The sequence below is a fragment of the Silene latifolia genome, chromosome 1 (assembly GCF_048544455.1).
Source record: "Silene latifolia isolate original U9 population chromosome 1, ASM4854445v1, whole genome shotgun sequence".
NCBI classification, from domain to species: Eukaryota; Viridiplantae; Streptophyta; class Magnoliopsida; order Caryophyllales; family Caryophyllaceae; genus Silene; species Silene latifolia.
The window spans coordinates 107,622,175-107,689,589 of record NC_133526.1 but is presented as its reverse complement, the minus strand read 5'-3'; the positions used below and the strand labels follow the sequence as shown (position 1 = coordinate 107,689,589).

Sequence of the window (67,415 nt, the reverse complement as noted above, 5' to 3'; positions counted from 1 at the left end):
AGGAGGCAGCTTAAGTGGGCTAAGTTAGATAGGATTCTGGGTCACTCTTCTTGGTTGACTCAGGTTAACTCCACTGCTAGCTTTCTTCCTTCTGGGGTGTCTGACCATTCCCCTATGTTGGTTCAGGTTAATATGGGGGCACCGAGGAGGGGGAGAACTTTCAAATATCTGGAGAGCTGGTCTCTTTCTCCAAAGTTCCTTCCCTGTGTGCAGAAGCATTGGCTAGGTCAGTGCTATGGAAGTAAGGTTTGCATCCTTTTTCAGAAGCTAAAGAGCCTCAAGAAAGGATTAATGCTACTACATAAGGAGAATTTCAATAACATCAGTAGTAGGGTAAAAGCTGCTAAGCAAGCTCTTCTTAACTGTCAGGTTCAATGTCATAATGATCCTCTCAGCACTGAACTTCTTGCTCAAGAGCAACAGTTGCTCCACTGCTACACTGTAATGAAGAAAGCTGAACTAGGAATGTTAAAACAGCGTGCTAAAGTGGATCATTCCAATTTATCTGATGCTAATACTTAGTACTTCTATAATAAAATTGCAGATAGGCGCATCAGAAATACTATTGGCACTCTTAAGGATGCGGATGGTAATCTTTGTCAGGGGCAAGCTGCTATAGGAGGGGCTTTTGTTGATTACTACAAGAAGTTATTAGGCACTTCTTCTTCGATAAAACCTCTTCCTCCTGATCTCTTTACCACAGGGGTTCTGGATGAGGGCAAAAAGCAGACTCTAGTGGCTCCTTTCTCTAATCTGGAGCTAGTTACTGCTTTGAAGTCCATTGACCGTCATAAAAGTGTAACATTTTGTTTTTTTTTGACCTAAATCCATGAGTTATCTACATTAGAAAATCTGTTTTGGTACCCACATCGATGCGTGGGGGTTTGCTAGATGAGCGAACTTCGGGATGAAGTTCATTTTAAGGGGGGAAGACTGTAATACTCCGTATTTTATATCGCTAATTGAGTCGAGTTAATTGTTTAGTCGTATTGATATCGTAAGATCGAGTTATTCGTAAACTTGTTGAGACGGGTTTAACTGAACGAAGTCACGTTAGCTAGTCCTTTTACCAACCACGCTGACCCATGACACTTACCCATTTACCCAGGCACGTTTACCCATGACCCATTTACCATCTAACCTAATTTTAACCTAATTTTACCCAAACACTACAAAACTCTACTCCCTCACCCGGCTCCCTCATTTCAGCGGCACCAATCTCCAACCTTCACGCAAATCGAGAGAGAGAGAGAGAGAGTGAGTGTGAGTGTTGACGGCGCAGCAAGGAAGAGCATAGGGTGGTTGTCGACGCTGTGAGGTGGCCTTGGTGGTGGTTTAAGTGGCGGTTTAGGTAAGCAGTCACCTTTTCTTTTCTTTTTTTTTTTAGTTTGTCGGGTTGTGGTTGTGGTCACCGTGTGTCGCAGGGAGGTGATAAGGGTGGTTGGTGTCGGGGAAATGGTATTGGGTGGTTTGAGTCGCCCATATTTGTGGCGGTTAGGTGGGTTTTAGGCGGTGGATATGGCGGCAGGAGGCATTGTCGACAGAGACAATCAAACGGGTTTAAACAGGGATTTTCAGGCGGGTTTAGGTGATTAGGATTGGGGTGGCGCCACCGTGGACTCGGGGGAGGTCGAAACGGTGGCGCCACGGCGTCTGTGTGCTTGGTTTGACGGCGAGCAGAGTGGTGGTGGTAGCATAGGAGGCTGTTGACGACGGTGGTGGCTATAGGGTTGCAAATGGAGGCTGTTGGTGGCGGCAACCCCTGCTAGGCGGTGTGTCAGGGCTGTTGGCAGCCCTGGTTCGACTCACCGGCGGCAGTCGACCAGGTTGGGGTCGGTTGTTGGTGGTTGGGTCGAACTGGGGAACAGGCCTGGTGGTTGTCGTGGTGGTTCAGGCGGCGCGTGAGGGGTTTGGGCGAGTGTGAAGTCACGGGTTGTGGGAGTCGGGTTGTAGGGATTGTTCTATGTTTGTTTCGGTTTTCTTAATCGTATAATTCGATAATCTTTTATTTATCGTATTAGTTATTTAATTTAATTTCCGAGTCGTTAAATAATTAGAGACGGGTTTTGAGTCGGGTTGATTAAAATGGAAAACTGCTATATCGGGGAAGTTTCCATTTAAGGAAACTTTACATGTTAGAGAGTTCTATTTTTAGTAACCTTCTATTTTGGGAACGGGAATAGTTAAGTAATCATTTATCATTTATTTATCTTTCAGAGGGCGAATTTGTTGTGGAATATTACTGAGCACCGACTATTTGACTGCAGTACTGAGGTAGGGGAATACACTGATTGAGTTCTTACGATTATAAAGAGTTGGCATGTTCGGTGATTATATGACATATCTGATTATCTTATTTATCTTGTTGAGCTTTATTGTTTCTTACGTTTCATACATTGCATTTGCATCGGAGTTGGAGTTAGAGGAGATTAGATTATTGCGATTAAGGCCCAGGCGGGTTCTGCAAGACTTGCCCTGGTGTCCTCAGCTACGAGCTGGTATATCGACGACGGTCGAATGATATAGTCTGCCGGGGATCGGTGTGGCTGGGCGTTCCGGGGATGTGTGTGATGGAGTTGAATGGAGGATCATAACATTGCATTCTTTATTTATATCGTATTACCTACTCAACCTCGCGGTTGACCCTGTGTATTCGTGTATGCCTGTGATGATCCATTTATTGGGGAGAAGATTGACAGGTTGTTGAGACATTGGGAGCTGGCAGGGGAGAGAGCATGGATCACCTGACTTAGAGCTAGCCCACTTTTATTTCTGTTTAGTTGTCAGACTTTATTTCAAGTTTGAGACATGTTTCATTTCAATTGTAAACATTTATAAACTTTTAAATTAAAGTACTGTTTATCTTTCCTTTGTTATCTACTGCCTCGGGATCCGAGATGGTAACACCCTTCTTTATCTGAGGAGTCCTAGTCCAGGCCCTTAAATAAATGGGGGTGTTACAAAGTGGTATCAGAGAGAACGATCCTCAGGCCTAAACCAATGAATCCAATGAATATAGGAAGAGTCTAAAAAAAAATGAACCCCGGAATAGAACTGTTAGGAGCACACTAAAGGTAAGGGATGAGTTAGGGGCCCCCTCACACCGAACCATTGGCCCTCTCAGTTTGACCCGGGAACCCTGAGTGGAAATGAGAGAAAGGGTAGAAAAGTTGCATGATGTTGAGTATGAATTCATATATCGTTCCCTAAGTGTTAACTGATTGATATATTAATTGTTGCATAAAAGAGTTGGTGGGAGGTTGTGGCATAATACTTTGCATGTTTTAAAGTTGATTCATAGTTATATCTCTATAAAGTTTGTGTTAGAAGACTATGTCTAGTGATATGCGGTTATATGATCCCTAAACCATGCTAGGTAGACAAGTAGGGTAAGAAGTGATAGAATTGGCTAGAGTTGCCAAGGTGATTTTGTGTTGCAGCTAATTCCTAAAATTCTCTTGTAGTCATGCCTCCAAGAAGGAACACGGCTGTAAACATCACTCAGGCAGAGCTAGATCAGCTACTGGCTGAGAATAAGGCCCTAAAGGCCAAAAGAATTGACCCTGCTAAGATGAGTACAATAGTGGCGAGGCATAACCCTACCATTTTCACTGGCGAGGGGGAACCTCACTTGCTGGGAGATTGGTGTCGGGAGTTCACCAACCTATTCGAGCTGATAGCTTGTCCTCAAGAGCTGCAAGTAGACCAGGCTGCCCACTACCTCAGGGCCACAGCTGGGGAATGGTGGACTAGGAACAAGACGGAGATCCGACATATTGCTAGGGATATTGAGGATGGATACGTGTCTTGGTTGGAATTTCAAGTGATACTGACGGACCAGTTCATGCCAGAGTTCAGGAAAGCTAAGCTAAGGGAGGAGTTCGATACGTTTAAAATGACAGAGGACATGACGGTGGACACATACCATAGGAAGTTCCGACTGTTGGCTTCATATATCGATGAATTTGCTAAGAACGAGACCATGCTGGCTATGAGGTTTGAGAGGGAACTGACGGTGGATATCAAGAAGAGGCTCACGGCAGCTCCCCTACCACCGTTCAGGACATCTATCTGAGGGCTGGTGCTGCTGAGAGGCTCTCCGAGCAGATCAAGGAGGATAAGAAAGGAAAAGCTGAGAAGAGGAAGCCGGAGACTGTCAGTGATAATACTGGGGCCAAGAAGCTGAATTCAGGCAAGTTCGGTGGATACTCCACCAATAGTGCTCCTGGGGGAATGAGGAGTCAAAGCGGAGGCAGTTACAGAGGTGCTAGTATTGGAGGTAATGCGCCCAGGGTCACTTGTTTTGGCTGTGGGAAGTTGGGGCACAAGAGATGGGAGTGCCGAAGTTCTGGAGGAAACCAATTTGGGGGTTTCCGGACACCTACATCTGGGTTCAGTGGATCTCGGGCAGCAGGATCAGGGTACAGCAACTACCGTACTCCTAACACTGGCTATGGAGGAGGTGCCCGATCTGGGGCAAGTAACAGTTATCAAGGAAGCTACAACAACTATCAGAACCGTAGCTAGCAAAACCAGCCCAGCGGGGGTGGTAACTTCCAGAGGAACCAGAACGAGGGGAACAAGCAACCCAATACCGCTTCATCGAGTCAGTCTGGAGCTAAGTCCAGTGGCAAGCTCTTTGTCATGGGAAAGGAAGAAGCAAAGGAGGATGCCTATGTCGTGACTGGTACATTTCTTGTCAACTCTAAACCCACATTCGTGTTATTCGATTCTGGTGCCACACATTCATTCATATCTAGGGAGCATGTTAGAGCGTTGAACCTTACTGCTTATGATAGAGTCGTTGATTCTGTTATAGTACCCTCGGGAGAGTCTGTGTCTTGTGGTAGAATCTATACTAGTGTACCTATCCAGATTGGGGAGGTTGTCTTTCACTGTGACCTTATGGAGTTTCCATTGGGTGGTTTCGAGGTGATTCTAGGGATGGATTGGTTGGGAAAGTACAAAGCTTTCATTGACTGTTACCAAAAGAAAATATCACTGAGAGGACCTAAAGGAGTCAGAGTAACCTACAAGGGATACATGGTCAAACCCAAAGTCAAATTTATTTCAGTAAACACCCTCAAATCGAGTCTAAGGAAGGGAGACCAGTTGATCTTGTGTCAAATGTGGGATAGAGAGTCTGAGACCCCTAGGATTTCTGACATACCTGTGGTGAGAGACTTTGAGGGGGTATTTCCGGAAGAGATTCCTGGGCTACCACCTAAGCGCGACGTTGACTTTTCCATTGATCTAAAGCCGGGAGCTGGACCTATTTCTAAACCACCATACCGTATGGGACCGAAAGAGATGGAAGAATTGAAGAAGCAATTGGATGAATTGGCTGAGAAGGGTTATATTCGACCCAGTGTTTCACCTTGGGGAGCACCTGTCCTATTTGTCAAGAAAAAGGACGGAAGTTTGAGGCTGTGTGTGGATTACCGAGAGTTGAATAATGTGACTATCATGAACCGTTATCCCTTGCCAAGGATCGATGATTTGTTTGACCAATTGAGTGGGGCTGGAGTGTTCTCGAAGATTGATCTGAGGTCGGGTTATCATCAACTGAGGATAAAGAACGAGGATATTCCTAAGACTGCATTCAGTACTAGATATGGACACTATGAATTCGTGGTCATGCCCTTCGGATTGACCAATGCGCCAGCTGTGTTTATGGACCTAATGAATCGGGTGTTCAGTCCTTACCTGGACAAGTTCGTGGTTGTATTCATCGATGATATATTGGTTTACTCCAAGAATGAGGAAGAGCACGAGGAGCATCTGAGGATAGTGTTGAGAACTTTGGCAGAGAATTAGTTGTATGCCAAATTGAGTAAGTGCGAGTTCTGGTTGAAGAAAGTTGCCTTTCTGGGGCATGTGATTTCCAAAGAGGGGGTGTCAGTGGACCCTAGCAAGATCGAGGCGGTGACCAGATGGCAGAGTCCAAAGAATGTGGGCAAAATTCGAAGCTTCTTGGGACTAGCTGGATATTACAAGAGGTTTGTCAAAGACTTTTCGAAGATAGAAAAACCATTGACATCCCTAATGAGGAAGGAGAACAAGTTTGTTTGGGATGAGAGATGTGAGAAGGCTTTCTTGACCCTTAAAGAGCGCCTAACCACAGCTCCTATCCTTGCTTTGCCAGATGGGAATGATAACTTCGAAGTGTATACTGATGCTTCCACGAAAGGGTTGGGGTGTGTGTTGATGCAGAACGGGAAGGTAATCGCGTACGCTTCTCGACAGTTGAAGACCTATGAGGAGAATTACCCTACCCATGATCTAGAGTTGGGGGCCGTGGTGTTTGCTCTTAAGTTGTGGCGACATTATCTCTATGGAGCGACTTTCAAGGTATTTTCTGATCACAAGAGTCTGAAGTATATCTATACTCAGAAGGAGCTGAACATGAGACAGAGGAGATGGATCGAGTTGATTGGCGACTATGACATGGACTTACTCTATCATGAAGGGAAGGCGAATGTCGTAGCCGATGCTTTGAGTCGGAAGTCTATCCATGCCCTGATCAGTGCTAGATCCAGGGTGAGGATGCTTGGTGAGCTAAGGAAGATGGGGATTTACATGATCCGACGAGGTGAGACCATTGGAGATATGACAGTTGAGCCGGAGTTGTACGAGGAGATTCGAGAGCTACAGAAAGAGGATGCTAGAATTCAGAAATGGCGCAATGAGGTAGAGCAGGCAGGTGCAGAACCTTACTCTAAATTCAGTATTCATTCAGATGGGAGCTTGAGGTTTGGTCAGAGGTGGTGTGTGCCAGCTAACGAGGAACTGAAGAAGAAAATTCTTACTGAGGCACATGCTACTCCTTATTCTGTACATCCTGGAGGGGATAAGTTATACAAGGACCTCAAGAAGACGTTTTGGTGGCCTAATATGAAGAAGGAAGTTGCTGAGTTCGTGTCTTGATGTTTGACGTGCCAAAGGGTGAAGGGTGAACACAAGAGACCGCAGGGGAAAGTTCAGCCGTTAGATGTGCCAGAGTGGAAGTGGGAGAGTATTTCCATGGACTTCATTATCGGGTTGCCTCGGACTCAAAGAGGTAACAACATGATTTGGGTGATCGTCGACAGGTTGACCAAGTCAGCTCACTTTATTCCCATGAAAGATACTTGGAGTAAGGCTGAGTTGGCTAAGGCTTATGTTCAGTACGTAGTAAAGTTGCATGGTGTGCCTAAGGATATCGTCTCCGACAGAGATTCCAGGTTTCTATCCAAGTTCTGGCAGGAATTGTAGTCATTGATGGGTACTCAACTGAAGATGAGCACCGCTTTTCATCCTGCTACTGACGGACAGACAGAGAGGACTATTCAGACCCTCGAGGATATGTTGAGAGCTTGTGTTCTAGAGTTTGGCGGATCTTGGGAGGACAGACTGGGGTTGATCGAGTTTTCTTACAATAACTTATCACGCTAGCATTGGGATGGCACCATTTGAGGCGCTTTATGGAAGGAAATGCAGGAGTCCTGTGTGTTGGGATGATAGGTCTGACGCTGTCGTTTTGGGGCCAGAGATGATTCAGGAGATGGTTGAACAGGTGCAGATTATTAGGCAAAAGATGAGAGCTTCCCAGGACAGACAGAAGAGCTATGCTGACACTAGGAGAAGTTACATTTCTTTCGAGGTGGGAGAGAAGGTACTACTCAAGGTGTCACCGATGAAGGGAGTTATGAGGTTCGGGAAGCGAGGAAAGCTGAGTCAGAAATTCATCGGACCTTATGAGATTTTGGACAGAGTTGGAGAGGTGGCATACCGTTTAGCTTTGCCACCAGCGTTAGCCAGAGTTCACAATGTCTTTCATGTTTCCCAGTTGCGGAGGTACTTGAGCGATCCATCACATGTGTTGAGTCCTGAGGTGATCGAGGTGGATGAGCAGTTGTCCTATCTGGAGACACCTAAGGAGATTTTGGACAGGAAAGTGAGGAAAACCAGGAATGGAGAGACAACTTTGGTGAAAGTCTTGTGGACTAACCACAATGTTGAGGAAGCTACATGGGAGACTGAGGCTTCCATGAGGGAAAGCTATCCACACCTGTTTCCATGAGGTAAGTTCCGGGACGTAACTTTCTTTTTAGGAGGGTAGAATGTAACATTTTGTTTTTTTTTTTACCTAAATCCATGAGTTATCTACATTAGAAAATCTGTTTTGGTACCCACATCGATGCGTGGGGGTTTGCTAGATGAGCGAACTTCGGGACGAAGTTCATTTTAAGGGGGGAAGACTGTAATACTCCGTATTTTATATCGCTAATGGAGTCGAGTTAATTGTTTAGTCGTATTGATATCGTAAGATCGAGTTATTCGTAATCTTGTTGAGACGGGTTTAACTGAACGAAGTCACGTTAGCTAGTCCTTTTACCAACCACGCTGACCCATGACACTTACCCATTTACCCAGGCACGTTTACCCATGACCCATTTACCATCTAACCTAATTTTAACCTAATTTTACCCTAACACTACCAAACTCTACTCCCTCACCCGCCTCCCTCATTTCAGCGGCACCAATCTCAACCTTCACGCAAATTGAGAGAGAGAGTGAGTGTGAGTGTTGACGGCACAGCAAGGAAGAGCATAGGGTGGTTGTCGACGCTGTGAGGCGGCCTTGGTGGTGGTTTACGTGGCAGGTTTAGGTAAGCAGTCACCTTTTCTTTTCTTTTTTTTTTTTTTTAGTTTGTCGGGTTGTGGTTGTAGTCACCGTGTGTCGCAGGGAGGTGATAAGGGTGGTTGGTGTCGGGGAAATGGTATTGGGTGGTTTGAGTCGCCCCTATTGGTGGCGGTTAGGTGGGTTTTAGTCGGTGGATATGGCGGCAGGAGGCATTGTCGACAGAGACAATCAAACGGGTTTAAACATGGATTTTCAGGCGGGTTTAGGTGATTAGGATTGGGGTGGCGCCACCGTGGACTCGGGGGAGGTCGAAACGGCGGCGCCTTGGCGTCTGCGTGCTTGGTTTGACGGCGAGCAGAGTTGTGGTGGTAGCATAGGAGGATGTTGACGACGGTGGTGGCTATAGGGTTGCAAAGGGAGGCTGTTGGTGGCGGCAACCCCTGCTAGGCGGTGTGTCAGGGCTGTTGGCAGCCCTGGTTCGACTCGCCGGCGGCAGTCGATCAGGTTGGGGTCGGGTTTTGGTGGTTGGGTCGAACTGGGGAACATGCCTGGTGGTTGTCGTGGTGGTTCAGGCGGCGCGTGAGGGGTTTGGGCGAGTGTGAAGTCACGGGTTGTGGGAGTCGGGTTGTGGGGATTGTTCTATGTTTGTTTCGGTTTTCTTAATCGTATAATTCGTTAATCTTTTATTTATCGTATTAGTTATTTAATTTAATTTCCGAGTCGTTAAATAATTAGAGACGGGTTTTGAGTCGGGTTGATTAAAATGGAAAACTGCTATATCGGGGAAGTTTCCATTTAAGGAAACTTTACATGTTAGAGAGTTCTATTTTTAGTAACTTTCTATTTTGGGAACGGGAATAGTTAAGTAATCATTTATCATTTATTTATCTTTCAGAGGGCGAATTTGTTGTGGAATATTACTGAGCACCGACTATTTGACTGCAGTACTGAGGTAGGGGAATACACTGATTGAGTTCTTACGATTATAAAGAGTTGGCATGTTCGGTGATTATATGACATATCTGATTATCTTATTTATCTTGTTGAGCTTTATTGTTTCTTACGTTTCATACATTGCATTTGCATCGGAGTTGGAGTTAGAGGAGATGAGATTATTGCGATTAAGGCCCAGGCGGGTTCTGCAAGACTTGCCTGGTGTCCTCGGCCTTTAGTGGTATATCGACGACGGTCGATTGATATAGTCTGCCGGGGATCGGTATGGCTGGGCGTTCCGGGGATGTGTGTGATGGAGTTGAATGGAGGATCATAGCATTGCATTCTTTATTTATATCATATTACCTACTCAACCTCGCGGTTGACCCTGTGTATTCGTGTATGCCTGTGATGATCCATTTATTGGGAGCAGATTTGAGTGGTGTTGAGACATTGGGAGCTGGCAGGGGAGAGAGCATGGATCACCTGACTTAGAGCTAGCCCACTTTTATTTCTGTTTAGTTGTCAGACTTTATTTCCAGTTTGAGACATGTTTGATTTCAGTTGTAAACATTTATAAACTTTTAAATTAAAGTACTGTTTATCTTTCCTTTGTTATCTACTGCCTCGGGATCCGAGATGGTAACACCCTTCTTTATCTGAGGAGTCCTAGTCCAGGCCCTTAAATAAATGGGGGTGTTACAAAAAGTCCTGGGGTGGATGGTTTTACTTCTGGTTTCTTTCTTGATACTTGGCCTATTGTTGGGGAGGATTTCCAAGCTGCTGTTCATGAGTTTTTTGATAAGGGTATTTTGTCCAAGGCTGCCACTTCCACTTTGCTGGTGCTGGTTCCTAAGATTGATACTCCTTCTGTGCTTGAATATAGGCCCATTGCGTGATGTACTACCTTTTATAAAGTTATTAGTAAAATGGTGGCTAACAGAATTAAGGAGGTTCTTCCTACTCTGGTGGGATGGGAGCAGGCAGCTTTTGTCAAGGATAGGGACTTGTTTGATAATTCCTCCCTTGTACATGAGCTCACTGCCAAATATACTCGGGCTAGAATCACTCCCAGATGCCTACTGAAAGTGGATATTAGGAAAGCTTTCGACTCTGTCAACTGGGAGTTTATGAAAGCCTGTTTGGTTCTGTATGGGTTCCCTGGTGTTTTTGTGAGATGGGTAATGAAGTGTATCACTTCTCCTCACTTCTCTCTTGCTGTGAATGGAGGGGTGGAGGGCTTCTTTAAAGGGCAGAGGGGTCTTCGCCAAGGGGATCCTCTTTCTCCTTACCTCTTTGTCCTTGCCATGAAGGTCCTTTCTAGACTACTCAGGAAGTTGCCAACTCACCCTGGGTTTTCCTACCACCCAAAATGTGTGCAGCTTCACCTTACTCATTTGGTTTTTGCGGATGACTTGTTGGTTTTTACTAGGGGGGATCTCCCTTCTGTCAAGGCAGTAGCTACTTGTTTGAATGAATTTGCTGCTCTCTCTGGCCTTGCTGCTAATCCCATGAAAACCAATGTCTACTTTGGAGGAGTGGGGGAGCCTGTTAAAAAGATGATCATGGATGCTACGGGTTTCAGGGAAGGGGAGTTCCCTTTTAGATATCTGGGTTTGCCCTTAACCACTTCCAGGTTTACTGCTGCTATGTTTAACCCTATGCTTGATAAGATCAAAGCTAAAATAATGCACTGGGCTAATCATTCTCTTAGCTATGCAGGGAAGGCTACTCTTATTAACTCGGTTATTTTTGGCATTCAGAATTTTTGGGGGGCCAGTATCTTGCTTCCTAAGGGGATTGTTAAAAAGCTTCAGAAAATTTGCAAGGATTTTTTCTGGGGCATTGCTGAAGGAAGAAGAACAATGGTCTTTAAGGGTTGGACGGGGTTCTGTCTTCCTCGAAGAGAGGGTGGGCTTGATATCAAGGAAATCCTGAGCTGGAATAAATGCCAAATGGTAAGGTGGATATGGAAGGTGATTTATAAACCTACCTGTCTTTGGTCTGCCTGGATTACTCATTATATGCTAAAAGGTGAGTCTATCTGGCATGCTACTAGCTCCTCTACACACTCTTGGTTCTGGAAATCAGTCTTGCTGATAAAGGATATGCTTCTTCAATTTTTTGGACAATCTAATGTGGCCAAACTCTTAGCTGATTGCACTCAGGATGATAAATTGCAGATGGGTATGTTATTTCAGATTCTTAGGACTAGAGAGCCTGCTGTCAGTTGGTATAGGACCATCCATGATGCTGCTGTTCTTCCTAAGTATGCTGTTATTGGTATTTTGGCTTGCCAAAATAAGCTTGCAATTGTCGACAATTTAAAGCTTCGTGGCATTCCTTTGGCCAATCGTTGTGTTCTATGTGGGCAAGCTGAGGAAAGCACTCAACATCTCTTCTTTGTGTGCAATTTCTCTACTCAAGTTTGGGGCTCTGTTTGTAAGTTGCTTGGTACTTTTACTCCTCCTTCCTCCTTGCATCTGCTACTTCACTGGTTTAAGCAGTATAATAGAGGATGTGCCCGGGTGAAGGTTACTAGGAGATGCTTACTGGTGACTGCCATTTATGTGATTTGGAGAGAAAGAAATGCTCGGATTTTCCAGGGGAGAGGTCTACCTCCTGAAGCTTTGATTCGAAAAATCTCTTACCTGGTTGCTACTCGGATGTATCACTATTTAGTAGGTCGTTAAATTGGTTGTTTTTTGTTTTGGCTTGATGTCCAAGTAGCTAATTAGTGTACTTGGTAGGCTTTATCCGTGGCTAAAGTGGGTCTTTGTAATGTCCTGATTTTTATTTAATGAGAAGCTCCCCCTGCATTCATTGCAAAAAAAACAACAATAATAATAATAGTAATAGCAACAATAATAATAGTAATAACAACAATAATAATAGTAGTAATAACAACAATAGTAATAATAATAACAACAATAATAGTAATAACAACAATAACAACAACAACAACAACAACAACAACAACAACAACAACAACAACAACAACAACAACAACAACAACAACAACAACAACAACAACAACAACAACAACAACAACAACAACAACAAAAACAACAACAACAACAATAATAATAATAATAATAATAATAATAATAATAATAATAATAATAATAATAATAACAACAACAACAACAATAATAATAATAATAATATTTGCCGGTGGTGGTGGGTTGGCTTGGCCACGGTTTCCTGCCATTTCCAGCCGCTGCTGCTGTCGTGTGGCTTGCCACTGTGGTTGAGTGGGCTGCCATCGTTGTGGATTATTGCTCTTGCTCGGTGTGTGTTTGGTTGTGGGGTGGTAGCCTTTTGTGTTTTAGGTATGCGTGTGGGTTGCTAGCGTTTTCGATAGCTTTGCATCTTTCGCGCCATGTCTGATTTGGTTCGATATCACTTCCCTTTCGTTGGTCTTCATGGGTGTCGTGATGGTAATGGAAAGGGCCTCGTTAAAGCCCCCCTACTACGGCATTTAAAGGATCGACATTGTTGTGGTGAAGCTATGGATCTTACGCGTCAAACTTTATATGATTGTTTGACGGTTTTTTTCTAATGATGAGACTACTTTGCAGCGGATGGGGGTTTGGTTATGTGGGGTGTGTCTTACCACTCACATCTTTCGTACTCGATGTCGGCATAGTGAGGATGGTTCTGTTGTGGAGCCTCCGATTTGTGGTGATGGCCATGTCCGTTTTATTATTTATGGTATTCCCCGGCCTTCTGTTCCGTCTCCGTCGGTTATCTCGTCTAATGTTGGGGTTGAGCCAGTTGGTTGGACTGTTTCTTCTTTTGATCGTTTGCTTTCTTTGGGGTTACGTACCGCGAAATCTATCCCTCCTAAGTGCCGCCTTGGGTTTGCTCGGGTTTTAAAGGAGGCTTTGAATGATGTGGTTGGCTCTTCTGGTGATATCTCTTGCTGGATTTGCTTGCTTGTGGTGCCTCTTTGTATACTTAAGACCTTTTCCCCGAGGAGTAATCTTGAGTGTAGGACCGTTGTCAGATGTCAGCGCTAGGAGGAGGGTATTACCAGTGCTATTCTTGCTTGGGGTGTGCCTGGTGGCAGTTTGCAGCTCTTACGGGCGACTTTGGATGAGGTTCCCCCTTCCTTTCATGTGGAGGAGGACCTTGATTTGAGCGAGCTTAACCTTCGGCAACGTCGGAGGAAGATTTGTGATGGTCATTATACTGCTGCTGTTCGAGTGCTTTCTTCATCAGGTATTGCCCTTACTCTGACGCCACCCTTGTGGCTCTGCAGGATAAGCACCCCGTCGCCCCATCTACCTCTTTGCCCCCTTTGCCTGTTGATCATCATCCCCTTGTTGCCTCTTCGGCTGTTGTGTTCGATATGATTCAGAGTTTCCCGCGTGGCACTTCTTGTCTTGTTGAGAGTGCATTTGCCTTAGGTGCCTTTGTTGATCCTTTTGTTCTTGCCATTGATGAAAATACCAAGAAAAGAGTGAAAATCTTCAATTTCCAAGTATACCCAAATCGATTTTAAGATGAAAGGCTTTGCCTTTATAATTTCAAAAATCGACTCAAAGGTTGAAGATTTTGGTGCTTGGTTTGATTTTTGTTGGAAGAGGAGTGATTAATTGTTGTTAAAAGGAAGTTTGGATTTGATTTTGTTGAATTTGGTTGAGGAAATCTTGTTTTGGTGATGGAGATGTTAGGTTCATATACCTATTATTAGACTCCTCTAATAGTGAACTAATTAACTTATTAATTATTTGTTCTTTAGATCTAGTGCATGCATAACAAAATGAAATATTTATAAGAAAAACAATGTTCCTTACATTGCTATATATTTCGAAATATGTGGGCACAAGTAAGGTCACCTTCCTTCACTTGTTCTTGAGCTAAATATTGTGGATGATCCTCCTATGACTTTCAAGTTTAGAAGCCACTCCAATAAATTGCACCCAAGATTAATCCCAAAAATTCCTACTAATATTAACTAGATATATAGTAGAAATATTTCCTTAATAATACTAATATTCTTGCATTAATACCTCTAGTAATATATGATGTGTGTATTAGTATTTATAGAGAGTTTTATGCAATTGCATGTGAGGAAAGGTTGAGAGAAAACAAGTGTAGAAGCAACAACAAAAATGAGCAACTTATGCTCTCCTTTTGTTAGCCAAAACCGGTGGCTTTAGGAGCTACAAGGGAATCTTTTTCCTCTTGTTTTTATTCACTTGTTTAGTTTAGGTAGAGTATGTAAGAGTAGGAATGATTAAAGCTAGTATGCAAGGTCACTATCAAGCTTTAATCATAAAACAACAAAGACAAAAGAGCATCTTTTGCTCATCTTATTTGGCCGAAATATTGGTCCTTATTTGGTCCATTTTTGCCTTTTGTCATTTGTCCCACAAATGCTTATAAGTCATATGTTTCACAATCTTACATATTTAATTATTAATGTAATCATTTAACACTTAACTATTACAATTAATAATATAATATACACTCCACTATTTGAGTAGTATACAACCATTATATCAACATATAATGGGTCCCATAATTACTAGTTGGTTAAAATTACAACTTCTTGTAACTTTAAATAACTAATTACTTCTACCTCAAAACTTATATAATACCTCAACTAATTTAGTAATTTAACGCTTAATTACTAAATTAAATCTTATTTAATCACATTAAAATAAGACGCAAAATTGCACTCCCACAATTAAGGAATTAATTAATTCGTATCGCATACAATTAATTAAATATCTATTTGGGCCTCATCCTATAGGTGTGACCTAAAGGGATCAACTGACCACCACCGTCACACGACAGTAATGTCAAACTCTAGTTAGCCAATCATTACCGATTAATGACGGTCAGTCGACTGTATAAAGAATCATCCCTCATGTATTCTTAATATGAGATTTAATAATGATATTTAAATCATATGATCGCACTATTGTTGAGGACACATTTCCCATCAATCTCCCACTTGTCCTCGACAAGTGTGCATCACCAATTCTCTTGTCCTATTACAATCCCCCACTCAATGCAAGGTGTCTTGCAGGTCGTACTTACATTTGATCATATCTTGAGTGGTTTTCTCGATCTGGAGATTAACTGTCTGACCGGAATTATCCATCATAGATACCTTCCGAGCGTGGCCACGCATTTCCAGTTAACTACTCCTCGAGTGGCCTTGAGATTTCAAACAACCCTGACAAGGGGTGGGCAATTCCTATCGCCCTATTCCCTTCGTTCAGCCACAGTCCATCATAACCCAAAATATACCCAGTTTGACCTCATTTACGAAATCGTAGAGTATAAATCAAAGCTAATCAGAAGTTGTGCCAACTTGGGCGAATAGTCTCTAGTCAAAAGGAATTGACTCATAAGAATACTATAGTAGCTCTTGCCACGACCAGGCTTTATGAATTACCAGAACTCTATAAGCGGTCACTGCCCGACAGATTGTCCCATACAGTCTGCCTATGTGATCGACTAGTCATCCCATATGACTCTATGGCACTTGAACTTGCCATCAATCGCATCACACTCTAGTTACTTCGAGACGTCACCTCTAATCGGTCCGTTTCGTGTTCACAATTAAAGGTGTGGTCGTTGGGTCACGTCCGAATCAAAACACAATTTATAACTTCAGAAACAACTCTACAATTAGTAAAGAGGAAAGTAAAGGTCGGATCCCAAGGGACGGGAATTGAAATGAGATTTCTATTGAAACTAGTGGTGTCTTAGGGGTGTCACAAATTGGGTTGATGTAGAAGGTCACTAACTAAAATAGCAATGAAAATAAACTAGCAAGATGAATAAAAAGGGGGGTGTAAACAATTGATTAAAAAGCACTAGGGTGTCATGGGATCCAAGGGGAATCATGGGAATTGATCATACAAACATGTTCTCAAATTATAAGCAAGCAATTATTGTTGTGATGGATTGAGTTGGGTTATATCTTACAATCCTAGGAAAGTTTGGGTCCCGGAGCCGAATCGATTAGATTGTACAACACCTACAAGTCGACTTAATCTTCCCTACTCAACAACATGCATGGTCTAATGAGACTCGAGTTGGGTTATGTCTTACAAGTCTCATTGAAAAGATACGAGATGGTAGTAAATGCAAGGATTCATAGGCTTAGCATTTCATCAAATATAACATGTGCATGAGTTGAGATCAAAACAAGCAAGCAAATAAAACATGAAAGCATATTAATTTAAGCATGAATCATTCCCCATGTTGGTTTCCCCTAATCACCCATTAACCCTAGCTAAGAGACTACTCACTCATTATCATGTTGATCATGCTAGCAAGGTTGTCAATCATACCAACAAAGTGAAACATGATGAATAAATGAAAGTAATTAACAATAATTAAAAAGGGATTAAGAGAATTATACCTACTAATGATTCCAATAATAAAGCAAAGATAAAAGAAGTACTTGATGCTTGATTGAGAGGTTGTCAATCTCCCAACAATAACCCAAATAATCTTCAATTACCCAAAATAAAGGATGAACAAAAGAGAGATTTAAGGAAATAAAACTTGTATTAGACCTTGGTTAGTTGTTGATTACAAAACTAAAGAGAGATTTGATTGATATTAACTACTCTAATTATTGATAAGAAGAACATGCTCCTCTAATTAGACTAATGGAGTATTTATAGTGGAAATTAGGGAGGATGCATTAGGGTTAACTAAGGGCTAAACTAGTAATTACACTTTTTAGATTGAGCAGGAGGAGCCGGTATTTTTCGAAGGAAAGGCTTCTTTCTTTTTAACTTGGAGAAGAGGAAATCGCGCTGTAGAGGATTCCGGGCGTATTGGTGTCGGGACGGGCGGATTCTGGTGGTGGAAGACGAGCGGATTCGAGGGAATCCGGGCGGATTCTGGCGGTGCAATCCGAGCGTCTTTGGAGGAAACCGCTCGGATTGTGCTGTGAGGAGATGGGCGGATTGGAGACAATCCGCTCGGATTGTAGCTCAGCACAAATTCTTCTTCTTTTCTTCCCTTTTCTTCATGAATTCCTTGGGGATTTCCTTGGGGACTCAAGGATCCTTTCTCAACATTGCTCATCTACTATCATATGTACAAAGGCCTTCTAATCTTGTCTCTCCTTGATGCTTGGTCATTGGTTTCGATCAATTTAGTCTTGTTTTGCCATGAAAATGCAAGATTCTTACTCCTTTCCTACCAAGGGATCAAAATCTCAAAGAATATGCAAAACAAAGAACTAAAGATAATAAATGACCCAAATATGCACTAAAAAGCATGGGAACAAGGCTAATTCGGGGGCTAAATATGCGCTAATTATGGTCACATCAAATATCCCCAAACCGAACCTTTGCTCGTCCCGAGTAAAGAGGTGACAAAGACTAGGACCAATACTAACCTATCCTAATAATATAGCCGATATGAGACAATTAGCGGGTCTCACTCCGCCCCTTCAACTCACAACAAGACAACCATGAGGTAGGATGCCTTCTTGCAAGGCAAGGTGGGTCTTGCCAAAATGGCGACACATCCAAACATTAGGCACACAAAATCACGTAATGGATGCATCTACAAAAGAATAGCCACTTCCTCATCAAGTGGCGGAGGCACTAAAGAGGAACAAAATTTAAGAGCATGTAATCCTTCACAAATACTAGTTCAACAAATTACTAAGGCTAAAAGGATGGCACTAAATCACCTCCAAATGGTGTTAAACTAGACTACTTTCGTCCTCAATTTCCAAATGCTTTCATCAAGAGCGATCGGATGGTGGTGGAATGATGATCCCTATGATTCTAGTAGCATATTACATGACAAGTCTCGAATTCTCTACAAAAGTAAAGGTCATGGATCGTCCCAAGCTCGACCAAGTGGTTTGACAAAAAGGCTTTTTGGGAATGAAATGCTCAAATCTTTATACATAATGGGTGGATATGACTAGTATTCAAAATTGTCCTCATTTCACTTTCACATTTCAAAAATTTAAGATGGGGTTTATCCCTTCCGGGCTAGTGTCCTTTGCTTTCGCCAATCGCTTATTAGGCAACCGGTTAACCTCTAGACAATAGCTTTTCGGGGTGATAGTCACTCTGTCTCTGGGTGGCCGAATTCACAACCGTGTAGGGGCCCAATTCAATGGATCCCGCACCAAAGCACATCGAAGTGGTACGCCTCCATCAAAACAACTTAAAATTTCTCAACATTCAACAATTCATAACATTTGAGGTTTCCTTGGCATTAAATTACTTCCACATGACAAAATTCTTTGAAATGAGCACTTCAAGCTTATTGATAGAAAATATTTTCGGGTTGCCTTACCACAAGGTCAAACAAGGTCACCTAGACAAGTTAACCAAGTCCACATCGCATCACGGGGTTGGATAGGTGACTCACATGCAAACCCTTGACTAGGCCTTGGGTCATGGGTCAAAAGATACTAGTATGACACTATCTAGGGTGTTTTACAACCATTCTAGTAGGCAAAGTTTTAAGTTGAACAAGTATTTGTAATGGCTTAGTTGCTCTTGTCAAAGTTCCTAATTAGGCATTTTCAAAACATTTCTAACATGCAACTACATGCCATGATGCAACTAATATAAACATCCTAATACAAGTGATTCTATCAACTAATATGACATATAAACTAAATGCAAGTCCTAAGTTCACATTGTTATACCGCATCAATCAAAATAAAGCCACATAGTCATTAACATAAAGAGGAAAAAGGAGATTTGGAAAGATCATACCATGCGGTCTTCAATATCCTCATGTCTCGGATGTGGCGTAGTCGATCAATGTAAACAAGGATAGAACAAACACAATATATACAAAACAATATACACAAGACTATAAAAGGAAATAAACATGTTTTTGGATTTTTAATTTTCAAATTTTTATGATTTTCGAAATTTTTCAATTTTTTTGGATTTTTGAATAAGAGTTAAATGTTAGAATTCCCATCCCCACACTAATATGGGCATTGTCCTCAATGGCCAAAATGATGGAAATTATGCAAAGATGATGCATGATTTCTATGCTAAATGCAATCTACAGTAAGCTATACTACATGATGCATGGTTTTTGTTATGACGGAGAGGATAATTTAAATTACCTCCCGTTGTGTATGCATTAACTTCCCCAAACCGAGTGAGACACTATTGCTAATGTCCAAGGATGGGTGTAGTTCATGCACACACTATGCAATGCATGAAGCTAATTTGTCATTTTGGATTTTGAAAATGGGAACAATAAAATGAGAACACCTCAATGGTACCGAGGTGTGAGTCCTCTATGGTGCTAGGACTTTTCCAACAATGATCAAGAAAAATAATTAAAAACAAAGAGAGAAATAGACAAACCATAAGAGGGTAGGAGCCTCCAAGGCTTGCTAATCTTCCATCATGTTATCACCATCACTTTCCTCATTAGAAGTGGTCACATTGCCACTACCCTCTTCATTTGCTTCATCACTTTCTTCCTTATCTTGCTCATCATCTTCTTCACCATCCTCTCCTCCTTCTTCACTTGCTTCTTCACCAATGTTATCATCAACTTCTTCATTACCAACAACCTCATTGTCACCCGAAACGACCCTAGATGCACCCGGAAATAGGACTTCTCTATCCGCCCAACTAGGCAAAGGACATGATGGATCAAGTAGTCCTTGCCTAGCTAAGTGTAGGAGGGGTGGATATTGAGCCAAGTAAGCATTTTTCCGATCCTCAAAGGCTTGCTTGTGCATTGCTTGCATGAGAAGAGTCACATAATCATTTCTTGCTTCGACTCCTTCTGGCTTGAACTCTTGATACTCAAAGGGGTAAGGTGGTATGACAATGGAAGAAGAGGGCATTTCAAGTTCACCCTTTTGTTGTTGAATAATATACTCGGCCTCTTTAGAAAGGGGAAGTAGATAATTGGTCCGGTGGACAGTTAGACGACAAATCTTTGAAGGCAAAGTGAACGATCTAGCTTCACTAGTGAGCCATCCATACTTAGTGTCAAGGGGGTTATGGGCAACCCACTTGTACTTGTGTATCATAGTATGCAAATCAACAAGATGACCACCCTCCTTTGCTTTATACTTGTTATACTTATTGAAGTTAGGATCAAAGTACTTAGCTAGGATAATGACTAGGCCGCCATTGACAATAACGGTAGTGCCCTTCTTCCCACAATCAATGTTGAGCCATCTATCTACCAAGAGCCTCAAAGAATTGTAAGGCTTGTTGTGTACTCTTCCAATGTTCAAAGCCGATTCAAGAAGAATAAAATCAAGTTTGGTGAAATGGTTGGTATCTTTCCTTGCAATAATGGTGTTTCCCATGACCTTGTGCCATACTCTTATGCCCGGATGGTGGACTAAAAGAGCACGACTCGCATGAAAGTCCTCAAATTTCCTCCCGGAAATTGCCTCCCAAAGAGGGTCGGGGTCATACTTTCCATAATTCTTAAAATAACTCGGTTCATCACTAGGACCCAAGATTCCATCCAATTCCCTAAAGGAAATGCGTCTACTAACATTAGCTAGACGAAACTCGAGATTCTCCCTACTCTCAACTTTGGTGACTTTCAAAGAACTCAAAAATTCCAAGGTAAGGGAGGGGTATGTCAACTCTTTTGATTCAAATAATTTTTCTAACCCCATGGCTTTGAAAAAGGCTCTAGTTTGCTCAAGGACACCCAACTTTCCCAAGGTGTCTTCACAAATATATTTGGTGGATTGAAATGATTTCCTAGCAAACTTGGCAAAAGTATTTCTATGGGTTTCGGAAATAAAAGTTACCTCCGAATAATGCAAAAGTTGATCGATTTCTGGAGTAGAAGATGTTGTTGCTCCCATAGAAGGTTGTTGTTGTTGTTGCACTTCCAAGTTTGGTGTTGCTACCACCATAGCCAATGCTTTCTTTGCTTGAAGAGCCTTTTGCCTTTGTGAAAATGTCTTTGGTGCCTTTGTTGCCTTTGTTGCTCCCTTAGTCCTTGCCATTGATGAATTAACCAAGAAAAGAATGAAAAATCTTCAATTTGTAGTGTACCCAAATCAATTTAAAGGTGAAAGGCTTTGCCTTTATGAATTCAAAAATCGACTCAAAGGTTGAAGATTTTGTGCTTGGTTTTGATTTTTATTGAAGAAGTAGTGATTAATTTGTTGTTGAAAGGATGATTTGATTTGATTTTGGTGAATGTTGTTGAGGGATTTTGTTTTTGTGATGGAGAGGATGAGGGTTTTGATGTTTTAAAGTAGTGTTATGAATGAAAGAATGAATGAATGAAGGTGGGAGGGGTTTTATAAAGACCGAAATTTTCGAACTGCAGGGGCAATCCGTGCGGATTCTGCCCAATACGGGTGGATTCTGCTCTTCCTGGGTTTGATAAAACTCGCCTAAAGACGGGCATATTTGAGAGAAGACGCTCGGATTTAATTGATACGGGACGGGCGGATTCTCTTGAAGACGGACGGATTTGAGTCTAGGAAATTTTTCTTGTTTCCCTCAGCAGAGAAGACGGGCGTCTTCTTTCTAGGACGTACGGATTTGCAGAGACGGGCGGATTACTGCTCAGGACGCCCAGATTCTCTTACAGTCAGAAATATTTCAAAATTGCATCTCATAGGGACGTGCGTCTTCAACCCAGTACGCTCAGATTGCAGGAAAACGGGCGGATTCTCTTGAATCCGCTCGTATTCTACCCTTTTGTACCCGGATTCAGTTCCATCCGTGTACAATGCATTTCCCTTACCATTCTTCTATTCTTCTTCAAATCTTGTGTTCGTCATTGTGGGGGCACTACTAAGGCATGGATAGCCTAGGCAATTGTCATCCCCACACTAAGGTAAAGCACTACACATCAATTGAAATTGTTAGTCCCTCCCTCACTACTCTCAAACATAACAAATTATCTTGATCAATGTAAAAAAAAAAAAAAAATCCAAAGATTAAAAAAATGAAATACAAGAATTGAAATGCGAGTTAGGGAGTTAGAAATATTTACAAATGGTGGTTTAGGGAGGACTCGACCAAACTCTCATTCTTGATGAGATGTCAAGGGGGCATGTTCAAGGTGTTGTTGATGTTGCTCAACACCTTGAAAAAGTAATCAAAAGCTTGTTCATTATCATGGTAGAGGTCTTCAATAGTCCTTTGCCCTTGTTGTTGGTCTTGATCGATGGCATTACCAATGTAGGGATTAAAAATCCCCTCAAATTCGTCGTCCCAAAGACCACAAACTTCATTAAGTTGATCATTGAAAATTTCTTGATTTGATGGAGACAACTCCCCCAAATTCTTCTCTTGGCCAATGAGGCCATTCTCTTCTTCTTTGGTTGATTTTGATGAGCTTTGTAAGCTCTCCTTGTCGCAATTCACTTGCTCTTTGAATGGAGCATCTTTAATTTTTTTCTTCCATTGGAGTTCCGATTTCTTCCTTTCATCTTTCTGGCTATAATGATCAATCATGAAACATGGTTCATGCAAACGAGGAGCTCTCATAGTCTTGTCAAGATTAAAGGTTATGCTTTCATCTCCCACTTCTAGAGTGAGCTCACCATGTTTCACATCAATCACCGCACCCGCGGTGTGTAGGAAAGGTTTTCCTAGAATGATTGGAATGTTGGAATCTTCCTCCATATCAACAATGACAAAGTCCACCGGGATGAAAAACTTCCCAATTCGTACGGGGACATCTACCCATATCCCTAATGGTGTCTTCGTCGATCTATCGGCCATTTGGAGTGTGATGTTGGTGCATTTAAGCTCTCCCATCCCCAACCTTTTACTCACCGAGTATGGCATGACACTCACACTAGCCCCTAGATCACATAAGGCTTTGTTGATCGTTGTGTCGCCAATGGTACACGGTATTGAGAAGCTTCCCGGATCCTTTAGCTTTGGAGGTGAACTCCCTTGAAGTATTGCACTACTCACCTTAGTGAAGGCGATAGTCTCAAGTTTCCGGATTGACTTCTTCTTTGTGAGGATATCTTTCATGTATTTCGCATAGGCCGGCACGTGATTGATTAATTCCGTGAAAGGAATCGAGACTTCTAAATTCTTCACAATTTCCATGAACTTTCCAAGTTGATCATCAAATTTGGGCTTGGCTTGACGACTTGGAAAAGGAAGTCTAATCACAATGGGCTCCTTCTCCTTGACCTTGTCTTCATTTTTCTTTGAACTTTCTTCTTTTGATGATTCTCCATTTTTGGAGTTTTGCACAATTTCTTCCTTATCACTAGCTTCCACAACTTCATCCTCAACTTGCTTCTTCGGTGCTTCATACCTAGTAACACTTCTCAAGTGAATGGCACTAACCGTTTCATGTCTAGGGGGATTACTTTGAGGTGGTAATTGCCCCTTTTGTCTTTGTGAGCTTGAAGATGCTAGTTGAGTCAGTTGTGTTTCCAACATCTTGGTGTGAGCTAGGATGTTGTTGATGGTGGTTTCCTTTGTTTGGTTATCTTTTTGCATTTGAGTGAAAAACTCTTGTTGATTCTTTTGCATTTGGAGGACCGCTTTTTGGACATCAAAACCTTGGTCATTTTGGTGATTGTATGGATTTTGATTTTGGTAACCTTGGTTTTGATTGTAAAAGGGTCTTTTATTTTGGTTTATCATGGGTGGTGGAGTGTATGTTGTTTGAGGGTTTTGGACATTTTGGCTTTTGTATGAGAGATTTGGATGGAATTTGGTATTTTCATTGTAATAGTTGGAATAAGGGGAACCACTCTTGTATACTTGGAAAGCATTCACTTGTTCATTTGTTCCCCTACATTCACCTTGGTCATGTCCCAAAGTTCCACAATTCTCACATATCCCACTTGGGATTGATGAGGATGCCGTCATGGCATTAACATGATGCTTTGGTGATTTGGAGACTTCTTCAAGTCTAGCCATAGCTTTTTCAAACTTCAAATTGATTGTGTCAATATGAGCACTAAGTTGAGCACCCAATTGAGTAACGGAGTCCACTTCATGCTTTCCTCCTCTAGTAGCCTTGCGAGGTCTACTATATTGTGAGTTATGGACCGCCATTTCCTCAATCTTGTTCCATGTTTGATTGTCATCAACTTCGGTGAACATTCCATTTGGTCCCATGTTGAGAATGTTCCTTAAATCTTCATATAAGCCATTCCAAAATTGTTGTACCAAGAACCATTCGCTAAGTCCATGGCGAGGACATGAGCAACAAATTCCCTTGAACCGCTCCCAAGCTTCATACAAAGATTCTTCATCCCGTTGCTTAAAACCCGTGATTTGAGCTCTTAGCATGTTAGTCTTTCCGGTGGGTAGAATGTTTTGTAGAAAGCTAGAGCCAACTTCTTCCAAGAATCAATTCCGAGAGTGGCCTTATCAAGGCCCTTCAACCATTGCTTCGCGGTGCCGATTAGAGAAAAAGGAAATAAGACCCATATAATTTGGTCTTGAGTCACACCCGTTTGAGAGATTGCATCACAATAGTCGCAAAAGGTTTCCATATGAGAATGAGGGTCTTCACTAGGCATCCCCCCAAATTGGCTCCTTTCAACTAATTGGATGAAGGCGGATTTGGCAATAAAATTTCCGGTTAGATGTTGTGGTGTAGGAGTACCATTGGGAAGGTTCTCCTCGGTGGGTACGGAGTGTGACGAGAATTTAGGCATTGTAGGTTGATTTTGTGGGGTATTGTGTAATGGGTTCTCCTCTCCTTCTATTGCGAAAGGGTTGGTGAACTCAATATTTGGTTGAACAACTTCACTAATACCTCTTAAATTCCTCCTAACAAGTCTCCTATTGTTCGTCAAGGTTCTTTCGATTTCACGGTCAAAAGGTAACAAATCACCTTGTGACCTTCTAGACGTGCAAAATATCAAACAACTCGAGAACAATTAGAACAAACCTTGAAGGGTTTTACTTCCCCAAGGCGAAGAAAGACACAACTAATAACAATAAAAAGGAAATCTAAATCAAACAAACACCGTCCCCGGCAACGGCGCCATTTTTGATCGGTCCGTTTCGTGTTCACAATTAAAGGTGTGGTCGTTGGGTCACGTCTGAATCAAAACACAATTTATAACTTCACAAACAACTCTACAATTAGTAAAGAGACAAGTAAAGGTCGGATCCCAAGGGACGGGAATTGAAATGAGATTTCTATTGAAACTAGTAGTGTCTTAGGGGTGTCACAAATTGGGTTGATGTAGAAGGTCACTAACTAAAATAGCAATGAAAATAAACTAGCAAGATGAATAAAAAGGGGGGTGTAAACAATTGATTAAAAAGCACTAGGGTGTCATGGGATACTAGGGGAATCATGGGAATTGTTCATATAAACATGTTCTCAAATTATAAGCAAGCAATTATTATTGTGATGGATTGAGTTGGGTTATATCTTACAATCCTAGGAAAGTTTGGGTCCCGGAGCCGAATCGATTAGATTGTACAACACCTAAAAGTCGACTTAATCTTCCCTACTCAACAACATGCATGGTCTAATGAGACTCGAGTTGGGTTATGTCTTACAAGTCTCATTGAAAAGATAGGAGATGGTAGTATTTGCAAGGATTCATAGGCTTAGAATTTCATCAAATATAACATGTGCATGAGTTGAGATCAAAACAAGCAAGCAAATAAAACATGAAAGCATATTAATTTAAGCATGAATCATTCCCCATGTTGGTTTCCCCTAATCACCCATTAACCCTAGCTAAGAGACTACTCACTCATTATTATGTTGATCATGCTAGCAAGGTTGTCAATCATACCAACAAAGTGAAACATGATGAATAAATGAAAGTAATTAACAATAATTAAAAAGGGATTAAGAGAATTATACCTACTAATGATTTCAATAATAAAGCAAAGATAAAAGAAGTACTTGATGCTTGATTTAGAGGTTGTCAATCTCCCAACAATAACCCAAATAATCTTCAATTACCCAAAATAAAGGATGAACAAAAGAGAGATTTAAGGAAATAAAACTTGTATTAGAACTTGGTTAATTGTTGATTACAAAACTAAAGAGAGATTTGATTGATATTAACTACTCTAATTATTGATAAGAAGAACATGCTCCTCTAATTAGACTAATGGGGTATTTATAGTGGAAATTAGGGAGGATGCATTAGGGTTAACTAAGGGCTAAACTCGTAATTACACTTTTTAGATTGAGCAGGGAGGAGCCGGTATTTTCCGAAGGAAGGGCTTCTTTCTTTTTAACTTGGAGAAGAGGAAATCGCGCTGTAGAGGAATCCGGGCGTATTGGTGTCGGGACGGGCGGATTCTGGTGGTGGAAGACGAGCGGATTCGAGGGAATCCGGGCGGATTCTGGCGGTGCAATCCGAGCGTCTTTGGAGGAAACCGCTCGGATTATGCTGTGAGGAGACGGGCGGATTGGTGACAATCCGCTCGGATTGTAGCTCAACACAAATTCTTCTTCTTTTCTTCCCTTTTCTTCATGAATTCCTTGGGGATTTCCTTGGGGACTCAAGGATCCTTTCTCAACATTGCTCATCTACTATCATATGTACAAAGGCCTTCTAATCTTGTCTCTCCTTGATGCTTGGTCATTGGATTCGATCAATTAAGTCTTGTTTTGCCATGAAAATGCAAGATTCTTACTCCTTTCCTACCAAGGGATAAAAATCTCAAAGAATATGCAAAATAAAGAACTAAAAATAATAAATGACCCAAATATGCACTAAAAAGCATGGGAACAAGGCTAATTCGAGGGCTAAATATGCGCTAATTATGGTCACATCAACCTCATATGATTAACTAGGGGCGAATACCATGTCAATCCAGTTCACTTTAATGGGGTTCAATTTGTCTCTACAACCCATTCGGATACGACAAGGTAGCGGGTGAGTTTAATAAAACTCAAACGATAAATGTGATTATCACATATGAACTGTCAATACACTATTACTACTTCATATTTTATACTCTTTAGTGTATTATAACACTAGTTAAAATGCAATACAAGCTTGGCAAGTGGATATACCCGATATCCATATATTCCAACTTTATTAATTGTTATTTTCTTCCATTCAATGTTATCTCTAATGACATGAATTTCATTTCTAAGTATTTGTATGTACTTATGCTAGACTTGGGCTCTTTAACTTGAAAGACGCTCCCACTGTTATCGCATAACATGTAATAAAGTCACTTGTAGAGGGATTCACCCTTAATCCCTACGTTGACTATTTTATCACAACGTAGATTCCTTTTGTAGATATTTGCAATGCGCGAAACTAAAACACCTTTCTTAGTCTCTTACTCCTTTGTCAACAATTCATCCTAGGATTTCAACAAATCCCTTTTGGTTTGGAAAGTAAAGTTTGTGTAACCCTTCAACACCTTAACTTAGTTTATCATCCAAACATGTGTACAAGTCATCAATTGTACTTTAAGGCTTTCACAAGCCCGTCTTATGAATTAACTTATTATTGACTCATAATGTACCTAGCAAATGGTACATCACAGCAGGTGCGTCTGTTGGCATACATAATCGTTCTAGTGGCGGAAACATTAGTAATCGATTTCATGTAATCAACAACTTAATGGGTTCAGTGAATGACTATGATTCCATCATAGTAATTCCACTTTCATCATCATGAATAAGCCATTCAACTTTGTTGTTGTACAACAGTTGTGAAATATCTTATCTTCATAAGATTCTCAACTCTATGCTAATATTCTCTCACATAGATTCAAAATCTAGAATACTTTGCATCCCTTTCCATGTCTCCCAATTACTCTTACCAGAAGAAATCATTGGTATATTATTCTCAATAAGTAATATGTTATCAACATAAATGACATGGAGAAATAATTTTAGCTCCCACTTAACTTCATGTATATCATGATTCTTCAATCATGTGAATGAAACAATTCACTATAATCACATGAACGAAAAGTATAATCCTTTAATGCTAGCTTAAGACCATCTTGTGATCACTTAAGATAGCTACGCATAATATGTTAGGATTCTCAGATCTTCATCTAAGGTTTTGTGTTTCAAACACTTCCTTCTCTAAATTCCCATTTTAGAAAAGCGAATTCTATTTGCCATTCATCATTAAAATGAAATGCGGCAATTCCTAACATAATTTATCTTGATCAACATCTTCATGTAAATCTCATGCATTTGTGTACTCTAAAGCTCTATTTTCCTTTAAGTAAAACTACTCTTGAGTAACAATTTTCGGATTGTAATGCATCGGCTCGTATGTAAGAAGGTCATGATACTATCACTTTCACAAAGTAATATTTTTAAACAATAAGACATGTGCGATAAACTCCCACTGAACTATGCTCTCAATCTATCTTCATAGACTATAGTTCAATACCAACTCCCACTCTATAATTCTATTACTTTCACAAAGTAACATTTCAACTATAAGAGATGTTTGTGATGACACAATCTTCTCCCACTCTATCTCTCAGAAATACATCTAATTTCTTGAGAGATAGCTTTGTGAGACACAAACATATATATTTAACGGAGTTTAGCTTTCAAAAGTCCATCCTAACATGGCAGCTTGATAATATACGAGTCTTATCCATGTCATCTGTTTAATAGACTCTCTATTCTAGGTATCTCATGGTTGACCATCCGTTTAGAATTACTTGTCCGTATTGGATTGCAAATTCCCAAAATTGAGTTAAACAACTCAAACCAACTCATATTAGTTTGATCTTATGGGTAGTGATACTAGGTCATAACCCATCTTTAATAAATCAAATTTATTACTTAGATCTTTGCCACTACGATTGGGTCGTAATGCTTAGAACTTTATTCAATTTGTTCTCTACGTCTTTTTAGAAATTTCTCAAATCTCTCAAATGCTTCACCTTTTATTTGATTAAGTAAATATACCCTTATCTTCTTGAATCATTGGTAAAAGTGACGAAGTAGTCATAAATTCCCCTTGCGGTGATGCTCATTAGAACACATACATCGGCATGTATTAGTCTCAGCAAATCACTTGCTTGTGTCCCTTTACCACTAAAGGAAGTACAAATTATATTGCAAAGGAGACATGATTCGCATATTCCTTATGATTGAAAATCAAATGGTCCAATAATTCTAGTCGACACTAGCGTTTAATGCGTTTCTCCTTTACGTAACCTAATTGAAAAATCAAATGTACAAATCATTTAGATTACCAATTATGAGTCTTTTGGTGCGTATTATGTAGATATTTTTACATGAGTTGGAACTGTCTAAAACTTGTGTATCAAAAAGATAAGTGACATGGCTCACATCCATGTCTATATTCAATAAAATACAACAATTGTCTTTGATGACAAAATATAAATCCTTTCATGTCTCACATAGAAATGGAAATAATGTTTTAGACTAAGTGGGTACATAATAATAATTATGTAAATTATAACTCAAAGCTATTAGCAAAAACAAGTACATAAGTCCCTCTTGAAGTGGCGGCTACCCGAGCTCCATTTCATTGTCGGAGATTCATATCACTCTTGTTTAGCTTTTCCACATTTCCAAGTCCCACTTAGAGTAACAAGTCCAACTTTGATATCTTCTAAATACTTGGGGCAATTTCGCTTCCAATGGCCTATGACATTAGAATAATGACATTCATGGTAGGATGGAGCACCCTTCTTGGTTTTGTGGTAGTTTCACTATCAACTTCCAATTCACAATCGGATTTGGGTTTCTTACCTTTCTTTGCTTTTCCTTTATTAATACCAATACTTCTTACATTTGCAAGGACACTCTTGCTAGAACTCCCACTTAATATGATATTTCTCCTTGTTTCATCAAACAAGGATATCTTGGAATCTGCGAGATTCCCCTCATATGATTCTCTTACCTGAGAGGTAGGCATGAGTATGTGAGTGGGAGGTGAAGAAGTAGTAAAAAGACAAAGATTTCCATCCTGACCAATGCCAATGCGTAATTCTCTAATCGTTTTATTGTCATAATCGGAGCATTTTTCATCGTATGATTGGAGCCAAGTTTCAACGGTGATTGGTGTAGGAGTATTAGATGAATTCATTGCGTATAAACAACTACAAAAATGGAAATAAAGGAAATAATTAACATCTATCGTTTTAATAATACTCGTAAATTTAACTACAAGTATTGCATTTATATAGTGACCTCCACCCAACTACATAAATGATTCCGAGATCCAAATTCATATCAACTCGGGCACGGTGAGCCGATTCATCCCTTATTAATATAACTCGGTGGATTAACTCTTTAATCGATTCTACTTTTAGAACTCTCGGTCGATAAAAATTACTCTAATTCTCATCTTTAGCCCGGAACACATGCGACTACGGTCAACAATACTTCCGTTGAGCTCAATCCAAATTTCGATGTAATAACATTTTATTACCCCACTTCGCCAACGTAACAAGGTTTGTATTACGGTGAAGCCGGATTAACTCCCTTGTGAAATTGGTACTTCATGGGTTTCTACTTTTTGGTAAGGCTATTTCTCAATTATTATATGTGAGAGGTCTTGTCAATTTATTATCTATCACGTTTTAAGTGAACTAAAGCGGTGAACTACGATAATTATAATTGACACGGTCGATGACTCGATATGATATGCATGTGTTGTTATGGCGATTTGGCAATGCATGCAACATATTAAAAGAAATGCAGAGCAATAAATAAAATTCCTAGTATGGCCTTCCTAAAAATAGAAAAACAAATAATCTATTACATATTCGGAAACCAACTCCTTTGGTCCCTTGAATCTTCAATTGGCACGCCTCTCATGACACCGTCTTCGTCGGACCACCTTTCCGAATGGCACCGTCTTGAAGATGCTCCATAATTACAAATAATAATAAAAATACAAAACTATTCCTATTATACATTTGTAAAATGGAAAAACTAATGAAAATAAAATAAAAGTGATTCGAGATCACATTAAATTACAACCGAATCAATATTCCCTTTCATTACGGGTAATATTGATTAAACTAAGGCCATACTAAGATAAAATTACATAATTCAAAATTATATAAATAAAAGACATTCAACAATTGAAATATGCAGCATTATAATATGTATCTATCATGCCAAATGATGTGCCAAATCGCCCTATTTAACTTATGTCGTACATATAACCCGGTTTTATGGAAATGCGTTATAATAACCTTTTAAAATCACTAATTAACACTCAAATCACATCTAAGCTCAAGTTAATTATCCTAACACATTTTAGGACTTAAAAATTAGTCATCACTAAATTTTTGACAATAATTCAACTTGATTTAATTTTATGCTCATTTTTTACCTTAAAATCATTATTTATATGAAATAAATCCAAATTAAATTATAAAAGTTTCAAAATTTGAATTTTAAATTTTTGAACATTCTGGAATAAATCCATGACACTCATAATGTCAAAAATCATGGTTAAAATTTTCGAAATAATTTTGAGAAAATATAGTTGCATTTTATCGGTTTTATATCATAAAATACATAAAGTATCCGAAAATTACTCCAATAATTTTGACAACTTTAGATCTGATTAGTGGGATATTAATGCAACTTAAAATAATTTTCTCAAGTTATGCAATACGTTTTAGCTAATTTTTGCTAAAATAGTCTCTATTTATGCCATTTTTACTCAAAAATCCATAAATCATGCTAAAGAATATATTTAAATCTAGAAATTTACATACTCTCTTTAAATCTTGCTTGTGACATCATATTAAAAGATCATGGCTTAATTCGAAATTTAACTAATTTTAACCATTTTACCTATTTTAATCCATTTTTATCTCATAAAAATCATAAATCATGCAAAATTAATCAAATTAACTCCTCCTTTTACACACAACTTGTAAAATATGCATGTGAGGTCATATGAAATTTCCAATGTCATAAACGAAATTTAACTATTTTTAGCATTTTAATTCCCATTTTAGTCATAAAAATGTAATAAAATGACCAAAAATCCTTAAAATGAGCAATAAATTTCCATAAATTATAAAAATAACCTAAAAACATTTTAGGACCAGAATATATAACATGCATGGTGATTTCGTGACTTATACTTACAAATCACAAATTTTAAGTTTTATATGTTAACCTTTTAACTCGGAAAAACAATAACCGATTATGCATGCAACATCCTTATGCTCTGATACCACTTGTTAGGTTCATATACCTATTATTAGACTCCTCTAATAGTGAACTAATTAACTTATTAATTATTTGTTCTTTAGATCTAGTGCATGCATAACAAAATGAAAGATTTATAAGAAAAACAATGTTCCTTACATTGTTATATATTTCGAAATATGTGGGCACAAGTAAGGTCACCTTCCTTCACTTGTTCTTGAGCTAAATATTGTGGATGATCCTCCTAAGACTCCAAGTTTAGAAGTCACTCCAATAAATTGCACCCAAGATTAATCCCAAAAATTCCTACTAATATTAACTAGATATATAGTAGAAATATTTCCTTAATAATACTAATATTCTTGCATTACTACCTCTAGTAATATATGATGAGTGTATCAGTATTTATAGAGAGTTTTATGCAATTGCATGTGAGGAAAGGTTGAGAGAAAACAAGTGTAGAAGCAACAATAAAAATGAGCAACTTATGCTCTCCTTTTGTTAGCCAAAACCGGTGGCAAGGTCACTTGTTTAGTTTAGGTAGAGTATGTAAGAGTAGGAATGATTAAAGCTAGTATGCAAGTTCACTATCAAGCTTTAATCATAAAACAACAAAGACAAAAGAGCATCTTTTGCTCATCTTATTTGGCCGAAATATTGGTCCTTATTTGGTCCATTTTTGCCTTTTGTCATTTGTCCCACAAATGCTTATAAGTCATATGTTTAACAATCTTACATATTTAATTATTAATGTAATCATTTAACACTTAAATATTACAATTAATAATATAATATACACTCCACTATTTGAGTAGTATACAACCATTATATCAACATATAATGGGTCCCATAATTACTAGTTGGTTAAAATTACAACTTCTTGTAACTTTAAATAACTAATTACTTCTACCTCAAAACTTATATAATACCTCAACTAATTTAGTAATTTAATGCTTAATTACTAAATTAAATCTTATTTAATCACATTAAAATAAGACGCAAAATTGCACTCCCACAATTAAGGAATTAATTAATTCGTATCGCATACAATTAATTAAATATCTATTTGGGCCTCATCCTATAGGTGTGACCTAAAGGGATCGACTGACCACCACCGTCACACGACAGTAATGTCAAACTCTAGTTAGCCAATCATTACCGATTAATGACGGTCAGTCGACTGTATAAAGAATCATCCCTCATGTATTCTTAATATGAGATTTAATAATGATATTTAAATCATATGATCGCACTATTGTTGAGGACACATTTCCCAACATGAGAGGATGAGGGTTTTGAGTTTTGGGGTTTATGGGTAGTGTTTTGAATGAATGAATGAAGAAATGAATGTGGGAGGGGGTATTTAAAATACCCGAAAAATTTGAAATAGCAGGGAAGACGGGCGTCTTTCCTTCGGGACGCTCGGATTCTGCCTCTTTTTGGTTCAGAATTCTCGCCTAAAGACGGGCGTCTTTCAGCAAAGAAGCTCAGATTTATCGACTGCGGGACGGGCGTCTTCTGCTGAAGACGGGCGGATTCTCAGACAGTGAGCTTTTTTGTTTTTCACAGCCAAAAAGACGGGCGTGTTTCCTTCCAGGACGGGCGGATTCTCTTCCAGGACGCTCGGATTTATCAACAGTCCCAAAATTTCAAATTCTCAGTTAAAATGGACGGACGGATTCTGGAAAAGACGTCCGGATTGCCTGATGACGGGCGGATTCCCATGAAGACGCTCGGATTCTCCCTGTTTTACCCGGATTCAGTTCCATACGTGCACTTGCATATCCCGTGTCATTTTTCATTCTTCAAATCTCGTGTTCTTCATTGTAGGACTACTAAGACATGAATAGCCTAGGCAATTGCTATCCCCACACTAAGCTAAAGCACTACACATCAATTGAATCATTAGTCCCTCACTCACTTCTCTCAAAAATGATAATTACCTTGATCAAAGCATAAAAATCTAAAAATGACAAAAATGCAATGTAAGAATTAAAATGCGAGTTAGAAATATTTACAAATGGTGGTTTAGGGAGGACTCCACCAAACTCTCATCCTTAGTGAGATGTCATGGGGGCATGAACAAGGTGTTGTTAATGTTGCTCAACACCTTGAAGAAGTAATCAAAACCTTGTTCATTATCATGATAAAGATCTTCAATAGACCTTTGCCCTTGTTGTCGGTCTTGATCGATAGCATTACCAATATAGGGATTGAAAATCCCTTCAAACTCATCGTCCCAAAGACCACAAACTTCATCTACTTGATCACTAAATATCTCTTGAGTTGATAGAGACAACTCTCCCACTTTCTTGTCTTGGCCAATGAGGCCATCCTCTTCATTGCTCGACTTTGGTGAGCTTTTCAAGCTCTCTTTGTTACCATTCACTTGATCTTTGAATGGAGCATCTTCAATTTTCTTCTTCCATTAGAATTCCGAATTCTTCCTATCATCCTTCTGGCTATAATGATCAATCATAAAACATGGTTCATGCAAACGGGGAGCTCTCATGGTCTTGTCAAGATTGAAAGTTATGCTCTCATCTCCCACTTCTAGAGTGAGCTCTCCATGCTCCACATCAATCACCGCACCCGCGGTGTGTAAGACTGGTCTTACTAGAATGATTGGAATGTTGGAGTCTTCTTCCATGTCAACAATGACAAAGTCCACCGGGATGAAAAATTTCCCAACTCTTACGGTAACATCTTCCCATATCCCTAATGGTGTCTTCGTCGATCTATCGGCCATTTGGAGTGTGATATTGGTGCATTTAAGCTCTCCCATCCCCAACCTTTTACTCACCGAGTACGGCATAACACTCACACTAGCCCCTAAATCACATAAGGCTTTGTTGATCGTGGTGTCGCCAATGGTACACGGTATTGAGAAGCTTCCCGGATCTTTGAGTTTTGGAGGTGAACTCCCTTGAAGGATTGCACTACTCACCTTAGTGAAGGCGATAGTCTCAAGCTTCCGGATCGACTAATTCTTTGTGAGGATGTCTTTCATGTATTTCGCATAGGCCGGCACGTGATTGATTAATTCCGTGAAAGGAATTGAGACTTCCAAATTCTTCACAATTTCCATAAATTTTCCAAGTTGGTCATCAAATTTGGGCTTGGCTTGACGACTTGGAAAAGGAAGTCCAATCACAATGGGCTCCTTCTCCTTGACCTTGTCTTCATTTCTTTTTGAAATTTCTTCTTTTGATGGTTCCCCATCCTTGGAGTTTTGCACAATTTCTTCTTTGTCACTAGCTTCCACAACTTCATCCTCAACTTGCTTCTTCGGTGCTTCATACCTTGTACCACTTCTAAAGTGAATGGCACTAACCGTTTCATGTCTTGGGGGATTACTTTGAGGTGGTAATTGCCCCTTTTGTCTTTGTGAGCTTGAAGATGCTATTGAGTCAATTTGGTTTCTAACATTTTGGTGGGAGCTAGGATGTTGTTGATGTTGGAATATGTGTCCTCCGACAATAATGCGATCACGACTGTTGATCATGATGATCACATGTCTAAGTCTCATTAAAAGGAATACAATTGGGAAGTAATATTGTTACTGTCAACTGGTCAACATATATCGGTAATGATTGGCTTACTAGAGTTTAACATTACTGTCGTGTGACGGTGGTGATCAGTTGACCCCCTAGGTCATACCTAAAGGGCAACCCTCTTAATTGATTATTTAATTAATCGTATAACGTTACGAGTTAATTAAATTACTTGAAAATTGACGGACGATTTTGGAAGTAAAATTTACGTATCATATTGAAATGTGATTAAATGAGATACGGTCTGAGTAATTAAATTGTATAGTTACTCGGATGAAATGAATTGTTTAATGTAACAATTAAATCGAATGAATTGTTATAAATACAATCAGTTGTGATTTATAAATTGGTAAAATAATTTGGCACAAGTAATTATGATATTACTAAGTCGATTTTTGTATGTGACGTATTTTATCAATACGTTGATTTTTAATATGTTAAAAATTACATAACAAATGTATGTGACATATGACATGTTACATATAGACAATTGACAAAAATAATATGGATTCCATATTATGATTGTACCGAAAAATTGGGCTATTAAGTTAATAATTATGTTGATTAATTTATTAAGTAAACATAATCATTACCTAAATTCCTAGCCATGCAACCCTAATATTCTTGTGAAGACAAAAGTGTTCATGCATTGGCTACCCAATAAACCCCCCCTATACCCGGTTTTTGATGAAGAAAACCATCATTGGTTTTTCATCTAATTTTACCTAATATTACACTAAAAGGTGTTAGGGTATTCATTCATTAAACTCATCCAAAATATAAGTTTTCTAGAGAAATAAAATCCTCTCTTTATCTCTCAACAAAACCGAAAATATTCAAAGTGTTAACAATATTTTTGGTTCAATTTTCTCATAGATTAATATTATACTAGTATTGTAATATTAATTAGATTAAGTGAAAGCCTTGGGTATTAAGCTTAGGGAGAGATCTTGCTCTTAGATCTTTGTTCTTCCATTGGAATAAGCTCAAGAACAAAAGAGAAAGGTGATCTCTTTTGTGCCCAAATATCCGAAATTAATTATGTAAGGACATGATTTCTCCTCTATTTATATTATTGTTTGCATGCATAAGATCCGTTTTATTTTATGACAAATTATTTGACATATAAGACTATGTTATAATGTATATGAATTTACATTTCCTTCAATCGGTATCATGAGCCACGGTTGTTTGCATGCAAATTGGTTAAAAGTTTTTCCGAGTTATATGAATAACAAAATAAAACTTGTAAAATTTGTGTTATTATGATATATCACGAAATAATTACATGCATGTTAATATTTCTGGTCCTAAAGTGTTTTAGGATTTTTGGGTTAATTTTTCGGATTTTTATTGTTCAGATTTAATAATAATGACATTTAAATGTGATTTTATGAGTAAAAATGTCATTTTTGGTCGAAAATTAGCTATACTTCGAATTTTAAGTTGGTTTTAGGATATGTTGTTACATATATTATTTTGAGATAACCTGTAAATGTTCATAATTTTTGCACTTGTTATGCTCGAAAAATGAATTTTTCATTATTAAATGCGGATTTAAGAGAAAAATAGGTTAATATGAGTTAAATTTTGAATCTGGTCATAGAAAATTAATATGTTGTCACATGCAATTTTACAAGATGTGTGTAAAATAATTGGCTATAAAGAAGTCTTTTAGCATGATTTATGAATTTTTGAAGAAAAATGGCATAAATAGTGACATTATTAGTTGAAAATTAATAAAACATAACCTATGACTAAGGAAAAACGTCTAATGTTGCATTTTATTATATTTTTCCAGATCTAAAATGAAAAGTTAATGAAAATAATTTTTCCATGTTTTTATGATTATTTTATTAAATATCGATAAACCGCAACATTGTTTTTCCGGAAATTAAATTTCGAAATTTTTAACCTAAGATTTTGAACATTATGAGTGTCATGGAATTTTTCCAGAATGTTCATGAATTTAAATTTCAAATTTTGAATTTATTTGGAATTTTTGGATTTATTTGAAGTTTAATAGCTTAATTTTGTATTTTTGGCCTATTTATGAACAATTGTGTAAATAAAGGTTAATTATGGTCAAATTATTAGTGAAGACTATATTTTGAGTCCTAAGAGGTTAGGGTAATTAACTTATGCATAAATATGAGTTTATGTATTTTTGTGATTATAAAAATGTTGAAATCACGCAAATCCGTAAAAACCGAGTAATATACGATATTGGCTAATTAAAAGGCGATTTAGCATAAAAATTGAGCATGTTCATACATATTATAATGCTGCATTTTCTTTATGATTGTCATATTTTTTAATTTATGTAATTTTGAATTATGTAATTTTACTTAGTATGGCCTTAGATTTTAATTGGTATTTCCCGAAATGTATGGGAATATCGATTCGGTTGTAATTTTTATTGTGATCTCGTATCACCGTTTTGTAATATTTAATAGATTTATTTTATTTTAGTTACAAATGTATAATAGGAAATTATGTAATTTATTATGTAATTTTATTCATTCCGGAGTTCCAAAAGACGGATTTCTTCAAGAATGGCGATACATAAAGACGGTGTTACCTCGAGATGCGTGCCACAACCGAAGTTCAAGGGACCAATGGAGTTGGTTTCCGAATATGTAATAGATTAATAGTTTTTCTATTTTAGGAAAGGCCATACTAGGATTTATTTATCTTTTATGCTTGCATTTTATTTTATGTTACATGCATCGCTAAATCGCCATAACTAAACATGCATTGTCTTTTATCGAGTTTATCGACCGTGTCAATTAGAATTATCGTAGTTCACCGCTTTAGTTCACTTAAAACGTGATAGATAATAAATTGACATGACCTCTCGCTAAAACAATCAATTGAGACATAGCCTTACCAAATAGTAGAAACCATGAAAACCTATTTCGTGAGGGAGTGCACTCGGCCACACCGGGGTACAAACCTTGTTACGTAGGGGAAGTGGGTGATAAATGTCTATCCACCGAATTCATGTTAATAAGGGGTATTTCGGCACACCGTGCCCTAAGTTGATATGGGTTTGGATAATGGACACATTTATTCGAAATTTGGGTTGTACTCAACGAAAGTATTCACGACGATTTCCGGATGTGTTTCGGGCTAGAGATGAATATTAATGTAAACATCATCGACCAAGAGTTCTAAAAGTAGAATCGATTAAAAGGTTAATCCACCGAGTTATGTTAATAAGGGGTATTTCGGCACACCGTGCCCTAAGTTAATATGAATTTGGGTCTTGGAATCATTTATTCTAGTTGGGTAGAGGTCACTAGAAAAATGCATAAAACTTGTTTAAATCATTCATTTTTCGAGTTTTATTTAAAAACGACAAATGTTTTACTCCTTATATTTTGTTTTGTAGACCACTTCTTATTCATAACAAATGGCAACACCAACTCCTAATGCTACACCACTCGCTACTTCATCATGGCTCCGATCCTTTATGGATCGATGTAAACTTGAAAAGAATGGGTCAAATTTCTCCGAGTGGGATGCCCAACTCAAATTAGCCGCCGAAGGTGACGACAAGCTTCGTTACCTTACCGAGGCCTCTCCACCCGAACCCTCCACTAGGTCCACCGCGGCCACTAGGGAAGCCTATGAGGCTTACCAAAAGGAGTCCGCCGCAATGAAAAATGTCTTAATATTTGCGATGGAGGCGGAACTCCAAAGGAGAGCCTTCAAAATGGGCAATGCTAATGAGATTTACTCCAAACTTGTGACCATGTTTTCACAAACCCCGCGGATCGTCCAATATGAGGCGGCCGCGGCATTCTTTGATCTCGACTTCAAAGAGGGCCAAAAGGTTAGCCCTCATGTGCTCAAACTCATGGAGCTTTTCGAGACCTTGAAGATTCAAAAAGTTGAAATCCCCAAAGAACTCATCGTAGATAGGATTCTACACTCCTTGTCTAAGGTCAAGGCATATGTACAATTCCGGGTGAATTTCAATATGCAAGACAAGGATGTGTCTCTTGAAGAGTTGCACAAGTTACTTGTGCAAGCCGAGAGGGACATGGGGTTAAATGTGAACCCTCCCAAGGATGTGCTTAACATAAGCACAAAGAGTAAGGGGAAGTTCAAGAAGAATGGGAGAAAAGGCAAGAAACAAGCTCCCACATTCACCAAAGCTAAGTCTTGTGAAACTAGCACCTCCAAAGTCAAGAAGGGTCCTCTTGACAAATGCCATTATTGTAATGGCATGGGACATTGGAAAAGAAATTGTTCCAAATACCTTGGTGATATCAAAGCTGGAAAGATCACTCCAGTAGGTAAATGACTAACCTTCTTTTATGTTTCAATTTCAACTATGGTATTATGATGCAAAGTTGTGATAATGTATCTTCCCTTTTATTGTAAATAGGGCCTCCACCAAGCAAAGACAAAGGAAAAGAAAAGCAAGCATAAGAAACCATGAAGAAGCTAAGGATTAGCTTTTATGGAGCTTTGTTTTTCATTGTCTTATTTTAAGTCATGTTTTGAATTTTTAGAACTTCAAGTTTCCGTGTTCGACATGGAAAGGTATTTTGGATAATGGTTTGTATTTTGGATGATAGTGACTTGGTTTGCAACCCAAGTCACACGTTTTATCATTTATCCTTTATGTTCTAAAATTTCATCTTTAAATTGCTTGCGTTTTGAAACATAAGATTAATTACTTAAAATGATCTAATAGACAAATATAATGACCGGTTTCATTATATGTCCACATGCTTAAGGCTTGTGTATGATCATTTATGAAGCGATTTTGAGTCTATGAACTCTCTTAAAGGAATGTCAATCACCAAGAACTCATATGAAATCAATATCTATTAGTCTACCTATGAGGTAGTTCTCCTTATAATTCAACATCATTAATTTGTGTCTCATATGCTATCTTTGAATAATTAGTGTACTTATTCTAAAGATAGAGTGGGAGAAAAATGAGGACACAACACACAAGGCAAGATATTATTGTGTCACAACACACAAGGCAAGATATTATTGTGTACTTGTGTAAATGAAGATCTACGCAAGAGAGAATGATTTGAATGAAGGTATATCTATTTACATAGTATACCAAATAGATGAGATCTAGAGTCTCAAGTTAGTTCTAAATGACTTAAGAGACTAAGTGAAGTAATCATAAGAGTTTATTCTCAAGATAACTACACGAGGAGACCAAAAGAAGTTTTTGAAGAAAAATGACTAATGTAAAGTCTTAACAAGCTTTTGACTAAGGTTATGAATCATTTGACCAATAGTTTCAATCATGAGTTTTACTTAAGAGCCTAAAATGAATCAAAATAACATACTAGTTATGATCAAGTTGCAAAGATTGATATTCCAATATCATCAATGGCCAATGTTTTAACCACGCAAATGTCATTGTTTAACCTCGCTATGAAATGGTTAAACCTCCTTCCGAAAGGGTATTCCGAAGGACCTATTCTAAATATTATTTGTATTTGAATAATGACATTGCTACACATCATTATGACATGAGTGTGTTAGAGATTTAAAATCTTTTTCCGTAAGGTTGAGATGAGACCACTTCAAAATAGGCATTTTGAAAGGATATGATGGGAACATATATGGTTTTATCCTAGTAACTTGGCAAAGCGATTTATATTTATATTCTTGACAAATTTCGATTGAGAAATCAATTTCGAAATATGTTGAATTGAGTGGGAGCTAGGATATTCTCATGTGAAGACATGGAATTTAGTGGGAGCTATCATCCTTGAATGTATAAAACCCATTACTCATTAAAGAATGACGAGCTAATACCTTCTTTCATAAAGAAGCTTTTGAGTTTTCAATTCTGGATGAAAATGGACAATGATGAATCCAATTACATCATGGGATGTTGGATTAAGTATTAAGAGATACACATCACATCAACATTCGCGTAGGTTATTCGTATGAATGAAAATGGAATTACCATTAGCAGTCATGGTAGTTCATTGAACCTGAGAACGGTTGATCTCATGATTATTAATAACTAATGTTTCCGCCATTAGAAAAATCATGTACATGTCCAATTTTGAATCGTATGCATAAGAGCATGATGATTGGTTGGTGAGCCATAAAAGAAACGTCATGAATTCTCGAGTAGAATCCGATGAGCGATTTCGGTGATTGACGGAATGTTCCATTGTGTGTTAAGAGGTTGCACATACTGTAGAAAATCCGAGCACATATGAGGATTTATGAGAATCCCAAATCTTTCAAGCCTAGAAAGAGAAATGAGAAGTTTTGGAAAGATACTTGGTTAAATAAGAGGTTATTCAAAACAATCTTTCCTAATAAAGCTAGGACTTGTGAGAAGTACTAAGCTAATAATCTTGTCAATTGTTACAAGATTCTACAAGACATATACCTAGTGCATTGTGTGTGGATGAAATACTTGATCGGTGCAAGTTGTATTATTCATCGCAAATTCGTTCATTATGAGATGAGCGATAAGAAAGTTCTTTCAAGTTAAAGAACCAAAAACAAGGTCAAGAACCTTAATGTGTACTTGGTAAGATTCATGCTATGAGAACATGAATGTGAAGGAAATTGCAAGTGTAAGAAGTTTGAACACATGGACACATGGGATGTTAAACTTCTATTGCAATCAATAAGTGTTTACACTTATGATAAACATCACAAGGTTGTAATATGATATTAACTACCCGAGTGTGATGTCAACATTTGTCGTTTGAGTTATTATTAACTCACTTGGAACATTGTTATATCCAAACGGGTTGTGGAGACAATTGAACCCCGTTAAAGTGAACATGGATTAACATTGTTTTTGCCCATAGTTACTTATATGAGGTGACGTCTCGAAGTGACTAGAGTGTGATGCGATTGATGGCAAGTTCAAGTGCCATAGAGTCATGTGAGATGACTAGTCGATCACATAGGCGATCGTTAGGAACTTTTTGTCGGGCCTAATGACCGCTTATAGAGTTCTGGCAAATTTATATAGCCTGGTCGTGGCGAGAGCTACTATAGTATTCAAATGAGTCGATTCTTTTGACTAAAGACTATTCGCCTAAGATGGCACAGTTTCAGATTAACTTTGATTTGTGTTACTACGACCTTCGTAAATGGGGTCAAATGGGCATATTTTGGGTTATGATGGCTGTGGCTAGTCGAAGGGAATGAGTGCGATAGGAATTGTCCACCCCTAGTCAGGGTTATAACAATATCTCGGGGCCACTCGAGGAGTAATGAATTGGAAATGCGTGGCCACGCTCGGATGGTATCCGAGTGGATAAATCCGGTCAATCGGTTATTCTCCGGATCGAGGAAACCACTCTCGATATGATCACTTGCAAGTACGACCGAAAGACACCTTGCATTGAGTGGGAGATAGTAATAGGACAAGAGAATTGGTGACGCACACTTGTCGAGGACAAGTGGGAGATTGTTGGAATATGTGTCCTCCGACAATAATGCGATCACGATTGTTGATCATGATGATCACATGTTTAAGTCTCATTAAAATGAATACAATTGGGAAGTAATATTGTTATCTTGTCAATGGTCAACATATATCGGTAATGATTGGCTTACTAGAGTTTAACATTCGTCGTGTGACGGTGGTGATCGATTGACCCCTAGGTCATACCTAAAGGGCAACCCTCTTAATTGATTATTTAATTAATCGTATAACGTTACGAGTTAATTAAATTACTTGAAAAATTGACGGACGATTTTGGAAGTAAAATTTACGTATCATATTGAAATGTGATTAAATGAGATACGGTTCGAGTAAGTAAATTGTATAATTACTCGGATGAAATGAATTGTTTAATGTAACAATTAAATCGAATGAATTGTTATAAATACAATCAGTTGTGATTTATAAATTGGTAAAATAATTTGGCACAAGTAATTATGATATTACTAAGTCGATTTTTGTATGTGACGTATTTTATCAATACGTTGATTTTTAATATGTTAAAAATTACATAACAAATGTATGTGACATATGACATGTTACATATAGACAATTGACAAAAATAATATGGATTCCATATTATGATTGTACCGAAAAATTGGGCTATTAAGTTAATAATTATGTTGATTAATTTATTAAGTAAACATAATCATTACCTAAATTCCTAGCCATGCAACCCTAATATTCTTGTGAAGACAAAAATGTTCATGCATTGGCTACCCAATAAACCCCCCCTATACCCGGTTTTTGATGAAGAAAACCATCATTGGTTTTTCATCTAATTTTACCTAATATTACACTAAAAGGTGTTAGGGTATTCATTCATTAAACTCATCCAAAATATAAGTTTTCTAGAGAAATAAAATCCTCTCTTTATCTCTCAACAAAACCGAAAATATTCAAAGTGTTAACAATATTTTTGGTTCAATTTTCTCATAGATTAATATTATACTAGTATTGTAATATTAATTAGATTAAGTGAAAGCCTTGGGTATTAAGCTTAGGGAGAGATCTTGCTCTTAGATCTTTGTTCTTCCATTGGAATAAGCTCAAGAACAAAAGAGAAAGGTGATCTCTTTTGTGCCCAAATATCCGAAATTAATTATGTAAGGACATGATTTCTCCTCTATTTATATTATTGTTTGCATGCATAAGATCCGTTTTATTTTATGACAAATTATTTGACATATAAGACTATGTTATAATGTATATGAATTTACATTTCCTTCAGTTGATGGTGATTTCCTTTGCTTGACTATCCTTTTGAATTTGAGTGAAAAACTCTTGTTGATTCTTTTGCATTTGGAGGACCGATTTTTGAACATCAAAACCTTGGTCATTTTTTTGATTGTATGGAGTTTGATTTTGGTAACCTTGGTTTTGGTTGTAAAAGGGTCTTTGATTTTGGTTTCTCATGGGAGGTGGGGTGTATGTTGGTTGAGGGTTTTGAACATTTTGGCTTTTGTATGAGAGATTTGGATGGAATTTGGTGTTTTCATTGTAATATTTGGAATAAGGGGTACCACTCTTGTATGCTTGGAAAGCATTCACTTGTTCATTTGTTCCCCTACATTCACTTTGGTCATGTCCCAAAGTTCCACAACTCACATATCTCACTTGGCATTGATGAGGATGCCGTCATGGCATTAACATGATGCTTTGGTGATTTTGAGGCTTCTTCAAGTCTAGCCATAGCCTTTTCAAACTTCAAATTAATGGTATCAATGCGAGCACTAAGTTGAGCACCCAATTGAGTAATGGAGTCCACTTCATGCTTTCCTCCTCTAGTAGCCTTGCGAGGTCTATTATATTGTGAGTTATGGACCGCCATTTCCTAAATTTTGTTCCAAGTTTGATTGTCATCAACTTCGGTGAACATTCCATTTGATCCCATGTTGAGAATGTTCCTTGAATCTTCATATAGACCGTTCCAAAATTGTTGTACCAAGAACCACACGCTAAGTCCATGATGAGGACATGAGCGACAAATTCCCTTGAATCGCTCCCAAGCTTCATACAAAGATTCCTCATCCCTTTGCTTAAAGCCCGTAATTTGAGCTCTTAGCATGTTAGTCTTTTCCGGTGGATAGAACTTTTTGTAGAAAGCTAGAGCCAATTTCTTCCAAGAATCAATTCCGAGAGTGGCCTTATCAAGGCTTTTCAACCATTGTTTCGTGGTGCCAATTAGAGAAAAAGGAAATAAGACCCATCGAATTTGGTCTTGAGTTACACCGGTTTGAGAAATTGCATCACAATAATCGCAAAAAGCCTCCATATGAGAATGAGGGTCTTCACTAGGCATCTCCCCAAATTGGCTTCTTTTGACTAATTGGATAAATGCGGATTTGGCAATGAAATTTCCGGTTAAGTGTTGTGGTGTGGGAGTACCATTGGGTAGGTTCTCCTCGGTGGGTACGGAATGTGATGAAAACTTAGGCATTGTGGGTTGATTTTGTGTTGTATTTTGTGTTGGGTTCTCCTCACCTTCTCTTGCAAAAGGGTTGATGAACTCAATAGTATTTGGTTGAATATCTACAACCTCACCAATACCTCTCAAAGTTCTCCTAGCAAGTCTTCTATTAGTTGTCAAAGTCCTTTCAATTTCGCGATCAAAGGGTAACAAGTCACCTTGTGACCTTCTAGACATGCAAAATATCAAACAACTCGAAAACAATTAGAACAAACCTTGAGGAGTTTTACTTCCCCAAGGCAAAGAAAGACATAACTAATAACAATATAAGAAAATCTAAATCAAGTTAACACCGTCCCCGGCAACGGCGCCATTTTTGGTCGGACTCACGATGGAGGTTTAGTTTTTAGTACTTGTCGTTAGTAGCACCTAGACCAAAACACAGTTTATAACTTCACCAACAACTCTACAATTAGTAAAGAGGCAAGTAAAGGTCGGATCCCAAGGGACGGGAATTGAGATGAGATTTCTATTGCAACTAGTGGTGTCTAAGGGGTGTCACAATTGGGGTTTGGATAGAAGATCATTAAACTAAATAGCAATGAAAGTAAACAAGCAAGATGAATTAAAAGGGATGTAAACAATTGACAAAAGCACTAGGGTGTCATGAGGTCATAGGGGATTCATGGGAATTGATCATACAAACAAATTCTCAAGTTATAAGCAAGCAATTATTGTTGTGATGGATCGAGTTGGTTTATATCTTACAATCCTAGGAAAGTTTGGGTCCCGGAGCCGAATCTATTAGATTGTACAACACCTACAAGTCGACTTAGTCTTCCCTACTCAACAACATGCATGGTCTAATGAGACTCGAGTTGGTGTATGTCTTACAAGTCTCATTGAAAAGATAGGTGATGGGTAAAAAATGCAAGGATTCATAGGCTCGTATTTCATCAAACATAACATGTGCATGAGTTGAGATCACAACAAGCAAGCAAATAAACTATGAAAGCATATTAATTTAAGCATAAATCATTCCCCATGTTGGTTTCCCCTAATTACCCATTAACCCTAGCTAAGGAAACTACTCACTCATTATCATGTTGAACATGCTAGAAAGGTTGTCAATCATACCAACAAAGTGAAACATGATGAATAAATGAAAGTGATTAACAATAATTAAAAAGGGATTAAGAGAATTATACCTACTAATGATTCCAATAATAAAGCAAAGAATAAAAGAAGTACTTGATGCTTGATTGGAAGGTTGTCAATCTCCCAATAATAACCCAAATAATCTTCAATTACCCCAAAATAAAGGATGAACAAGAGAGAGATTAAGGAAATAAAACTTGTATTAAAACTTGATTAAATGTTTATTACAAGATTAAGAGAGATTTGATTGACATTAACTACCCTAAAGATTGCTAAGAAGAACATGCTCTTCTAATTAGACTAATGGGGTATTTATAGTGGGGATTAGGTGCATGAATTAGGTTTAACTAAGGGCTTAAATGATGATTAAGTCCCTTGTTGAGGAAACGCCGGTCTTTTTGGGAAGACTCTGTTCTCTAGGGAGACTCCGGTCTCTAGAAAAAGATGTGCATCCTTCCTTGAAGTTTGAAGAAGACGAAATGGGACTGTCTGGGAATCCGGGCGTCTTTAGCACGGGACGGGCGGATTTGGTGATTTCTGCCCGGGCGGCTTGGGAGTGAAGCCGGGCGGATTGGGGAGCTTTTGCCCGGGCGTCTTCTGGAGAAGCCGCTCGGGTTGTGGCTTGGTGGACGGGCGGATTCAAGGGAAGACGCACGGACTTTTAGGCAGTCTTGTTCCTTCTTCTTTTCTTCTTTTTTCTTCATAAGATCCTTGAGGATTTCCTCGGGGATGCAAGGATCTTTTCTCATCATTGCCCATCTACTATAGTATGTACAAAGGCCTTCTAATCTTGTCTCTCCTTGATGCTTGGTCATTGAATTCAATCAATTTAGCCTCATTTTGCCATGAAAATGCAAAGTTTGCACTCCTTTCCTACCAAGGGATCAAAACCTCAAAGAATATGCAAAACAAAGGAATAAAGACAATAAATGACCCAAATATGCACTAAAAAGCATGGGAACAAGGCTAATTCGGGGACTAAATATGCTCTAATTATGGTCACATCAGTGGTCTTAGGAGGCGGTTGCTAGTGGTTGAGTATTAGCTGTATGGTTACATTTGACAGGGGATGATGGTTATGCGAATGGAGGAATGTGTTATGGGCAAGAGGCAACCTTTATCAGGTGGTAACTTACGTGATCAGGATTGACTAGTTGGATGTTATTACGGGTCTATGATGTGTATAAATGTTTGTGTGAGGTTCTGACCTCACGAGAGATGGTATGGTGTGATAGTTATAAAGTTGTTATATGAATGTTTTGTGATATATGTTGGGTACGGTAAACTAATGGTATGATGTTCAAAAGTGATAGTTTGGGTGATCTGGCATGGCTAGTTATACTTGTATGTGTATTCCTGATATATGTTTATTCCATAAGAAGGTATGGATGATATTCATGAGATTCTTGTCTGTTTATTCCGTATAATATGTTGTGTTATGAGCCAGTAAAGCAGTTTTGAGTAAGTTTTCTTGTCCGGAAAGTTATACTGAGTCAGTGTTTATGAGAATTCTATGTGGTTGTGATGTCTATCGACGTGGTTGTTGTGCCTCGGATGGTGATCCGGGCACGGTACTTCGTGTTGTGATGTGGGTATTTTTCGCGCTGCGGTGCGGCTGTTGGTGGCAGTGTTGCGATGCCGTCTGTGACACCCTCAAAAATCGCGGAAAAGTAAACACGTAATTTCTAAATAAAAACTGCATGGATATGTTTGTAATAGGTTCATTATAGTAAAAACCTGTAATTTTTAAAACCTGAACCTGTTATAAAGATATCCAATTGGAAGGTGTCAAACATGCAAGGTCCAAAATAAACCTCATGAATGAAACATCGCTAAAGTCGCGAAACAAAGTTGTACAACCCAAATATGAGAAAGGGATACATATGTCCCTAAAATGTATGTGACATAAAAAGTGTATAAGGGTGACAATAAAATAAAACCAATCTAGGTTCCAAGGTTACTTTGCTCGCTAGCTCGTCCATGTACCCCATATATGCATCACCTACCTGTCATTCGCATTTTATACAAATACGAAAGCCACAGTCAGTGGGGAGTAACTCCGAGTTCTCCCAGCCACGAAATGTCATAATTAATATAACATGTAAACATAAGAATATGAATATGAATAACACATAGCCTTAGCATATAGATGCTAGACAATCGTGCTTATCATGTGAACAACAATATAACAACACATAGTCCTAGCATGTGAATACTAGACCGACTCATACTACACTATCATGTGAATCACATAACATCCAGGAATCCAAACTCTATCAACCATAGCCGGCTTGCATCTCACCTTCTATGATTCATAGAATCATCAAACAAGAAAGGACAATATATCAAAGACAGGCATAAGTTCTTAGCACGGTCAATAGTCACTTTGTAACTCGAGTCTATACCACGAGGTAGGGAAGGTAATCGAACCGGTATCCTGGCTCAGAGGTTCTATAAAAACATGGCCAAGACACAACACAACCCTAGTCCTAAATCACGAGACCTAGACATGCGGATACACACCACCGCACCCAAGACCCACAATTTTATAAAACCATGTGAGTACCCTAAGGAGTCCACCAAAGGGTTGGCTAGTACTTAAGCTGACCACTTACTCTCAAAATAAGTAACGAGGTCATGCCCCAACTTGGATATAAACCCACCAAGTCAAGAACACAAAGGCTATTGAGCAGTGAACATACACTCGTCAAAGACTATAAAGACCTATCTATGACAAACACAACAATACCATACGTATAAGCAGCTGGCCAACAACACAATCCTCAATATTAATGGTACTCATAACCTTTATATATTCAATTACCCAAATTGTAAGAATGAGAAACCAACCTGCAAGAAGTATATTCAGCTGACAATCCAACAAAATCCCCAATATCAATAAAAATCCAAATTCCAGCAAACCGTTAATCTCATAATTCATGAGAACAAGCTAAAATGGCAACAAGACAAGAAGACTGAAGTATAAGGCAACCAATTCACCCAACAACCAACATGTGAAATGATAGTCACAAATATTAAGGCATCAACGTAAAACATCCAATCTCACCTCAAAAGACAAACCCTCGACCCGAGTCCCGCGACGGGTCATCGGTCAAATCGAGGCTGACTAGTTTAAACCTAGTTTGACCAAACTCGTTCGGTCAATCTGGCCCAGCTCAGAGTCTTGGCCTACTTTGGCCCAAATCACAAATTTTATCGCAATATTATTCTCATGCTATTTCCAATTTCTATCATGTGAAAAACGAAAGTAAAACATTATCAATCACCTAAACACTTATCAAACAACAAACACAACATCAACTACTAATGTGACATTAATTCGTCGAGTAACTCGGAATAGTTACCTTAAGCTAGCAAAGAGACAAGCAATAAACTTGAGAAAGCTTCTAAAACCCAAAATTACTCTTCATCTTCAACCACATATGAGTCACCTAAAATAATTATGTGAAAGGACGATATTAACGAATTATCGTTATATAAAATATGAGACGGAAATTAATTTAATTATATTTTAAATAAACCAAACTAGCGTCAAAACAATTTATAGATACGGCCCAAACTCGCGACTTAGCCAAGGCATCGCCTAGGCCACGGCCAGGCCCTTTGCCTAGGCCACGGCGGCCACAGCCCGGCCAAAGCCACGGCTAGGCCCACGCCGCTTTGCTAGGCTACAACAAGGCCACGGCCAGGCTACAAAGACGAGGCCACGGCCGGGCCGCCGCTAGGCCAACCTTATAATAGTCACTCTCGTCCCAATAATTAATTCAATCTCAACTCTCTACCCCATCTCTCTCATTACTCCGTCCTACTCATTACTCCGTCTCATAATATAATACTCCATAGTAACCAGATTTCCATCTCAATTTCAATATCGATATTGTCAAATATTCCATTAAAGGAATTGCTCAACATTTAGAGTATAACTCTAAGCTACTCACCCGCATGTCAAGGTCAAAGAGAACGATAATGAAAATACAATACTTAAATTACAATCCGAAAATCTAGTTCATCATACCCTTTCGATTAAAAGTCTGGTCAACCATCGACAAATTCTAACAGGGATTCCAAAAACAAGTATACCATTTTTCTAGTAGTAAAATTTACCAAAGTCCCCTTTCTTGTTTTCTTACGTTACACTTGCAAAATCAATCCACATACAAATTGTCTCACAACCAGGCCATCCTTCGCTAGTATCCCAAACTCTCGTGATAACCAAAGCAGCTATTTTTAACCCGTCTCACAACTAATTAACTTAACAATAGGAAATATAATAGCTAGTATTATAAATAATTCGAGTAACCTATCACCGTTACTTTTAACTCTCGAATTCCCGAGTAAAAACGTCCAAAGCACGAGCCTTTCTTCAGTCTTCAACTAAAAAGGAGGAAAAACGAGTTAATTAAGACAAGAAATCGAGTTGTCATTTAAGACGGTATTTTCGAACTTCTACAAAATAGAAGATTTGTTACCTTAAAAGAACGAGGAAAGGACGAGGAAGCTAATGGTACAAAAATAATGGAGTTTGGTTGAGAAATAAGGGAGAGATCTTGGTTTTGAAGGGACGAAAATAGCGGTACGGAGCTGCTTGTGTTTCGTTGTTGTTGCTCTTGTTTCACGCAGGAAAGACAAAAGAGAAGAGGAAAGAAGGGATAAGAAGGGTGTGCATGAGAAAATGAGGGAGCAGCTAGCTAACTAGCTATTTATTATACGTACGTTTCTTCATCGTTAAGAAATTTCGCTACTTTTTAAAACCGTCTCGAGTTAATAAAATCGGTTTTAGTAAAAGTTTCAGTAATAAAACGGAGTCAATAATAAATAAATTTAATGAGTGAAAATATAATAAACTCAGCCAGCTAACGGAAATAATAGGAATTCGATTCGAATCGGAGTTATTAACGATTTTTACTAAATTAGCGGAGTTTAACGAAATTTGATAACTTAGCAAAATAACTCAAAATAGCTAATTGGATGACTTTTCATAAATCCGTTTTGAATCCACTAAGGGCCGACTTTCATAAAGGACTCGTAAAAGGAACATAATTTATTAACGATTATTAAAATTTAACGTAACGAATTATAATAAAATTAATTAATTAGCTGAGAAAATAAATATATAAATCGTTAACCAACGTAATTAAATACAAAGTAGCAATTAAAATAATTTTATCCAACTTAATAAAATACGGGGTGTTACACCGTCACTGGTTGTGGTGGAGTAGGCGGGATGGTTACGATTCGAGTTTCAAAAGTACATATGAGATATACATAGATTGTTGTTTTGTTTGATGTTGCTTTCTGTGAGTTTTGGGTTGTACATATAGATGGTTGTTTTGTTTATTGATGTTTCTTACCTATTTTAGTTTGGGAGTAAGGGTAGAGTTTGTTATGGAAGAGAGTTGTGCATGTTTTCGTTGTTGTCATGGTATAGTGACATCCTGTTGAAGGGACACAGTTGCGAGAGGTTGTTGGAATACTTGTGATGTTCTTTTAAGAGGAGGCGTTGGTAGACTTATTAATGGCAAGTGAATGGTGGGACATGTGTTGTACTGATCTGAAAACTGCAAGTGGTTCATAATCTTTTATTGGGACAGTGAGTATAGAGTTTTGGAAATTAGTATCATGGTAAGTTATGGATGAGTTTTGCGATAGTGAAAGAAAAGAACTTGAGGATCTAGCGTGAGTGTGTGTAATAATTATGGATCGTGAGTTATGAGTATGGAGATAGATGCATGTTTAGAGGACTATGTCGTTTTGGCGGTAATAGGGAACAGTTTAAGTTTTGGTTAAGCTAATGATTTTGTGGTATAGGTTAGGTGGTGTGCCGAGTGAATTGAGCTATGAGAACTGTTTAAGTAAGAGAGCCTTGGATATAGGAATGGTGAGTGTTTAGAGTATAGGCGGTTATCTTTGACATGCGGTGGTGATGAGGATAATGAGAAGATATAGCTAGGATTTAGTATAGTGAGTTACGAGGACGTAACATTTATCTTAAGAGGAGTAGGATGCGATACAAGAGCGTTTGTTGGTTGTAGATGTTGTTGTATAATTGGAAGTAGAGTGTTGGTGTAGCATAAAGGATGGATATTTGTTGCGATTGATTTTATTAAAGGTCATGGCCGTGCTTGTAGTAGTGTGATGCTTAGGAGTGTGAGAATATTTCGATAGTGTTGACAGTTGGATGATGATGATTATGAGTTCCATAGTTTTGGCAGTTGGATGATGATGTTTATAAGTGTGAGTAAACTTCGAGGACGAAGTTCCTTTTAAGGGTGGTAGAATGTAACATTCCGTTTGATGTTTATGAGTGTCTTGATATTGGATTTTCTATTGGATAATATGTTAGTGAAACAGAGCTAGCGGCGTTTGTGGAGGGTAGTTACTAGTGTATGGAGTTAGTGTCGAGAGAGGCTATAATGTGGTGGATATGATATCGTGAGTCATGTTGTGGGGGTAGACATAGTTGGTGGAGTTGGTGTTGGGAGTCCATGTTTGATGGGTTGGAGTTTAGTTTTGAGTTCTTATTTGCGTTGTTATGTCTTGATCGAGTTAGTATGTTTGTTTTTATGTATGGATTGAACTTCGCGGACGAAGTTCTTTTTAAGGAGGGAAGACTGTAATACTACGGTTTTCTATGTCTACGGGTACTCTATCGAGTGGGGCTTACTCTGTCGAGTAAGTATGTTTTTATACGAAACAGTGGTCTGTCTGATGGGTACTCGATCGAGTATGTGTGGCACTCGATCGAGTAAGGGGCACTCGATCGAGTAAGTTACTTACTCGATCGAGTAAGTGAGTTTTACGGGTTATTTTGTCGGGTTTTGATAGTAATGCGAGAAGGATATAAAATCATCTTTCGTCAGTTTCTCTTCATTTTACCCTTTTCTAAGTTTCTTAAAGAGTGAAAACATGTTACGTTACTCTCCTCTCTCGCATTGCTATCAAATCCTGGGGGCTAGAGTCGTCGGATCGTTGAGTTCTTTACGCCGTTGAGACCGTCGCTTTGTGGGTAAGATCCTAGGATAGTTTTTATATCGTTTTATTTAGTTAAAACCTTAATTGGGTAATTTGGGGGTTTTTGGAGAGTATGGTTGATGTTAGATTGTGATTGTATGATTGTGTGTTTATAGGATATGATTTCGTTGAAGAATGATTGTGATTAGCTGATTGTGACGATCTTGGTGATTGCTATCCAGGTAGGGTTTCCCTACACAGTATTAATTACATAATGTGTGGTGATTGTGTTGTAGTTAGTGATTGTTGATTGATTCAGACGGTTGTGATTTCGTATTATTTATTGATTCAGACGGTTGTGATTTCGTATTATTGATTGATTCAGACGGTTGTTGGTTTATGTTGTGATTACTGTTTATCTGTCTGTGATCTTCGGGGTGCATCCCTGGCTAAGTGGAGTCACTTGCGGGAGTGGCTTCACGCCCTTGATTCGCCCTCTGTGGAACCCGCCACAGGAGGGGATGTGCACATTAATGAACATGGGTTTATCGCTCGATGGAGATGAGCTGGGCTTAGGTGGGAACGGCTGCGGTCCCCCAGTGGCGGTGTGGAGTATCTGTTGCGATGGGTACTCTGGCAGGGCTACACACTTTAGTGTGTAGTCAGTTGTGTGGAGATTGATTATGGAGACTGGGGTTTGTTGTGTGTTGAGCTGTTTTGGCATTTGATTTGTTGTGGCTTGTTTTTATGTAAATAGTACTGACCCCGTTTAAATGTTTTAAAAACTGTGGTGATCCATTCGGGGGTGGTGAGCAGTTATTGAGCAGGTATGAGACGATGCGTACGGGTTAGCTGGGATGTGCCACCACGTTGCAGTTTAGAAGTCTTCCGCTGTGTCTGACACTTGATAGTATTTTGACAGTAGACAGTTTTGAAAACTTGTATTTCTTTTTAACAGTTTTGGTATTGGCATGTAATCACGTTAAACATTATTCACTTTTAAGTATGTTTCGTTATTGTCTTGTGATTATCATTGCCTCGGGAAACCGAGATGGTGACGTCCTTATACCTAAGTGGTCCCGGTAAGGCACTTGGAGTATGAGCGTGTCACATTTGAAGACTAGGCTCCTTTAATGTCCCATCAATATTACTGAGCCAAATGCTAATTATAATTTCATGTATATATTTATGAATTAGTGTGTTTCGAGCTATAGGAGCATCAAGTCCAACTTTTGTCCGGAAAATAGTAAGTGTATTCTTAATAATTACTCCTATCATTTAATTTATGTTTATGCGAGAGGTTGATCTAATTTAGCTTAACTGTATGTGATTTATATAATAGTCTCCTCTATAACCAGACAGCAAACAATGCACTTTTTTCTGTTGTCGGTCCATGTGGGAGATTGTCACCCGAAAGTATATCAATATAGAGTCACCGGTTAGTGTGTTTTAATAACTATTTCAAACGTAACTTGGGTTTAATTCTGTGTAATATTCCACTTATTCTCTCATTTTTGATTAAGTATATTTTGATTTATAGTTCCCACCTTTAATCAACAACAAAGACCCAACCTATTCGAAGAAAGACATCGCCGACATGAGAAATAAGTGGGCCACTTATTTTCTTTCATTAGCGGATGGTCAATAGTCTGCTCATTATGTAGGTGTGTATATAGAGCCATGTGTAATTAGTTTTGGTCACCCTGTTTATAATATTTTGATGCTGGGTTGAATAGATCAATCTGTGTAATATTCTGATGTTGCAGGATTGAAATTTTGCAATCGCGCAATCTTTGAAATGCTATTTTGCAGTAGCATTTCAGCGGATCTTGCTACTGCAAAAATTAGAATTTCAGCAGCTGCTGGAACCTGCTAAAACAATTTTTTTAAAACAATATTTATAAATTCGATTACGGTCGCATTTAGATAGAAACCCGTTGAAATATTCATCCATAATATAACCGTTTAATAAGCATAAACCGTTTTCGAATTCATGACATTTAAAACGGTTTAATAAGCATAAACCGTTGTCCGTAGTTTTAGGCTACAAAATGCCCCGAATAGTCTACTTTGGTTCGTTTGGCTTTATTTTCAGGAATGGACCCGGAAGGAGCAGAATTTAGCCTTTTACTGTCCCATTAGCTCACATTTAGGAGATGGAAGAACTGGATCGAGAATACCTCTGCCTTGGGATGCGTGAAGTCGCTTTGAAAGCAAATCAACATCCTTTATGAGCTGACTCAGTAGCAGATTCCTCGATCGAGAGCTTTGCTGGCTTATGTTCTCGATCGAGACCTTTTAGATGGTGAACAGTCCTCGATCGAACCCCTGCCGTGTTCGATCAAGAGGTGGCCTTTTGGTTTTCCTCGATCGAGTAGATTTTGTACTCAATCGAGAGGTTTTTGCTAGAAGTTGTTCGATCGAGCTGTTTCAATGTGCTCGATTGAGTAACTTGAGATCTGACGCAAGATTTTATTACGTGAACTTATTTACTTAATATCTTATGTTATCGTATTAGGTCAATAATTATCTCTTCCTATAAATAGGAGAGACTTGATTAGGTTTAGGCATCTCATCTTTTAATCATTCAGTTTTAACGTTGCTTTCAATTTCCGGATCTTCAATTGTGTATATCCTTATTCTCTTTAATTCATAGTTTTATTTCCTTTTGCAAGCATTTAATTATATTGTCTGTTATTTCATCTTTATACCATGTTTAGTATAGTTTATTCGACCTTTGTTAGTTTTATTATCGTCATGAGTAGCTCAGTCCCTTGTGATATGATATAGGGGAGCCATGGTAATTAGGGAGGTTAAGATAAGATGATTAGGCTAGGCTGAATTAGGTTTGTGTTGTTAATCACCGCGTTTAATAGCAATTAGTTGCTTGAGTCGACGCAATTAGGTAGTGTTGGAAATCTATATCTCATTATTTAACATATTCATATATGTTTCAAATTAATTTAGTCATAAAATTAATTACAAATCTTATGCATGCAAACTAAAACAAAAGAGATAAGAAAATCAATTTCTCACCAAATAAATTTCGGTCAAATGGGCACCAACAAGATCTCCTTCTTGTTAGTTCTTGAGCTTTCAAAAAAGGATGAACATATATGACTTCAAAATAGAAGCCCTCCAATTAGTAGCACCCAAGACTATCCCTTAATCCCACAAACTAACATGTACTAGATGTTTGTAATGTAGTTTACCTTAAAATCTATTACTAATACTCATATACTACTTCTAGTATTATTAGTGTTTGATTTAAACAAATTTGATTCACAAAAATGAATTTTCATGAAGAACAAGAGAGAGAAGTAGTTGTTTTTCATAAAACATGAGAGAATGATAAAAAATAAGAAAAATCCCCTTACAATTCCCACCAAAACCGGTTGCTGTGGAGTATATGGACCAATTTTTCTTTTTCTTTTTGTCTTCACAAGACAAATTGGTGTAAGGCTTTTGCATGGTCAAGTCACTATCAAGTGTCATAGACAAATAAGACAAATGAACAAGACAAAATTTCTCACAAGCTCACCCATATTTCGGTTTACATGTTGTAACATGGAGTCCATTTTATTTTTGTCAATTGTACAATTGTATGTAACGTGACATGTGACATGTCTTATGTCATGTTTTAATTTAAAATGCATATTTAACAAATTAAATATCATTTACAAATTAAATAAATCATATTTAACAAATTGACTAGTAATATAAAATTACTTTCTCATAAAATGGTCATTTAATTACTAGTTAGTATAATTCACAATATCTTGTAATTATAACTAACTTATCATTCTCATCTCGCGTGTTTCGCAAACACCGATTAATATTAGTAATATAACTTCTTAAATTACTAAATAAAATCTCATTTAATCACATTATAATAAGATGTCACTTTTCTCTCTTATGATAATAATTTGTTCAATTTTAAGGAATTAATTAATCTGTATCGGTATACAATTAATTAACCTTTTTAATTAAGGGAATCGTCCTTTAGGTGTGACCTCAAGGGATCAACTGTTCACCACCGTCGCACGAGAGTAATGTCAAACTCTAGCCAGCCAATCATTACCGATATGTGTGGACCAGTTGACTATATATATTATGTATCATCCCTTCCGTATTATTGTAATGAGATTTAATAATGATATTTAAATCATGTGATCGCACTATTGTTGAGGACACATTTCCCAACAATCTCCCACTTGTCCTCGACAAGTGTGCGTCACCAATTCTCTTGTCCTATTACTATCTCCCACTCAATGCAAGGTGTCATTCGGGTCGTACTTGCAAGTGATCATATCGAGAGTGGTTTCCTCGATCTGGAGAATAACTTATTGACCGGATTTATCTATCATAGATACCTTCCGAGCGTGGCCACGCATTTCCAGTTCATTACTCCTCGAGTGGCCCTGAGGTATTGTTTTAACCCAAAATATGCCCATTTGACCCCATTTACGAAGGTCGTAGTAACACAAACCAAAGTTAATCTGAAACTGTGCCACCTTAGGCGAACAGTCTTTAGTCAAAAGAATCGACTCATTAGAATACTATAGTAGCTCTCGCCATGACCAGGCTATATAAATTTGCCAGAACTCTATAAGCGGTCAGTGCCCGACAAAGTGTTCCTAACAGTCTGCCTATGTGATCGACTAGTCATCTCACATGACTCTATGGCACTTGAACTTGCCATCAATCGTATCACACTCTAGTCACTTCTAGACGTCACCTCATACAAGCGACTATGGGCTAATACTATGTTAATTCAGGTTCACTTTAACGGGGTTCAATGTTGTCTCTACAACCCGTTTGGATGTAACAAAGTATAATAAAAGAGTTTTAAAGTAAAACTCGAACGACAAATGCGATTATCACATATGAATAGTCAATGCCTGATTACTATTTCATGTTCTATAATCTAATTTGATCTTGTATGTAGTTGTTCATTTCAATTCAATTGAAATGACATGACTCATCATGTTTAGCCTTTGAGAAGGCTTTGGTCAGTAGGTTTTATCAACTTCTTGTACCTTACTCAACCTTACTACATACACGTTTTCCTTCGTAATGTATACATTTGCATCACAAAATTTTCTGAGTACGTGTCGAGATCCAATCAAGACATAGGCCCTCTAGCCTAATAATAGCTCTCACTGTTTTCACAGTGTGCAGGACTCATCCTCTTGCACATCTCATGATTGCAAGTGTACTAAATTTCCGTTATAAATATCTCTCATTGTTCTTTATTGCCTAGAACGATTCTAGAAAATCTATTTCTTAAATAACATAGCCACAATGGTATCTTAACCATCCTGATGTGTTTTGATTATGGTTTTGTCGGAAACCATGCGCAATCTCAATTGTCAATTGTCATTTGTGTAACACCCTTACACAAAATTGCATCATAAACACTTTGCTTTACTTCCTTAATGCTTCTGCAAGCACTTAAGGGTAATCTTTATGGCTTACTTGGTAAAGATTACTTAAAGTCGATTTTGAAAACAATTCATCATACTCAAAGTATATGAAGTGTTGTACATCATTACTCATTTAATTGATCCGGCAGCGGAAGCAAATAGAATCAATCAAATATGTTCAATTTTATTGAACTTAGTCATGAATCTTATGAACATAAGACTTCTTATTTGACGCTAATATCATGTGGATTTATTTTCATAAATCCGGATATTAAAGATGTATTATAATACTCCAAAAGTCTTAAATCATTCTCAATGATCAATATGTCATCCACATATAAGACTAATTAAAATTTCCGTAACTCCCACTAAACTCCATGTATAAACACAACTTCTCGACTTATCGAGAAAAGCTTTATAACATGATCAAAACATTGATTCTAACTCATTGATGTCCTACTTAAGATTCTCTCTTAAGTTTCACATTATCTTAGGATTGCAAGAATCTACAAAACTCAAGACATGTATTGAATACATTCCTTCTAATTGAAGAAGTGGGTTTTAGATTCACTCGCTATGTATTTCATAATAATGAAACACAATCCCTAAGAAGATCCAAATAGACTTAAGCATTTCAACCAGTGCAAAACACTTTGCCACCAATCTTGCTTTGAAATCTCTTTTTATTAGTGCAAAACCCTTTGTCACTAATCAAGCCTTTTTATTCGGATTTTCATGGCTCTAAGCCTTGTATTGAGATGTGACTTAAACACTCTCATGTAAGTCATATGTTCATTACTTTCCAGAAGTAATCAACTTGAATCAAACAATTTCTTTGTAAGTTGTTAGCTCTTTACTTTCTTTAAAAGTAACACTAATTCATCATCTTTAACAAGTGATGAATTTAACCTCCTAGGTTTTAAAGAAACAACGTTTTACACGAAACGTCTCATGTAACCAAGAAAGACCAGTTTCTTGCGACATAACATTCTTTTAACATTCTTTGTGGCTCTTGAATAATTTCTCCCACTCTGTCTTCTAGAAATAAACTTGTATTTTAGAAAGACAGCTTCACGAGCCGCAAACCCGTTGTACTCGTGATGATTAAAAGGGAAAAAGAGCATTTGTTTCTTGTGTAAGCTTACAAACATGGTACCTTACCATATCATATCTCATATGATTCGTTTTAGTTTTAGTGGAAAAATAATTTAGACAAAATGATAAAATCCCCAAAAGAATCAACTAACTCAAAGTAACTTGATTGAAGTTCAAACCATATCGAATAGCGTTTGATTTCTTATCCAATCACACATTATTCCATAATGCGTGCTAAGAGAGGTTAACTTGTGATACTATATCACATTTCCTTTGGCTTATATCAAAGTCTTCACTTTGATAATCCCATCACGACTAAATCGTGATTCCTTGAACTCTTTAAACTTCTTCAAAGATTTTTCTATTTACCTTATTAAGTGAACATATTAGCGTCAACTTAAATTTTTGGTAAAAGAAAATGATCAACCTATTTTGGATCGATGATTTACAACCTCGATCTCCTTTTCAACCAAAAGGCACGAGATATCTTGCTTTGAATACAAGATACGCATATACCATTAACAATCTAATGGTTTCAAGAGTACTCGATAACTCTTTGCGTTCATCATTCCAAAATTTAAGGTTTAATCTTGGGTTACCAATTTGAATCTTATATCATCTACATGATATATCATTCTAGTTTGGTTTAGAATATAATCACCTTGATAATGGGCTAGCCATACATCAAATCGTGGTGTATAGGGTCACAAAAGTGAAAACCTCTTTTGTATCTTAACAAGTTTATATTCTTATTTAGAGTTTATGCACTTAATAGTCACAATTAAGTACAACTTTAAATCCAAAAACTAGATTGAGTACACAATTACTCTATCTCTGGACATTATTGTTGCTAGTCGTCATATTCTAATCATCTTATGTGTCGAATACAATGATGAAAACCTCCACTGGTTTCTAATATTGACGAAGTGGTACTAGCAAAATTTATGTTTAATCAAATAAACATTTAAAGAAGAAGGTCCTATTAGATGTCCCACAACTAACTTGTTGATTCTTCAATAATTTGGGGTAGTTTCCTTTCTTGTGTCCAACATTTAAGACAATGGAAACTTTATTGGTCGGGATTGATAAGTTTAGTATCGTCATTTTCAATAACTTTACTTTTAACATTACCTTGTATCAATTCCATTATTATCTTTACTTCTTGAACCTCGTCCTCATCTTAACGGTTTAAGAGAATGCTCCCACTCATTTCAATGAGTCTTTGCTTTGAGAAGCAAAATTGAATTCATGAAGATTACTCTTCATTTGTTCGTTTTAGTCTTAAAACTTTCATTGAAGTGGTTGCGTTATTTTGGTCAATTTTGATTTCCAACAAATCTAGTTACCAAAATTAGAAACAATTCATTGTAAGTAGATGTGTTAGTCAAGAATCAAAAACCTGTTTGATAATGAATAACTTTAATCTATACTCTTTATAAGAGATCCTTAGCAATGGTTCATTTGAGGTTTTAGAAGAAAATTCAAATTTTATCTTTAGTTACGATGTTTTAATGGAGATTTGAATCAAAAAACGAAATGATATCGTATATGAATTGTGGTAAAGAAATAGAACAATATGATAACGGAATAGTGGAAAACTTAACATTTATCGTTTTATTAATACTTGTAAATAACAAGTAAAGCATTTACATAGTGACCTCTACCCAACTATGATAAATGATTCCAAGACCCAAATTCATATTAACTTGGGCATAGTGTGGCCGATAAAACCCTTATCAATATAACTCGGTGGATTAACGCTTTAATCGGTTCTACTTTTAGAACTCTTGGTCGATAATATTACATTAACATTTATCTTTAGCCCAAAACACATTCAACAAGGGCACGGTGTGGCCGATAAAACCCTTATCGAAAAAACTTTTGTTGAGTTCAATCCAAATTTCGAATAAATGTGTCCATGATCCAAACCCACATTAACTTGGGCACGGTGTGGCCGATAGAACCCTCATCAACATGAATTCGGTGGATAGACATTTATCACCCACTTCCCCTACGTAACAAGGTTTGTACCCCGGTGTGGCCGAGTGCACTCCCTCACGAAATAGGTTTTCATGGTTTCTACTATTTGGTAAGGCTAAGTCTCAATTGTTTATTTTAGCGAGAGGTCATGTCAATTTATTATCTATCACGTTTTAAGTGAACTAAAGCGGTGAACTACGATAATTATAATTGACACGGTCGATATACTCGATTAAAAGATGATGCATGTTTTAGTTATGGCGATTTAGCGATGCATGCAACATATAAATAAAATGCAAAGCATAAAAATAAAATCCTAGTATGGCCTTCCTAAAATAGAAAATATAATTAACTATTACATATTCGGAAACCAACTCCATTGGTCCCTTGAACTTCGGTTGAGGCACGCATCTCGAGGTAACACCGTCTTTAATGTATTTCCTTCTTGAGTGACACCGTCTTCAAGAAACTCCGAAATAAATAAATTACATAACAAATTACATAATTTCCTATTATACATTTGTAATTAAAATAAAATAAATCTATTAAATTACAAAACGGTGATACGAGATCACAATAAATTACAACCGAATCGATATTCCCATACATTTCGGGTAATACCAATTAAAAACTAAGGCCATACTAAGTAAAATTACATAATTCAAAAATTACATAAGATAAAATTATGACAATCATAAATAAAATGCAGCATTATAATATATATGAACATGCCCAATTTTATGCTAAATCGCCTTTAAGGAGCCAATATCGTATATTACACGATTTTTACGGATTTGCGTGATTCAACGTTTTATAATCACGATAATTACATAAATTCATATTTATGCACAAGTTAATTACCCTAACTTTTTAGGACTCAAAATTAGTCTTCACTAACTATTTGACTATAATTAACTTATATTACTTAAAATTGTTCATTAATGGACTCAAAATTACAATAAAATGCTATAAACTTCAAATAAATCACAAAAATTTCAAATAAATTCAAAATTCAAAATTTAAACTCATGAACATTCTAGAAAAATACCATTACACTCATAATGTTCAAAACCTTAGGTTAAAAATTTCGAAAATTATCGGGAAAAACAATGTTGCGGTTTAGCGGATTTAACAATTATAATCATAAAAGCATGAGAAAAATTATATTCACCAACTTTTCAATTTTAGATCTGAAAAAAATAATAAAATGCAACATGTGATGTTTTTCCTTAGTCATGGAGTATGTTTTAGCAATTGTTCACTAATTAAGTCACTATTTATGCTATTTTTCATCAAAAATCCATAAATCATGCATGAAGACTTCATTATAGCCTATTATTTTACACACATCTTCTAAAATTGCATGTGACAACATACTAAATTTCTATGACCAGATTCGAAATATTTCTCATATTAACCTATTTTTCATTTAAATTCGATTTTTATCATGAAAAATCCATATTTCGAGCATAAAAACTCATAAAATTATGAAAATTTCCAGATCATCTAAAAATAATATATGGGAAAACATATCCAAAAACCACAGGAAAATTCGAAGTTTAGCTAATTTTCGTCCAAAAATGACATTTTTATCATAAAAATCACATTTTAATGCCAATATTATATAAAATGAACAATAAAATCCATAAATTTAACCAAAATATCCTAAAGACATTTTAGGATCAGAAACTTTAACATGCATAAATTAATTTCGTGATATATCATAATAACACAAATTTACAAGTTTTATATATTAATCGTATAACTCGGAAAAACTATAACCGATTTGCATGCAAACAACCTTGTGCTCATGATACCGCTTGTTGGAAATCTATATCTCATTATTTAACATATTCATATATGTTTCAAATTAATTTAAACATAAAATTAATTACAAATCTTATGCATGCAAACTAAAACAAAAGAGATAAGAAAATCAATTTCTCACCAAATAAATTTCGGTCAAATGGGCACCAACAAGATCTCCTTCTTGTTAGTTCTTGAGCTTTCCAAAAAGGATGAACATATATGACTTCAAAATAGAAGCCCTCCAATTAGTAGCACCCAAGACTATCCCTTAATCCCACAAACTAACATGTACTAGATGTTTGTAATGTAGTTTACCTTAAAATCTATTACTAATACTCATATACTACTTCTAGTATTATTAGTGTTTGATTTAAACAAATTTGATTCACAAAAATGAATTTTCATGAAGAACAAGAGAGAGAAGTAGTTGTTTTTCATAAAACTTGAGAGAATGATAAAAAATAAGAAAAATCCTCTTACAATTCCCACCAAAACCGGTTGGTGTGGAGTATATGGACCAATTTTTCTTTTTCTTTTTGTCTTCACAAGACAAATTGGTGTAAGGCTTTTGCATGGTCAAGTCACTATCAAGTGTCATAGACAAATGAATAAGACAAATGAACAAGACAAAATTTCTCACAAGCTCACCCATATTTCGGTTTACATGTTGTAATATGGAGTCCATTTTATTTTTGTCAATTGTACAATTGTATGTCATGTGACATGTGACATGTCTTATGTCATGTTTTAATTTAAAATGCATATTTAACAAATTAAATATCATTTACAAATTAAATAAATCATATTTAACAAATTGACTAGTAATATAAAATTACTTTCTCATAAAATGGTCATTTAATTACTAGTTAGTATAATTCACAATATCTTGTAATTATAACTAACTTATCATTCTAATCTCGCGTGTTTCGCAAACACCGATTAATATTAGTAATATAACTTCTTAAATTACTAAATAAAATCTCATTTAATCACATTATAATAAGATGTCACTTTTCTCTCTTATGATAATAATTTGTTCAATTTTAAGGAATTAATTAATCTGTATCGGTATACAATTAATTAACCTTTTCAATTAAGGGAATCGTCCTTTAGGTGTGACCTCAAGGGATCAACTGGTCACCACCGTCGCACGACAGTAATGTCAAACTCTATCAAGCCAATCATTACCGATATGTGTGGACCAGTTGACTATAAATATTATGTATCATCCCTTCCGTATTCTTGTAATGAGATTTAATAATGATATTTAAATCATGTGATCGCACTATTGTTGAGAACACATTTCCCAACAGGTAGTTTATTCGGTACGCCTTGACCTAGATCGGAAGATTGGAAGGGGTAAGACCTGCGGTGAACATTAGGGCATTCTAATGAGGGCGGAAGCTAAGTTAGTAATGTTTTAGGGAGAATAGCGGACCGAAATGACCTTTTCACTACCCTGCAGACCGAGTTTATGCCAACCTTTGACCCTAGATTGGATCCCTACACTACTACAAATGAGCACTTGGGCGACGGCTAAATTCGTGGCGCAACTGTTAAATTTCCGTGGCTAAATCATTTGGCCATGGGAATACCTTCTGTGGCGCAAGTGGCCGTGGCAAAGAGATAAAGATTGCAACTTTAGGTAATTTTCTTGCTCATAGTCTCTTGGTAAGAATCTTCTCGTAAGATGCTTATTTAGCTTCTCCCTAGTATCAATCTTGCCTTTCTTATCTCGCTTTCTCTGTTTTTTTTAAGTTTTCATACCACAATGGTGCGTATTTAGTAAGTTTTAGAATAACTACCTTGAATTGTTTATGCTCATCATACTCCTTGTATTCAAAAAGTCGTTCAGCTTGCCTAATCCAATCAAAAAAATTCTCGGGATCCAAATCACCATTGAAATCAGGTATGTCAAACATTAGACCTCGATCATCATCGTTCTTAATTTCTTTCTTAGGTTTGGAAATTGCATCATCTGAATCTGACCCACGGGACCTACTTTGATTTGGACTTCGTTCTCTACCATGTCCCATTGGAAGGTTCTTCATCATATATTTTAATTCGGCCATAGCTTCCCTCATCTCATCTATTTGCATTTGAAGTGTGCTTGTAACGTCTCAAGTACCCTTGCTTGAATCGACATCTGCTGGCATCTTTACTTCCCAAGATTAATTTGTTAAGAAACAAATTAATAACCTGGCTCTGGTAACCAATTTGATGTAAAATCTACTCGGTTTTAGGTTTAGAACAGTACGTTGGACTGTTCGTTTTATGTAGTAAAATACGCAGCGGAAATTGAACTGTTTATTTTTAGTTTTTGTATGATAATGAACGAAAATATAAAACGATATGACGTGATCACTCTCTCCTCCCTCGCAAGGAACTTGATCGCAACACACGACTGGCTTTTGTAACTCTCACCTCATAAGGATCAACTCACACTCTAATCTCTCCCTCGCAAGAAAGAAGTAAGACGCTTAAAACTCGCAAGCAATAAGCAACAAGAAAACTTGTATTGGATCTCAAACTCGATTCTATGTAAAAACTGAATACCAAAGACCCCAATTTATACTAAATAGACCGACTTCAAGATTCCTAAAATTGTCCTAAACTGATTAGGAAATCCAACCCTTATGATGGCAAAATTGCTTTATTACAAACTTGCTAAGATTAGGAAATAAACAATAAGGAAGTAAACACAACTGCCTAAAGTTTATTTGCTATAATAAGGAAAGCTGAATTTAGAAAACTAAGGAGTGGACACTCACACCAACTGTTCAAATGACATAGACAACTCTTGGTTTTGGCAACTCCAGAAAAACGTGTGGATCAAGTTACTTGACGACCAAGTAAAGCAGCGTGTTGATCATCCTTGAAAATCGTGTTAATAGCTCCTAAAGAAC

At 37.7% G+C, this 67,415-nt stretch overlaps 2 protein-coding genes, 1 long non-coding RNA gene and 2 other non-coding genes across 5 annotated transcripts in view; 4 read left to right on the top strand and 1 right to left on the bottom strand.

The window, feature by feature from the left end:
* Positions 1–28, top strand: part of LOC141652492 (uncharacterized) — a 594-nt gene extending 566 nt beyond the window's left edge. Inside the window, exon 1 of the mRNA XM_074459999.1 lies at positions 1–28. This exon is cut by the window's left edge and continues 566 nt beyond it. Within this exon, the coding sequence (XP_074316100.1) occupies positions 1–28 (28 nt within the window).
* A 10,459-nt stretch (positions 29–10,487) lies between these two features.
* Positions 10,488–48,358, top strand: LOC141652482 (uncharacterized). The gene is made up of 4 exons (XM_074459987.1): positions 10,488–12,226; positions 13,208–13,502; positions 13,638–13,782; positions 48,294–48,358. Exons 1-4 carry the CDS (start codon positions 10,488–10,490, stop codon positions 48,356–48,358), a joined length of 2,244 nt encoding a protein of 747 aa, XP_074316088.1.
* LOC141624504 (small nucleolar RNA R71) lies at positions 24,700–24,806 on the top strand. The gene has a single exon (XR_012534315.1). It is a non-coding gene; the product is annotated as a small nucleolar RNA R71 (small nucleolar RNA).
* LOC141625035 (small nucleolar RNA R71) lies at positions 45,621–45,727 on the top strand. Its single transcript, XR_012534839.1, has one exon. It is a non-coding gene; the product is annotated as a small nucleolar RNA R71 (small nucleolar RNA).
* Positions 48,359–49,046: 688 nt separating the features above from the next.
* Positions 49,047–51,781, bottom strand: LOC141600238 (uncharacterized). Its single transcript, XR_012524278.1, has 4 exons — positions 51,718–51,781; positions 51,562–51,622; positions 50,593–50,679; positions 49,047–49,233 (listed from the first exon to the last, which is right to left on the bottom strand). It is a non-coding gene; the product is annotated as an uncharacterized LOC141600238 (long non-coding RNA).
* Between the last annotated feature and the right edge of the window lie 15,634 nt (positions 51,782–67,415).

Coding starts and splice junctions, on each gene's coding strand:
- LOC141652482 (XM_074459987.1), top strand. CDS start 10,488: ATGGTGGCTAACAGAATTAAGGAGGTTCTTCCTACTCTGGTGGGATGG. Junction 13,503..13,637: donor GCTGGATTTGCTTGCTTGTG/GTGCCTCTTTGT, acceptor GGCAGTTTGCAG/CTCTTACGGGCGACTTTGGA. Junction 13,783..48,293: donor TCGAGTGCTTTCTTCATCAG/GTATTGCCCTTA, acceptor TACATTTGACAG/GGGATGATGGTTATGCGAAT.